This window comes from Gracilinanus agilis, chromosome 3 (assembly GCF_016433145.1).
Source record: "Gracilinanus agilis isolate LMUSP501 chromosome 3, AgileGrace, whole genome shotgun sequence".
Classification (NCBI taxonomy): domain Eukaryota; kingdom Metazoa; phylum Chordata; class Mammalia; order Didelphimorphia; family Didelphidae; genus Gracilinanus; species Gracilinanus agilis.
Window position 1 is genome coordinate 138262772 of NC_058132.1, and position 72089 is coordinate 138334860.

At 41.5% G+C, this 72089-nt stretch overlaps 2 protein-coding genes across 2 annotated transcripts in view; one reads left to right on the forward strand and one right to left on the reverse strand.

Annotated features, from left to right (window-relative positions):
- The first annotated feature begins 27221 nt into the window (after window positions 1-27221).
- Window positions 27222-52463, forward strand: SLC7A1 (solute carrier family 7 member 1). Its single transcript, XM_044668964.1, has 11 exons — window positions 27222-27591; window positions 29693-29848; window positions 32018-32117; window positions 37729-37853; window positions 41189-41411; window positions 42710-42849; window positions 46291-46393; window positions 48311-48531; window positions 49030-49196; window positions 49869-49977; window positions 52360-52463. Exons 1-11 carry the CDS (start codon window positions 27222-27224, stop codon window positions 52461-52463), a joined length of 1818 nt encoding a protein of 605 aa, XP_044524899.1.
- A 13385-nt stretch (window positions 52464-65848) lies between these two features.
- The window catches only part of MTUS2 (microtubule associated scaffold protein 2), a 465717-nt gene continuing 459476 nt past the window's right edge, over window positions 65849-72089 (reverse strand). The window contains 2 exon segments of the mRNA XM_044666108.1: window positions 65849-66091; window positions 68282-68379. Coding sequence (XP_044522043.1) covers window positions 65881-66091; window positions 68282-68379 — 309 coding nt within the window. The 3' untranslated portion in view covers window positions 65849-65880.

Genomic DNA, 72089 nt, shown 5'->3' on the forward strand with positions numbered 1-72089 from the left:
CAGCCACAATCTTTGCTACAACTTAACCTCCCCATTATCTACTTAAATCAGTAATTATTTCCATGAATGCTATCAGCTTCCATGGCATGCCCTACCTGACCAACGTCTGACCTTGGTTTACCCTGTTCTACACTGACATCATTGGTCAGACGCTTGGTTTTGAGATTCTGAGCTTCTACATATTAATTTCAGGTGACTCTTGTTGCCATAATTCTCTCAATTTAGATGGAGGTGGAATCAGTCTCAATGTCCATTTCTTTTGGGGAAGGAATTACAAGAAAGGAAGCACTAAAACAATACCAATTGGTAGAATCTTCAAACTAGATTAACATTTGATCAGTTAACTTGTAATTGTTTTGTTCTAAAACCCATATTTTCAATCTTACTAACAATTGTAAGACAGAAGAGCAGTAAGGGCTAGGGATTGGGGTTAGGTAACTGGCCTAAGGTCACCCAGCTAGGAAGTGTCTGAGGCCAGATTTGAATCTAGGACCTCTGGTCTTTACACCTGACTCAAACCACTGAGTCACCTAGCTACCCCTTTAGCTTTAGCTCTTAATTAAATAATTAATTAAAGCACTTACCTTTAGGTTGTTTTAAAATTTTGTCTTGGTGTAATTTATTAAGCTATTATTAATCCAAAAGGCAAGCTTTAAAAGCTTAAAATTACACTCAGACTTTTGGGACATTCTTTATGTTGTTATTTTAAAAGGTGCTTAAGTAATGAGGGTTCTAGCAAGTTGAAGACTTCGTTGTTCCGGGTAGCATTTAGTGAGCCAGGCTTTGTTTTACTTGATAAAATACATCTTAGTGAGCATCTTTATTGGTAAATCATATGGGAATAATCTTTAATGAACAAGGGCTCAGTGACACTATGTAGAAGAAGAACAAAGGATAAATTGCTTAGCTCACTGAAACAATGTCCTTTTCTTTGGAAAAATAGTGATTCATTGTGAGAATTCTGTCACACTTCTCTCAGCACTCCCATAATGAACAAGATTTTAGCCAAACATGATAGAAATACCTTACTATTGTTTGAATCGAGTGGCTCATAATGACCCTCTTTTCCTAGAAATCCTGGACTTCATAGTTTTAGCAGTTTAGAGCAACTACAGTTGCATTTTAAAACTCAGTGAAGAGCTTTGGAGGCTACTTGGAGCAAACCCATCATCTCCTTTTTGAGTGCTCTGCCTATAAACATTTAGAAATGGTGCAGATCCTTTGTCTCACACTAGTCAGATTCCTGATGTCCTCAGCCAGAAGGTGCTTTATTTCATAGACCACCAGTAGCATCATGGGCCTGTTGGCTCTCTTTCCATAAATTCAACTTTGTTCCAAAGCTGTTTGGTTAGGGTAGGGTAATCCTGGGTGGGGGTGGTAGATGGGGAGGATAGACCAGAGTGTAACTTTATGAGGGTCTAGAGCCAGGAAGATTTCAGAACCTTTTTCTTTTTTCTTCCTGTAGCAGAGAAAGCCTTGTTTCTCTGAGAGAGGGAATGATACACTCCTTAAAAGTCATTGTCTTGAAATTATTTCAGTTATCCAGAAATGCTTTATTAAGTTTTAAAAAGATAGAATCTCCTTTTAAAGTAATGCTGACATTGTCTATAGTATAGATGATAGATGTTTGACTTTTAGATAAGATTCAGCATTACTTAGGATGCCCTTTTTATTTAATTACCTTCATTATTACCAACTTCTCTGATTCTATTTGTGCATATTCTCTACCCCTATAGAACATAAGTTCCTTGTGGACTTTTTTGTATCGATAGTATTCTATACATAGGAGACAATAAGTACAAGCTTGTTGATTAGTTATCCATGGGATATTGTAGCAAAGTTTTTTTGATTCTCTGACTTCTCAGGAGCATTATGTGTAGATAATCCAAAAAATAATAATGGAGAAATGCAGAGTGGATGAACCAAAAATAAAGGAATTTTCTATGGGTAGAGCATTGGACTTTGGAGTTGAAGACCTGGGTTCCAATTCCAATTCAGACACTTCTTGGCAGTGCCACCCATAACTTCTCTCTGCCTTCCCAGCTTCCTCATTTGTATGTAAAACGAGGGGCTTGAATTCGATGGCCTCTTAGGCTCTTCCAATTCCAATGCTCTGATAATATGGTTGGGCAAGTCTATCTTTGGACTGCTAGCATTTGCTTTCAGACTCTTTGCTCCAGCCCCAAGCCTCTGTAGGGGAACCATCCCATGGTTTTTAGAGCAGAATTTATCTCCCCCCCAAGCACCTTCTCTTCCTCCCTGAGGATGTCTCCTTGACCTTAGAACATTTTGCATATTTCCTTTGCCTCTCTCTGTCTGCCTCTAGCTATCTTACTAGTCCTCCCCCATCCCCAGCATCACAGCTCTTTGGTGCCAAGCTCCTGGAGGCTGGGAACTATTGTTGCTCATTTTTGAATCCTCAGCACTGGGCACCACGTCTTTAACATGATATTCAATTAGAAACGCTTATCAATTGGATTTTTAGAGCACCAGTGCCCGACAGTGCGAAGGCAGGTTTTCAGAAAGGTAAGCTGAGCTCAGAGCCCTCCCAGCTCCAGTCTGGTTTGTGGCGGCACTGGGCTCTGACTGTACCTCATATGCAGTAGGCCATTAAATTTTTATTGACTAACATGGGAGTGCCTTTAAACTTCACTACCTTTTAGGTCAAAGCTTAGACCCGGAGGAGGAGGGATCAGAAACTGAAAGAATCTGTAAGTGTGAGGAAGGGTGTTCCTGTTATTGCATTTTAAAGGCAAGTTTGCCTTGTATAACATCAGGGTGTGAAGTGAAGCTGCTGAGTTTTGATAAGAAGACCTCCCTGGTCCAGAAAGAAGAAAAGAAGTATTGATCTAAAACAGCAGAAAGACCAGCCTTACTTCAGATGCATGTGCATTTTTATAAGATGTTATGGGGCAGATAAACCTTTTGCTTCTTTCCAAATTAAACTGTCTAATTCATAGGAACACCTGTGATTGTTTCTTCACCTTCTGATTTGGCAGCGAAAATAAGGCAGGAATTACAAAGTGGGGCTGTAAATGCAGTTTTAATGTGATTACTAACTTTACCTTTTTTAATATGTTGATGAAATCAATCAGCAAGTAAGTATTAAGGCCCTACTCTGTGCCATGCACTATACATTGTACACTTATATTAACTGTAATCAAATAACTGACAGTGGTGTTTGTTTCTGTAGAATGTTGGGCGCCTATTCCACTCTGGAGAATATGGGAGTGGAGGGCTGGGGGAGGCAGCTCACTGGCATAGTGGATAGTGCCAAGCCTGGGGATGTGAGGACCTGGGTTCCAATGTGACCTCACACTTCCTAAGGCAAGTCACTTAACCCTATATAATACCTTAAAAACAAACAAACAAACAAGTAAACAAAATATTGCTTTCAAAAAAAATCAGATATTTTAGACTAGATTATTACTAAGGTCCATTGTTAACATTGTATCAGCCTATGAGGCTCCATCTCATTTTGAAAATTCTACAGTCCCTTTACCAGGAATGAACCTGTATTGAATGTGAGAACTACCCATACTCAACATTTTTATATTTGCATGAAGATGAATTGTAAATCCCTGGTATGGAATGTTCTAATTCTCTTGTTGGAAGTCTAGTTCTAGAAACATGATAAGCACTCATCACTTTAGCAAAGGAGGAAAGCAAAGCTTGCAGCAAGCAGATACCTGTCAGCTGTTTGGTGATGCAGACAGATGGGTAAAGGAACATGCATTTAAAATTATGTAAAATATTTATGGAGAAGCACATGTCACAGCCGGAGGAAGGGCTAAGTTGGTTTGGCTGTGTAAAAGGGTAATCTGTGGCCAAAGGAGCAGAATATTTTTTTCAGCACAAGGAACACTGAAACAAATTAGTGGCACAGGGAGGTGTGAGCCATTTTACAACACTATTTGGAGTCAAGAGGCTTGGATTTCAGGCCTTAGCCATTATCTAGCTCTGCACTTGACTTGCTCATTTCCACCTCTGCCTTCTTTGAACCACTGATTCCTTACCAACAAAATGAAGGAATTTGGATGTAACTGGGAAGTCTCTTTCATTTCTAAGGTCTGTGAGTCTATCCTTTAGTTAGAAGAGTTACCACAGAGCAGCAAGCTGTATGGGGAGAAACTTGGCAACTATTTTTATTTTATTTACTTTATTATTTTAAAGAAATGTTTTATTGATACTTTTTGTGATTTATTTTTCTGCTGATATCATGCCCAATAAATACCTCCCCCTTTTCATTAGTACAATTAAGGAAACAAAAGGACATTTGCCATAACTGAACACATGCTCCTCATTACATGTGTTATTGTTGTTGCTCAACAACAATCTTTCTGTGACCTCTTTTGGGGTTTTCTTGACAAAGACACTGGAGTGATTTGCCGTTTCCTTCCCTGGCCCATTTTATAGTTGAGGAAACCAAAGCAAACAGGGGTAAGTGACTTGATCAAGGCACACTGTTAAGCTAGTAAGTGTCTGAGGCTAGATTTGAACTCAGGTCTTCTATCTGTCTGTCTATCTATCTATATTTAGTTATCCTATCCCAAGCATGTGAAGACAAAAGGAAGTCTCATGCCTCAAGGAGCCATAACAGCATATGTACAGAGAGCTCCTTCATTAGACTGTAAGCTCCTTGAGGACAGAATGTTTTTTGCCTCTTTTTCTCTCCCCAAAGTATAGTAAGCACTTAAGAAATAATGATTGATTATTGATCAATTTTTGGAGATCAGTGAAGGGAGACATCATTATTTCTCTAGTCAAGATTGCTGCCTTAATCTCCATACTGGTTTTCATGTTGTTTTCCTTTGAATTATTGGGTTACTTGATTGTTTTTTCTTTGTTTCATTCTGATTTCTTAAATGTCTTTCCAAGTTTCTAAGAATTCTGCATTTGTTGTATCTTAGGATGAAATAGTATTCACTTGGTCTACATTAGTTTGGCTAATTACAGACATATTCATTAAGAACTCTACATTTGTTGATCTCAGCACAGAAACAAAAGAAAATTAAGGAGTGTCTGGAGTAGAACCACCTGTTAACAAAAAAGAAAGGCACCAACGAGTGCCTAGAACTGCAGGATAAATCGGTGCCCTTCTGCATTATATCTGCTTAATGTGACTTATAGAAGGATGAGCATTTTTTGGCATCATTTTATAGTCTGCTGAAACACATGGGCATGTTCCACTCCAGTGGAAATGTTTGTCCACAGAGAAGGGAAAGAGACATATTTAAAAAGGAATGCCTGTTTCCTACTGTTAAGCATGGTGGAAGCAGCGTCCTGGTGTGTAGTGTCTCTCTTCTGAAGGTGTTAGTATCTTGGGATAGTTATGAGAGAAGTTTTGGCATCAAAATGATCTCACCAGGGAGGAAGCTTGGGAGAGGTTATTTTTTCAACTGGACTATCCAACACACACATCAAAATGTATACAAGCCTTATCAAAGGAAAAAAGAATAAGGTATTGTCTATGGTAGCTTGAATTTAAGGGGAAAACATCAGCCATAGTAAAGGACAATTGAAGCTGTGTATTGTGATATTTGGAAAGAGCAGCTGTCTTCTGTTTTGAAGTGTTGGCTTCAAATGTTTTTATTCTTTCCTTGGCCTTGCCCTCTGCACTGTGCACAGACACCCTTTTCCCTAATCAGATAACAGAAATGTTAAGGGTAAAAGATCTGTTTCCTTGACTGCTACCAGCTGCCCCATGGGTAGGACAGGGCTTACAGTTGACCTTTTTATTGCTCTTGAGGCAAAAAGCATAGGTTGTGAAAGGCAGCCTTTCATCCAGATACAGGAACAGGCTCTAAGTTCGGATTGTAATTGGTGCCAGGTACCTGATGGTAGGGCTGTTTTTGTTCATTGAAGGGCCGTTTTCTTTTAATATTGATGCAGTGTCCATAGGCGTTGAATGCCAACAGGCACACTTTGCCATCTAAATAATAGGCTGCCGTGTCCTTTTTAGCAAGGGATAACAGGACAGAACAGACTATGTGCCGAGTTCTGATTTTTGATTTCTGCTCCCCTTCCCGGAACTCCCTCATTTGCAGAAATGCTCATCGGACTTCAAAGGACACTCAAGGGCAGAAATGACTGTCAGAGAAGATACGTTGGCCTTGAAACTTAGTCAGCATGTTATCCCCAGGGAAGGGATTCTTTCCTCAGATTCTGTAGCTTTGCCCCTCATAGCATAATTCTGGAAATAACACATTGGGGTTTTCATTTTATGTATGTCCTATGTGTGTGTATGTACCTGTACCTGCATTCGAAGGTGTGTGAATACTCCCATGCCACGATAGATCCTTGATTTCATTGACTTGAGTGCTCTCTTGACCAATTCCTATCACAACCCCAAGAAACAAAGGGGAAAAAAATCTGAATTGATATTTTTATTTGGACCACTCCTCTGATTTGAGTGGATTAGAGAACATCCCTGCCATTGTAGATGAACACTTATTCTTCATATATAATTTTAGAAAGTTGTCTGGGTAACAGGGTTAGTGATTTGCTCAAAGTCCCAACAGTCAGAATTGTCAGAAGAGGGACTTGAACTTGGGTCTTTCTTATTCCAGGCTAGCACCTTATTTCATAATTTCCCATCTCTCTCCCTTCCCATGCTACTGCTTCTGGATGTGGTGAATGTGTTTGTGTTTGTGGATTATCATAGATTTATTTTATTACTTTTTAAACCCTTACTTTCCTTCCCAGAGTCAATTCTATGTATTGGCTCCAAGGCAGAAGAGTGGCAAGGGCTAGGCAATGGGGGTCAAGTGACTTGCCCAGGGTCGCACAGCTGGGAAGTGTCCGGATTTGAACCTAGGACCTCCCATCTCAATCCACTGAGCTACCCACCTGCCCCATGATCTTAGATTTTAAAGCTAATAGGAACTTGAAAGGGATAGCTTGGTGATACAGTGGATAGAATATTAGGCCTGGAGTCAGAAAGAAATGAATATTTCTGGCCTCAGACACTTACTAGCTTTGTGACCCTGGGTAAGTCACTTAAGTCTGTTTTTTTAACTCATTTTTCTCATCTGTGAAATGAGCTTGGGAAAGAAATTGCCAACCATTCTAGTATTTTTGCCAAGAGAACTCCAGATGGGACCAACAAAGGTTTGTATATGACTAAAAAGCATTGAATAACACGAACTTTAAAGGTGATTTAGGCCAACCTCTTAATTTTCCAGACAAAATAGTCAAAATCCTTTGAATAATTTAGTAAAAGATAGACTCCAAAGGTTGTCCTATGACTTTAAAGCCCGTATAAATATGTAATGATTATAAGTTTTTCCATTAAACATTTGAATGTTGCCAATTGATATTTTTCCCTGAGAATGCCTTTTTTTTCCCCCTTCATTTGGGGATGTATCGTATATTTGGAAATGTGCTATATGCAACTCAGCATACACACATACAATATAATTTATGTTGTAAGTAGTACAAAATTACTGAATTTATGTAAACTTTTTGCCAGAAGACAAGGAAAATCTGTAAAATAGCTTTGAGTTTTCAGCTTTTAATAAAACATCAAATCTACTATCTATGCAGAAAATCAGGTAAGGGTTTTATTACAATAGTAGAAACTTCTAGTCTATAGGTATGACACAGAACATGTCACTGTTGGCAGGGATCTGAGAGGTCGACTGTAGCCCAAGCCATTCCGGAATAAGAAATCACCTAGACCTGACTTCTGACTCGGCTGATTCCTGCATTGGATCACTTACTGTTAGGGAGCTTTCTTTCTTTTTGGAGCTTAATATTTTGAATCCAAATTTAAAACTACATTTGTTCTCCATTACATTTTTTAAGTTATCCCAAAGGGTCTAATCTGTCAAAAAATTGAATCTTACTCAGTTCCTCAGTGTATCCTTCCAAACTTTGATAAGCATGCAATCTATGCCTTTATCCAAACCATGGCCAAAAATGTTAGTTTAGGACAGGCAGAGATCCCTAGGGTGCTCCACAAGAGAACTCCTTCCAAGTTGATGGTGCAACTACTCTTTGGAGCTGGCCATTCAACCAGTACCAAGGCCACTAATTGCACTATTATCTAACTGTTCTCTATCTGTCCAACACTTTGGCAAGATCCGAGTTAAACTTGGTATTGTTGTTCAGTTGTGTTTGACTCCTTGACACCGGGCCATAGCACCCCAGTACTGTTTGTGAGGTCCTCTGCAAAGTTGCTGGAGAGGTTTGCCGTTTCTTTCATCAATGGATTAAGGCAAAGGTTAATTGACTTGCCAAGAATCACCCAGCTAGTAAGTGTCTAAGGCTAGGTTTGAACTCTCTTCCTGACTCCAGGCCCGGTTCTCTACCCGTTGAGCCACCAGCTGCGTTTGAACCTTGGAGAGCAGTCCCTTGTTCTATCATTCTAGCAAGCCTGACAAAAGGAAATAAGAATTGTGGTTGAAATCACGCTGACTCTTTCTAACCATTACTTCCTTTTCTAGGCGTTTATTAATAATTCCTAGTATTTAGTTTTTCTGGGCCTGGCTAGTTTGAGCTCATCTAGGTCAGGTAGGCTCCTTCCTACTATTTCCCCGTGTTGGCTATTAACTGCTTATTAGCAATACTTGTTTTGTCCTTTACATTTCAGAGATCATTATTGTCTTATCTTATATCTGGCACTGACCAGTCACAGGTCATGAGAAAGTCACTTAACCTCTGAACTTCAGTTCCATATTTGAAAAATGGAAAAACTAGTTTAGGGCAGGTAGGTGGTACAGTGCAAAAAGTACTAGGCCTGAAGTTGGGAAGACTCAACTTTCCGAGTTCCAGTCTGGTCTCAGACACTTAATAACTATGTGACCGTGGGCAAGTCACTTAACCTGTTTGCCACAGTTCCTCTGTAAAATGAGGTGGAGAAGAAAATGGCAAACCACTCCAGTATCTCTGCCATGAGAAACCAATCTGATGGAGTTGTTAGAGGCTCAGATGAATTGCAGGGGAACTTTGAAGGCTTATTGTTGTGATTAGAGTTTAGGAAACTGAGGTCAAGATGGATAACCATTTGTCTCGGTTATACCTGTAGCAGATCTAGGACCAGCATCAGTTTCTGTCCATTACTTCATACATCCTGTCAGTCAAGGTTTGGGGAGGTCTGTGCTTGGAGAGCTGGATTCCTTGTTAAGTCCTTGGAGCATTTCTTAATTCAGATGGGTTACTTGTCCCTCCCTTTCTTGGGTGAGTTCCTTAATGAGGACATTTCAGTTAGTTTTCAGTTTAGTGGGCTTTTCCCCTCTAGGCAATCTAAGATTGGAGCTTTTTCTGCAGAATGGAGAAGTTTCTGCTTTGCAGACACATGGATGCAGGTGCGCTTTAAAAAAAAAGCTACTTAGATGAATATGGTGTTCCCCATTTCCTTCATCTCCCCCCCTTTTAGAGAATGTAGGCTTTTTTCAAAAATATCTTTTCATTTTCAAAGTTAACTATTGTTGTGATAAGATGGCCCTGGGATTTTTTCCAGGACAGATCAAAGGAAATTGGCACAGGGTTGAATAATAATTGTATGTATAAAAAGAAAATCATTGTATTCATAGATGTTTGTTTGATTTAGAGCTCTGCAATGAAATGGAAACTGTGTCTGCACACGTGGGCACTTAAATGATTTTTGATCTGGATTTAGTTTTCTGTGGTGTCTTTCTTGTGGCAATCATATTGTTGTGAATGTACATTTTCTCAGGAGCCTTGAAACAACCTTATGGAGTACTACAACTATTTTTATCCATTTTTATCCATTTTACAGATGAGGAAACTGAGTCCGAGCCATTAATGGACTTGCTTATGGTAATCACCCAGTATGTAAGAGGAAAGATTTGAATCTGGGTCTTTCCAGTGGCAATGTGTTATCAACCTTGCCAAACTGCCTGCATCAACTTTAACGTCTGAGGCTCAGTTTCTTCAACAGACACAGTAATCCTTAATTTACCTCACGCCATTGCCAGGGTCAAATGAGATGTTATCTGCACCGTGCTTTGTAAATCATAAAGTCTTGTATAAAGCAGTGTGAGCAATTCTCAGTTTTGTTCACTGACGTGTCATGTGTTTGATGTTGGAAGAATAGGTGACTTTCATTTGTTCCTTTGGCGTAAGCCTGATGGATTGATCTTGAAAACTGATTTAAAGAGGAAAGTAGTTTAACACGATCACATGTCCATTCTCCTGATGATGGTTTGGTGAAGTACGTAAAATCGATCACACAATTAAATCTTTTAGACCAAGAAAAAGAAAGCATAGGTAGAAAGTAGGACAGGGCAACCATCTGAATTGAGGATGTCTTCAGAGTTCCATTTGTATGAGATAAGATAACTGGAAAAATGAGTACATGGCTGACTTTGGCAACCAGAAGATCTGGGCTTACCTCCTGCCTTTGCAGTATACACCTGTGTGACACCATGGGCAGCTCATTGTTCCAGAAAACTTTTGGGCAGTTGCTGATGTACTTCATTAGAGAATTTCCATCCATATGAGGAGTTCCTTAAACCAGTGAAATCAGAGGTCTAAATCTTAAACACATAGCTCCCTCCGAAATATCAAAGAGGAGCTCTCAGATGTCCACTTCCTACCCATTCCAACCAGAGAGAGGGGAAGAGACCCAAGGAGAGGGGGTGGGTTTTCAAGTTGATGTCATCTCACTGAATGATGAATTTTGGAAGATGATGGATCCAGAAAGTTGCCTGGTTGGGAAATGAAGGAGAGTTCCATGGTTGTCCTAATTCTAAAAAGTTCTATTGATCTTTTTATCACTGTTTCATTCCAATAATTGCGCCCCCTTCCCCTCCTCCCCCGATATAAAAGCTTCCCTTGTAAGTTCAGTTAAGCAAAACAAATCATGTTGGCTATTTCTGAAAACATATGCCTCATTCCTCACCTCACGTAGTTCATTACCTCTCTGGCAAGAGACAGTAAGCATGTTCCTCCACCTCTGAAGGCAAATTTGATCAGTGCTTTGATCAAAGGTGTCCATTAGTGATGTCTTGGCCATAGTATTAAGTTGTTTTCCTGGTTTGGATTGCTCTGCACTATACCTTTTTCTGCAAGACCATTCTTCTGTAATTTTTTTTCATTTCTCTTTTCAAGGTTCATGAAAATATTCTATTATGTTCATATACCACAAGTTGTTAGCCATTCTCGAGTTGATGAGCCCCCACTTTCCTTCCAGTTCTCTGTCCCACAGTTTCTCTTGGTGAACCATACCATATCCCAACCACACTGGGGACATTTGCTTGTCTCCTAAATGCCTTTTCATTTCTCCCCTTTCTGTCTTTGCTTAGGCCCATCCCTTTTGCCTGAAATGTTTTCTCCGGTCTCTGTGGAAATCCCACTATCCATCCACCTTTGCTCAAGGGCATTTTCTTCATGAAATATTTCTCTAGCCAAGAGAAACTTTTTTTTTTCTGAGCTTTCCCCAGAATTATGTGATGCCTCACTGTATTACATATACAGTTAGTATATTGGTAGTTAATATCAGGGGTATTCAGGTGGGGGAAACCTTAGAACTTCTATTTCATATCCTTCAAAGCATTATTGCAGGTTAAGCTATATGTAATTAAGTAGATGGCTTCCCCTCCCTTTTCTGTATAGATTATCAGTTCCTTAGGAGTAAAGACTGGGTCTTCTTTGTATAAACACAATGCCTTGGATGCTCAGCAACTATTTATTGAGTGTCTTTTTTGGGGGCCCTGGCACAGGTCAGTTTCTTTGGACTACCCCTCTTCTGTCTGAGTCACGTACTGAACAGGTTAGCCTGGGATTGTGTTCTTAAAGGCCTTACAAGTTTGGGGATATTTCTTCTGCCTCTTAGTGGCGTGTCATCAAGTAGATAACACAGTCAACTCAGAGAGACTTCAGTAGCTATACTTGACATTGGCCGCTGGGCCACCTCCCCTTTTTAGATGACATTAAAATTTGACCTTTACTTTGTAAATTTTTTTTTCCTGCAGAGAGATTGTATGTGTCAAGGCCAACAGAGAAGATTAAAAGAAAAATAGGCAAAAATTTAAGTTAAAAGGCAGGAAATATGACTAAGGACAACAGAAAAAAAAAACCAGACCTTGAAATTATTCTTTAATCATTTGTTTCTAAAGACATAAAATGGTACATGGGAAATAAACATTTCCTCAATGTATACACAGTTTAGTTAAACAAATAATATAGCTTTGTGGGCTAGTGGGTCCTTGGGTTGAAGAAGAAAGCAACCTTCTGTGTCTAGCATTCTTTTTTTCAACCTCGGTTGAGAACATAGGACATAGGAAGTCAGGAAGGGAGCCCTGTAGGCAAATTCAAAACTTTTCATTTTCAGAAGCCAAAATTAATTCTTACTTTCAGTCTGTACCCTGAAATTTTCTGGTATAGTGGATTAATAATGGTCAAGATAATAAGCTTATAGTTATAAATTAATGTCCAAAATGCAATTATTTATTTGTTCTTTTTTCAAGCATTATCACTATTTTACAGATGATGAAACTGGGTTTTGGAGAGCTTCTAGGACTTGCCTATAGCCATACCATTTGAATTAGTGGGAGGCTTGAACCCTTTGTATTATCCGAAGAACTGGATAAACCACATTAATTTCAAATTTATTTTCATGGTAGTTGTAGGTCTTTCCTTTTTCCCTAGCCTCTGTCCCCAGTAGAAGTTCACAATTCTATCCTTTTAAAGAATTGCTAGGGAGTTAATAAGGTTAGAATTGGGTTTTAGCTGAAATTTGTCTTTACCTCAATGCTCTGCAAACTTAATGTTTGTTGAATGAATAAATTGAGGGAGAAATTGTAAAGAAGCTTTTAAACTTAAGGCTTTACCAGTATTATTTATTGTGGTTCTATTAGAAGTAATGAGGTTAGGTTTCCTCATGGAATAAATTAGTAAATTTCCAAAACGATGTGAAATAGTACAGATGTTTTCTGAAAATCAGTTAATGCAATGCTAGTCAACAAGCATTTACAAATGCTTATTGTGTGCCATTTGCCAGGTTTAGGTGCTTATTCCATGTTTCTCTAATTAAATACTTAATGCTTAATATTTTGGAAAATAATAAAGGTGTTTTAATACTAGAACCTTTTTATGCTGGGGATCTTTTGTGAGTGAGTTGTGGTTTAAGAATAATAAATAAAGATGAGATGGATTGTTTCTAGAGAAGAAAGCACAGAAGTTGGAATTGGCAAGAAAAAGCCAGGAATATATATATATGACAGCTGTCATCAAACTCTTAGAGCCTTTTGTGTTTGGGAAGGGGAATTTAAAATATCTTTATTTTCTTCTTTAAGCATATGGTTGGTGGATTGGTTAACATTTCTGTCCTCTTGGTCCACATTTCTCTTTAGGAAATGCTTTTCAAAATTCTTCTATATACTGGTTGAGGACTAGGAAGTCCAGTGTGGTATAAGCAGAGTTGTCAAACTAGCAGCCATTGAGTGTGGGCAGCAACCCACCCAGATTAAAATGTATTTGGGGACAATTTAACAAAATAAATAAAATTGCAGTAGGACATAGATAATGTTAATACTGAATGTGGTTTTCTAAGTCAACATGTGGCCTGTAGGAATCCTTATGTATGGTTTAGTGGTCTTCATTTCTATTTGACACCATGATGCAACAGTATACTAAAATAATACTTTGGGGGGGAAATCACGCGGGAGCTAGGAGATGTAAGGTGTTATCTGCCGAATTGGAAAAGACTAGCTGCCTTCAAAGAATCTTTCAACTTAAGGTCCTAGCACTTATCTATACCAACACTTTTGTGCTAGGCTGATTTCCTCAAGTCCTGTGAACACGTTGTGCCCATGGCATCCTCTAGGCTCCTTTGGTTATTTTCCATTCAAATATTTATTGAGTACTATATGCAAGGCTTAACATGCTTTCTCCATTCTAGCAAAGTTCTTCATTGATACTCTAGCCCCAAAGCACAATCTTGTCCTCCGAAGTACTTCTACAATTTTTGTCTGTGCTACTTGTCTTGGTGCTTGAATGTATTTCCATTCCCATGTGTTATTGAAAGGTTTTGTGTTTCTTACCTCCCTTCACCCTGCCATGACATTTTCAGGCATGACTATTAACTGACTGTTTCCCTCCATCTTATTTTTCTTCTGTTTATGCTTCTCTTTCTCTATTTTGCACCTCCCTTGGAACTACAGTGCTATCTTCACCCACACATTAGGATCCTCCTATCTTGTAACTTCACCCTTTCCACCCTATAACCAAAAATTTGAGGCAGTTATTTGTAATCTCTCTCTCTCTTTCTCTCAATCTCTTTCTCTCACTCACTCTCTCTCTTTCCCCCAGATATGATTATTATAATGGTAATTGTGTAGTTAATTTATTATTATGCTATCTATATAATATATTTTATACACAAAGATCTGCTTATGTATCTATATACCTATGTATCTGTGTATCTCTCATTGTGCTGGCCTTGGAAAACAGACAGTAACAAAATAAGAGCTGCATTTGCATTCTGATATGCCCTATTTTTCTTGGCTGTGTGTTTACCTTCCACTTTTCTATGTTATACTAGTGAAATTAGTTTTAAAATTTGCCACAGCACACCCCACTGGATTTATCCTTTTATCTTATGTTTAGAGTTGGAATTGACTTAATTTATTTTGTAGATCAAGGAAACTCAGGCCCAAACAAATGATTTGTTTGAAGTCACTCAGGTAGTAAAGGATTGGAACATAGGTATTCTCTTTCTAGATCCCATGCTCTTTCCATTGAATTTGTCCTTTTTTATTGTCCAAGAGAGAAAGTACTTTGTTCTCGTTCTTAATTTATTACTTACTGAGGCCAAGAAAAGAGGCAGAATTAGTACTATAATTTGGATGAAGGTAAAGCTTTTGAACCTGGAAGGCAAAGAATTCAGTTGGAGAGCTGTTTGAGCATAACCATTCATTATATTTTGGAGAAAATTAAAAGAACTTCCCAGGTTTTCATTACTCTGCCCTTATAGAATAATTGTGGAGATCTAAGGAATTAGAATAAATCAGTTGAACATTCCTGGATTAAGGAAAAGCAGGGGACTAATTACTACTCATTTTGATGGCTCCTTCAGTTCCTTTCAGGATTTTGGGTAGTTAACTGACCCATTTTCATTTATATAGTGCTTTAAGATTAAGAAACACTTCACATATATTATAATATTTGATTCCCACAGCAACTCCAGTGACCTGGCTATTATCCACATTTTATAATTGAAGAACTTCAGGTAAACAGGTTAAGTGATTTGCTCAGGGTCTGATTCAAATTCAGGTCTTCTTGACTCCTCAAATTCTAGTAATTACAAATTATTTCACTTCCTAAAGCCCTCCTGTATGCTAAAGGCAAGCAGATGAAACCTACTTATTACCATGAGTGATTTCTATTTCAGGTCAAGCACTCTGTCCACTGTACTACCTAGCTGACTGCTATTATTAATAAGTTGCTTAGGTGCATGCTTTAAAGCACCAAGTTCTCCAATGTATAGACTTGCCCTTTTTTTAAAAGTTTTAGAAATTAATTTATTCACAAATGAGCTAAAGAGTTACATTATACAACTCTAGAAGCATTCCTCATGTGTAAGTAACCTTATTAAAAAAAAAAACAAGTGGTTGAGCTTTTGGGGCTAAGGGGGAAGAAGTGATAAAAGGGATATTATGTGAAGATTCCATTGCCTTGATGTTTATGTTGCCCCAAAGAGCCAAGTATCTTATTTTTGAAACATAAAGACCAGGGTTAACCCTTTTCTCAGATCACCTATGAAGTACCCTGAATTAGCTATTATTAAAACACCAGATCCATCTCGACTTATACTCTGCTTGGTTATGCATGCTGCCTCCATTTTCTCTTCTTGTCAATGTGATTTAAAAAAGAGAAAAGAGCAACATAGACAACGTACTTGACTTTCTGATTAAGAGCCACAAAGAGAATATAGATAAATGAACTCCAAAGCTAGTTTTCAGTCCTGATTTTAGCTCTATATAGTATACTCTTTATTTCCAGCAAAACTTAACTAATCTGGAAATGACTGCCTTCAGGATTTAGGTTCTGGTGGCTTCTAGTTTTCTTTTTTGAAATATTGCGATGTTTTTGTGTTAACACCTTTTTTTTGAAACAGAGATTTACAGTCTACTCAAGTCTCATGAAAGTACTTTTTAAAAAATTGTCTCATTAAAACTAGCCCTCTCAGTCTGCCACCACCCAACTTCAATCTGTTACATAAAAATGCTCAAGAATTTGTACCAAGCTGACTTTTTATGCCTTTGGAATTTCTGTCTTATTATACATAGGAGATGTTAGTCTGTTCTTTCTTGTGATCAGCCATTCAGTGATCAGATAGTGACTTAATTAACCATGCTCTTCAAATTCCCCAGAGGAATTTCAAGAATTCAGGTAAATGCAATTGCTCATCTGCATAATATATTTTACCAGGAAAAAAGCAATACAAATGATACCATAGAAACAAAAAGAAAGGCTTTTATGTATTAAGAGAAATAAGTCATAATTTATTATAACATTAACTCAAACTTATAGTTCCGTAAGGTTAATGTAAGAATTTTCTTTTTACCTTGTGAAGTTGGTGATAATAATTATACTGATGATACAGATGAAGAATTGGGAGCTTTGAAAAATCTGTCACTTTTTCATGGTCACAGAGTAATTGATTAGAAAGGATTCTATCCTAGATATAAAATAAAACTAGGCAGGTAGGTGACACAATAGGTAGAGTGCTGGACTTGGAGTCAGAAAGATTTGAGTTCAAATCCTGCCTAGACACTTACTAGCTATGAATCACTTAACCTCTAACCCTTGCAGTTTTCTTATCTATAAAATGGAGATAGTTATAGTCCTTACTTCCCAAATGAGTTATAGTTGTAAAGAAAGCATTGTAAATTAATGCCAGGTATTATTGTTAGATTTCCAATCTAGATCCACAACCAATGTTCTTTACACTTTACAGCTCTTATAAAGAAAGCATATGAGTGGTTCTGTTTGTTCATTGTGTATTTGAATTGATTATATCATTTGAATGACGATATCATTTTCAAATTTAAGCTAAGAAAGTCAATGGAATTAAATTTAAATGTCTTATGTTTGGACAAATTTCTGACTTTTGGGGATATCCGTAAAAGATAATTCTAAAAATAGGGAGCATCTGCCCTAAAATGTGGTATTTCCTGCTTGTGAGGATAAAATTTCAGGATTATTTATGAGTGTTATTTTGAGTCTAACCTGCATGACATAAGCCACATAGATAATTTCCATGGTAACTCTGGGTGTGTGTTACGTATATCTCAAGGCTAATTTGATAGAATAACATAGACAGGAAAAAAGTCATAGGAAAATGTGCCATGTAGCAGTATTTTTCTTAAATGAGTAAATTAAAAACATTTTACTTAAAAGAAGGCCCATTGAGCTTCTCACAAGGCACAGCTTTAAGGATTTCCACTCCTCCACTCCACCCATACACAGAATTTAAGTAAATTTATTTAAATGATTTTATTTATTATTTATTATAAATAAATTTAATTTAATTAAAATTATTATTATTATTTTTTTTGGAGGGAGGATACACAGCCTTTATTTAATTGGATTTACTATTTACAACTGAGATCACTTTTACATAGTGTCTTGCTAGCCTACACTGGTACATTATTTACAAATTTGAGACCTACACATAAAAAACCACACGCACATAGCAGTGTAGAACAGTAGTACATACATTATACTCCTGAAAAGCCAGATTTTGTTTAAAAACACTAAAGTTTGGAAGATGCCTTCAAATGGAGAACCAAGATAGATGCTGGAGGACTCTAGTTTGAGTCAATTTGTATAATTCCAACCAGACCAGACTACAATATACAGGTTTAAAAGTGGACACCGGTGAAAGGCAACCCTCTGGTCCCCTCGGGCAGGCGGCTAGCTTGTCCTCCTTGGCACGAGCCCCACCGAGGGAAGCCCTCGAAGATGGTGGGCCTGTCGGGAGGCGCTTGAAAGCCAAGCAAACTTCCCAACTGGCAGATGATTCTGCATTCTGAATGTTTCCTAACCTAGTTAAAAAAACACACGGAGCTTTGTGGGGGACGGTTTTGGGGGTGCTAGCAGGGTGATGGAAAGCCTTGTTTCTGGGCCCGTCACCAGTGTCCATTGGAGCTGTTTCTCTTTGTGCAGGATGAGCATTAGCTAAGTCTACAGAGACAGGAAAGTGACTGCAGGAAGCCGCGCTCAATCTGCCTTCCAGGGAAGGAAACAAAACTGAAGAGCTCGTTGTCTAGACGTAGGTGCCTCCCATGATGAGAAGCTCATAGGCGGGATCTTGACTCCTCCGGCACAACACGATGCAGGTGCAGAGCATGCCCAGGAGCTGAATGGCAGCGAAAGTCAATGTGGCCCAAATAACATATAATATAATAAGCTGAAACAAAAGTCCATAGTGTTTTCTTCTGATGGTGATGTGTAGCTTTTGAGTCATGAAACGTACCAGTCACCTAAAAATTGAAAGTGGAAAATCACCCAGAAAGACAGTGAAGAAGGCCTGAGAAGTCAGCAAGGCACAACAGACAAGGAATGTGGAAGATACAGAATAAAAGATGTTGTTAAGAAATATGTGATTTTGAAAGAAAACAGACCAGTCATCTGACAAGAGCAAGGGGGAATGATGTACACATCTTGTGTGTTCCCCTGGCATACTTGCAATGTGAAGGATACTCAGGAGTCCCCTAGCATTTGGGGTTCAGAGATACCCTATGTTGAATCTATGGAAAATAGGCTGAAGGAGGAGGAACAACTGCTCCTATGTTTCGCTCCTTTCTCCCATTTGTCTAATAAATCCAGCGCCTTTTCCTGCCTTTTCCAGTCAGCCCCCTTGCTCTTCTTTCTTCCAAGACCTTGCTTCAAGCCCTATCACATCTGTGAAGCTTTCCTTGATCACCCCAGCAGGAAGTGAGCCCTCTTTCCTCCTTTATTGCCTATATAACCACTCATGGTCTAGAGTTATTTTTATGTGTGCCTTATCTCGCCAACCACATTGTAAGAGCAAAGAGTGTGGAGCAAGAACAAAGTGTATCTTATCATTATATTTGTACCTCCTTCCCTTATCCATCTCTCCCCCCAACCCTGCACCATGCAGCATAGTACCGCACTCATACTAAGTTATCAATTAAAAAAAAAATAAAGACAGACCTTGGTGTGTGAATGGTGTTCCAAGACTGGGTTTGGGACTCATTTGTTTAGAATATATAACACATTTTCCACTAGGGGCAGTATCATAGAGTAAGCAATCTGCTTAAATGAAATGCCATATCAAAAAGGGTTTTGCAACCTTATAAACAAATCTATAAAAATGTCAGATGTTATTGTTAATATCCTAGATTGCAAAATAAATAGCCCTACTAGTATAGAATGAATTTTGGGTTCTATAGTTTCTTCCCTTGCTCCTAGGCTAACAGGCTAGATTTAGGCTTTTTGAGAGGCAGGCTTCCATTGTAGATTATTCTTGACCCATCTCAGGCCTCCCATGCTTTATTTTACTCCTTTCACTAAGTTCCCTAGGCTTGCCTTAAATCCCAAGTGCTTAACATTGAAAAATTACCTATACTTCTCCAGCTACCTACCACCCTCTCCTCAACAAAACTCTTGATTTCCATAGTGAAACAGATCACGGAGAGGTTTTAGGAGGAAAGCAATCTATAATTAAACATTTGTACTGTTAGACTTATAATGGATTTAGCTTTCTTGGAGGTATCTATATTTCTCTAGCTATGGTTTTTAATCCAAATTAGTAGTCTGAATGCCAAAACACCATTGTGAAACCAAATGAGAAAGGGGGGCAGTGGATGGGCTCTGCAGCTGTTTCTGCAGCAAAGGGGTTGTCTTGCTTGGTAGTGTTATCTTTTGGCCTGTTCCCTGTTCTAGCTTTTGATTTTTAAAGTATCTTCCCACTTTTGCTTATGAATTCACAGATTCATGAAAAGCTCCCAAGAATTTTCAGGGATGAGAGAGGTGGGAAGAGCCCGGGACTTTAGGAACTGTTAAGTTGGATGCTTTTAAGTTAGGAACTGCTCAATAAATTAAAGTGAATTAACATCAAGTGTTGGTGAATGTTATGAAAAGATTTTTGAATGATCAATTCTCTTTTCATATGACTGTTCATCTTGCTGAGTACTGACATGGAAACTTTTTTTTTGTTTTATTTTTTTATTTAAAATATTTTTCCATGGTTCCATGATTCATGTTCTTTCCCTCTCCCTGAAAACCCCCCCCCCCCCCATAGCTGACACGCATTTCCACTGGGTTTTACATGTATCATTGATCAAGACCTAATTCCGTGTTATTGATAGTTGCACTAGGGTGATTGTTTAGCATCTACATCCCCAATAATATCTCCAATCCTTTTTTTAATTTAAAAAATTTTTCCATGGTTACATGATTCATGTTCTGACATGGTAACTTTTAAAAGTTATCAAGTCTTTAAAATATTCACTAGGAAGCAAGGTTGCCCATCCTTTGAGGTCTTCAAAGGTGTTCTGGGTGTTTAAAAAGTAGATTCCTCTTAGGATGGAATTTGCAATAAATGACTTCTGAGGTCTCCTCCAATTTTGAGATTCTGTGAAAACAGACCTATTAGCAGTTGATTCAGTAAAGTTTTAGATTGTCCAATCTAACCTTCACATGCAGTAGAGAGCTTACTTGTGAAAACATTTCTTAGGATAATCTCGCTTTTTTGATGTTCTACTCAGTTAAATTGTATTTGAAAGGAAATTGGGATATGCCATCTTTGATTTTGCCATTGCTGTTTACTGATTACCTTTTTTGAGTTGGACTTCAAGACCTTAAATCAAGGCATTTTAGGAACCTGTTAAAACATGGTGTGAGTTTTCTTGGTAATGTGCCTTAAAAAGCTCAATATATTCAAAAGATAGGAACTTGGAAGTTTAAATAGCACGTAAAACAACCTTTTTCTTTCATTCACGCAAGTATTTCTATCTCCTCCTATCTGAAGATCTCTCAGCTGTTCAGGAGTGATCTTGGGTCCATAGGTTAAGAGATGGAAGGGTCCTTAATGACTCTGTAGTGTTTAAAATTGTAGTCCCTGTTGAGCTCTATAATGAGAGCTAGAAGGGAGCTGAGAGGCTGTCAAATCCCAGCCCTTTAATTTTCAAAATAGGACCAACCAATGCCCAAAGAGGTCAGGTGTGTTTTTTTTTGTTTTTGTTTTTTTTTTTAAGCAATTTTTTCCAAAGTCAAGATTTAGACCCAAGAATCAACCAAATCTAGACTTAAGTAAGTAAATAAATAAATATATGTGTGTGTGTGTGTGTGTGTGTGTATATATATATATATATGTGTGTGTGTGTGTGTGTGTATATATTGCCTCCACTACCTCATCACATTTCTGTTTCTGAGTACAGGCTATATAAATGGTCATGGGAAGTGGGTTTGGGTTTTATCTTTAGGTGTTTGTGCCGAGAAGTAGGCACCTTCTCATTTTTGTGAGTAAGGTCTAGCTTGTGTGATTGTGTGAGGCCTAGAGTCTACACAGAAAATGCTAAAGCATCTTTGTGGTGGTGTGAGGTCAGCAAAGCTTTGTTTCATTGAAACTCAGTGCAGCAGATGCTGTGATGTGTTGAGGGATGTTGAGGCAGATTTTATCATTGGGGTCACCCGGGAACTCCTCATTCTCTTCAGCTAAGTAGAATCTTTTGTCTGTGCTCTTCTGCTGTTTTGAGCAAGAGGCAAATGCCAAAAACAATAATGGGAGGTGGCATGAACAAAACAATGTGCAGTCTGGAAATAGCCCAACCGTCATTCTGCTTCCTCCTAGGTCTACAGTACTAGGCAGGGAGAAGTAGTCTTCAGAATCAGGACCTTTAGGCATATTGGATTCTTAGTCATGGGAGGAGCATTTCAATCATCATTACCATTAATTATTTAGAAGAAAATTACAAAATGTTACCTCTGCGCAACCATTAGGAGAAAGAAAGGGAGAGCGAGCGAACGAATGAGTTTGTGTCTGTTTTTTCAGATTGGAGCTTTGATTTCCCTGGAATAAATTCCTAAAGAGGAAAGAAATCCACGCAGCGTGGCACCTGCTCTGCAACTTATACATAGCCTCAGAGTTGCACGAGGTAACTTGCCAAGAGGGACATATATGTCAGAGTACATAAATATATTTATAGCTACCTAAAACAAGATCCTTCTTTGGGGAAAGGTTTGCCATGGCCACCCAAGACACTTGAAACTCTGACCCCTACATTCCAGCTTGGCCTAGTACATCTAGTACTTACCCAAACATTTTCTAAATTTGCTAAGGAACAAGTCATTTTGTTGAATATGAGTCTGCCCAGAATCATCATTGATCATTCTCTCCCCACCATGATGGTAGGTTTGTGAAAGGCTCACCTAGAGCAATTCCAAAGGCCACTTTAAGCCCATGACATTGTGACACAGAGGAAAGAAGAAAGAAGGAAAAGCCTCGAAATAGTAATGTGCAGTATTCCACACCCCATACTCTCCTGTCTCTGGAAAGAAGAGAGGAAGATGCATTTTCTCTTTTCTTGGGATTCAAACTCATCCACAACAATACAAAGCATTGTTTCCTTTTATGTCCCCTTTCCCCCTGGTTCTGGTCATTGTACACATTGCTTTCCTTGGTCTGCTTATTTCATGGTACCACTTGTGTTTTTCTGATTTCTTTATCTTCATGATTTCTTAGAATAATATTCAGTTTAATTTTATATCACAGTTTATTTAGTTGTGTAATGGAGGAGCATTCACTTGATTATATTTTTGTTATATTTTGGTGTATGTGAGATCTTGTCTGTCTTATGTCTCCTTGGGACATTTGGTAGCGGTGGAATTCCTTGGGTGATGGGGTCACATTATTAGTATAAATCCAAATGCCAAGTAATTCCAAGTTGCTTTCCAGAATGTTTAGGACCGATTCACAGGTTCACCAACAATGTCTGTATTTCTACAGTATTTCCTGCATTGACTATTTCCATCTTTGCCAGTTTGCTGGATAGGAGAATGAATCTCAGTTACTTTGTGTATTTTTAAAAAATTAGGAAATTAGAGCAATTTTTCATATTTTGCAGTTTTCCCTTGAACTGTTTTCATGTCTTTTGATGACTTACCCATTGAGGAATGGATCTTCTTACAGATCTGTGTTTCTTTCCTATGTGTTGCATATTCGACCTTTTTCAGAGAGTTGGTGAATGCTGAAATTTTTCCCCTTGATCATTAGCTTCTATTTTTATACCTACTACATTGGTGGACCATTTTGATTCCTTTTTAAACATTTGTAGAGCATACAAAGAAGAAGAAGACAGACTTTCTGCTTTCAGAGTTTGAGTCTAATTGGAAGGAATTACATTCGAGTTGGAAAAGAAGGGGTTAGCTCACACCATAATAGAATAAAAAAATTTAGTGCTCAAAAAAGATATTCTGAAGAGCATTCTGGTTTCTGCTGGAATGATCACAATTTTAAATTGGAGAAGTTCGGAGAAGGCATCTGCCAGGTGAGGGGTAAAAGCAGGCCATCAGCTACCTGGTGCATTCCTAAACCCAATTACTTAGTAGCTTCTGCCCACTAAAAATCAACTCTTTAAAGTGAAGCATTGTTTTCTACATGTTTTTAAAAAAGGCATTTACAAACTAATAACTTTTTTCTCTGATACGCTGTTAAGGGCAGTACCCTCTTTTTAATTTTATTTTTTGTTACAATTTTTTTGCTTTTTTTATATAACAATACAATAGCACTTATATTAATATAGTGTTAATTTATATAACAATATAACATAATATAGATAATCTGTTATAAATATATAATAAGTTAAAAGAAAAATTATTTTAGTGTCAGAGCCCCAGCTATCATTCATTCATATATGACAGTGAGGAAAGGGAAGATAAAAGTTACTAATGCAAAATTCATATTATTTGATATTATTACAAGGTGGAGTGGCTTTCATCATTCCAATTCTATTTTCAACACCACTTTTATAGGGAGCTTTTAAAACTGGACAAATGAGATAGGGTTTTGCCTTTGAAATCTTGAGCAGGAGGTTGCTTTATTTTCTTTTATTCCTTTTTTCAGCTTGATAGTGGAACTTAGGTGCACTTTGAATTAGAAGCTTATGAAGAAGATTTTAGGATGTTCTCTTCTGGCAAGCATTTATTCACTCTAATTTCAGAGGAGGTTTTTTTTTTCCTTCTGGGAATAAAACAAGGAAGGAATCAAGAATGGATCTGTACTGTTGATATCATCCCATGAACAGAACTACTATAATGTTATAGCTTCAGGGAAAAGGATAGGCTTAAAGTTTATAAGATCATAGCCTTAGAGCTATTCTTGGACCTTAGAGGTCACCGAATTTGGGATTGCTTACAATTGCAAATAGTATTGTTATTGTAGTACCTGAGATTGGATCCCAAGATCTCTATCCCAATCATGTTATCTTTCTTCTGAACCCTTCAGTCTCCTATTGATAAATGATTATAGGAAAAAAAATTGATTAAAGGCAAAATAATTGGTTTTGAAATTAGCAGAAATAAGAAAGGAAGAAATATGAAGTCTATACAATTGTGCAAATTCTTTTCAGCAATAATTTTTTAGATAATGCTTTCAAAATGTTTTGGAAACTTTCTCTCTAAAGCCATAAGAGGAATAAGTCGTCCTGTATACTTGACATAATGAGACAAACTTACTGTGGACATTAAATTTTCAATAACATGATCATAATATTTTTCTCCAAGGAAGATAATTTGTTTTTAGCTCTTTTCTCTATTATGAAAGACAGAAATAAATACTTAGCTCTTAGCCTTTTAACCCTACTTTAGGTTAAAGTACTTTAATTCTTTAGACAACCCATAATGGACAGCCTTGCTGGAATTTATCATAATTTTACTATTTGTTATAATGCAAATTTGCATGGTAATATGTACTATTATCTGTCTATCTGCTGGTCTATCTGCCTGTCTATCTAATCTGTTACTTTGATGGGCAAAATTAGAGGTGAAATTTGTCAATAAAAACTAACCTTTACATGGTGCTTTGAACAATGAAAAAATGTTTTGATTGTCTTTTGTCTTTACCTTCATTTCTACATATACCCCTCTGTCTCCTCCAGCATTCATTGTCACAAAGAATAAAGAAGTTAAACAAAATTAGCCAACCTGCCAATCAAATCTGATATGTACAGTGTTTTACGCCCATCTCTTCAAAATGGTCAGAGAGGTTATATTTTCTCATCTCTTCTTTGGGACCAAGATATCCTAATTATAGGTGCTCGCTCTCTCTCTCTCCCTCTCTTTCTCTCTTTGTCTTTTTTCCCCCTTCCCCCCTGCCCCCCTCCCCTCCCATTTCCCTCTCTTCCTTTCTTAGTAACCACTCTAGGACATAGAGACAAGGGCTAGGCAAATGGGGTTAAATGACTTGCCTAGGGTCACACAACTGTGTGTCTGAGGCCAGATTTGAGCCTCTTGACTCTAGCCCTGGCACTTTATGCATTGTGCCACCAAGTTGACCCCTTTATGTTTGACAAAACGTTTTCCTCCAAACAATTCTGTAAGGTAGATAGATATGATTTCTCCTCTTCTATTTAACCGGAGGAAATAACTGAGGCGAAGCGATATCAAATCAGCTAGACTTCAAATCCATTCATTTCTCTTGTTTACAAGTTCAGTCCTCTTTCCGTTATTACATTTACCCTGCTCAAGGTCCATGTATTATAAGAAGAGTAATAAAATATAGACTAAAATTAATTTATCTACCTGCCTTCAAGATAACACTATAATAAAACTTTTCTTTAGATAATATTTTTTCAAGGTGCTTTTATATCTCATTTGATCCTTACCAGCAGCTTTGTATAGTAGGCAGGACAGTCATTTCCATTTCACTTACGGAGGATTTGCCTAAGATGGAAAATGGCAGAGTCCGGCCTAGAATCCAGATTGACCAACTTCCTAGTCTGATACTTATAATGAGTCCATTTTACAGAGTTCTTGTGTCATAGTATATTTTCTGATTTGTACTTTTAAGGACTGTTCCTGGATTGAATGGAATACTGTGTACCTATTAAAGAGAAATGGACTGCATCTGTGTGGTCATGGCTGACTTACCAAAGAATGCTTTTCTTCCCATTATCTTTGAAAGAGCCATTTTTGTGTGTGTTTAGTTTATATTATCTACAGACATACCCTTTTTTCAGCAATGGAAAAACAATTTAAGGCTTTCCCATTTCATATGTTTTGGTAGGAATTGTGCAAGACATAGTAATAGCTACCATTTATAGAATGCTTTATGGACTGTAAAGAGCTTCCTGTCATCTATCTGTCTTTCTGTCAGTCTATCTCTCTTTGTCTGTCTCTATGTATCCATCCCAATGAATCAAAGTGCCATTGATCCACATAGAGTTTATATTTTATATTGCCCTGTGACCATTCAGGAGGGGTAGAAGAGTTGGTCAGAGGAAATGAGAGGATTGCGGAACTGCAGGGTCAGGTTATAAATGTGTATTGTCCCCTGGTGGACGAGGGGCTGAGACAAGCACGGAAGTCACTGAGGAAGGAAGGACATCATTCTAGAGGTCAGCAGAAGGTAGCCACCAGAATGTGACTGGGTGATGCCGATGGATGGAAGGACCCTCCGAGGAAGAGAGGTGGCTGAGCAGTCAGGGAGCGCCTGGAGTGGCAGTGAATGCTAGAAGAGTTAGCTAGGGAAGACGATCATCGAGAGGGAGGCAACAAGATGGAGAATGTGAGGAAGGAAACATGCATTTGTTCTCCATGGTAAGAGAGCAGGCACTGTGGAGAACGCTCAGTGGAAGGGCTGTTGTAGGGGACCGAGTGGAGAGGGCTGGCAATAAGGACTCTGTCAGTGGGACGGCGTTGGGTTTGAGCCATGCCATTTTGAATCCCTGGGACGGGATGGAAGTCTGTTAATCATCCAGTTCAGGTGAGGACTGGGGATTGCACGGGTGCAGGAGCTTGGAGTGAGGAAACGCCTTTTAGCCCAGTGCAGAGAGCCACTCGCCTCAACTTAGCCTAGGACGAGATAGGACGAGAGAGCCCGAGCTGGGGAAAGCTGGGAGTGATGGTCTAGAACCAGAGAGGAGCGACCCGAGGGAGCGGACGCGTGCCAGCCTAGCTATGTGGGCCGCCGAGGCTCCTTGTTATGGGGAGCGGCCTAACCGTCATGTGGAAGTGTCCATGATAATGTGTCCTTTTCTCTTTTTTGACTAGATTGGAACAGTACCATGGGGTGCAAAGTATTCCTCAATTTTGGACAGCAGCTGCTGCGGCGAAAAGTTGTTGACTGCAACCGAGAGGAGAGTCGGCTGTCCCGCTGCTTGAATACTTTTGATTTAGTAGCTCTCGGTGTAGGAAGCACACTTGGGGCAGGTGTCTACGTGCTGGCTGGAGCCGTGGCCCGGAAAAATGCCGGCCCCGCCATCGTTATCTCTTTCCTCATTGCTGCCTTGGCCTCCGTGTTGGCAGGACTGTGTTATGGAGAGTTTGGTGCTAGGGTTCCAAAGACTGGTTCCGCCTACCTCTACAGCTATGTCACTGTGGGCGAGCTCTGGGCTTTCATCACCGGCTGGAACTTAATTCTCTCCTACATCATTGGTAAGTAGTTTTAGGACCGGAGCTGCCTTCAGGGTTGTGTTTAAAACCAGAGCCCCAGCTCTTCTTCCACTACCAAAATCCCACCTTCCCTACGCTCCGATTGGAATCTACCCTGTCTTTAATTTTGACTATGAAAGTGTTAGAGTTGGAGAAGATGGAAACCACCGCAGGACAAGCCGTGTTGTCTTACACCTTCCCAGATGCACAGCAGCCCCAGAAAACTTTGGGGTAACTGATCTGCTAAAGAGAATTTGAGATTTGCTCATGTGACTGACCAGTATAAATTGGACCTTTTTGTTTTCTTCCTGATCCTTTTAAAATGAAAATATCTAGTGGAGGGCTGGATGGATCCCAGATGGTTTAGGAATTCATCTCATCTTGGGATAGCACACTTTGTTTAGTTTGCCTCCCCAGTGGTGGCGGGGCAGAAGAGGCTAGGACTTAACCGCTGGAATTCAGCACCTCCTCTCTGTCCATGAGAGAGGACTCTGCTGTGTGAACAAGGGCCCAGCTGCTGGAGAGGTCAGTGGGATGAGGCTTAATACATCATTTCAGCACCTGTTGATAGCCAAAACACAGCTTATTCGTCTAAGTCTAAAATGAAAACTAGTGATGGAGGATATTTTTAAAAAGTTAAACATTAAAAATTTATTGCCATAAATAAATAAATCTACTATGCTGGAGTTTATAAACATGGTTTGGACCATTACATTTCCAGAGGGGTTTTGGGGGGACGGGGGCAAGGTAAGAAAAATATTTATTGTAAAGCGTCTGCTTGTTCTTGACTAATATTAGAAAAACTCTCAGCCTCAGCTATTAAAAACAGCAAGATGTAACATTCAGAAAAAGACTTAGGACTTCATTGATAGGTTATTTCCAGGTGAGGAAATTCTGTCCACCAATACAGGTCCACATCTTTTTTTGCAACTTAGCCTTACAGGACACTGAAGTGGTTAAATGACTTGCCCAGGATCGCACAACTTGTGTGTGTGTGTATATATATATATGTGGGAGATATTATTTAGTTGGGGTATGACTTTGAAAGAGAGTATTTGTAATGAACTCTTCATGGGTCCAAAGTATAATGAAGTTTATAGTTAAAATCATAAAAACATTAAGCAACTGAGTGGTAATTTGCTCACTTGCACAATTCTTTTAATTCAAGTGGTTATCATTAGAGCTACCTTTGAAAAATGAAAGACACTCTGGGTTAATATTTTAATTTAGAGAATCTTCCTTTAGAAAAAACAACAATAGAGGCAACTAGGGAGCACTGTGGATAGGGCCTGGCCTGGAGTCCAGAGGACCTGGGTTCAAATCTGTTCTCAGATATTTCCTAGCTGTGTGATCCTGGACAAGCCATTTAGCCCCATTTGCTGAGCCAGAATTTTTATCAGGACAGAAGGTAAGAGTTTTAAACTCTCACCTCCCACTCCCACCCTCCCTCCTAAGAAAAAGAAAGAAAAAGAAAAAACCCAACAAAGAATCCATTGGTGGGCATGGGGGAAGAAAACTTTTTGTATTTATTTGGTATCCGATCCTGCCTCCATTTATATGTCTTTTGTTATTGTGAAGTGGTAAAAGAAGGCTGTCTGGGTAGCCTTCAGCACATCCTAAGCCTCATGTTTAGAACTGATATGTATGCCTCTCTTCAGTTTCACGGGGTGAGCAGCATCTAAGACCTTTTATGAATAAAGCAACTTGTTAGTGCTCAGAACGCTGTTGTAGATCTCTGAAGACAATGGGCCGGCCTCGCTGGGCAAGGCTGAGGCCTTTGGATGGGTGACCTTGCCCTTCTCTTTGTTCTACAGGTCAGGGTTTGCATTATGGATACATCTCACAAGTGAGAGGTGTGACATTGGCATCCAGCAGACCCAGGCAGTGGAGGCTGTTCCTATGGGCTCCAAGACAGACAGTAGCCTTAGAACCATGTGCTGGAAGCTCTGCTCTTCCCTGTCAGTGTTCTCTGGCTGGCCTTTGCCTGCCATTTAAAGGGTGCATTTCATGGCATCGCTGCATTCCCTGCGTTGTGCTCACAGATGAATGCTTCTGAAGTGTGCTATTTTCTGTGAACATGCTTTGGTGATTATGTCTCCCGCAGGTACCTCAAGTGTAGCAAGAGCATGGAGTGCCACATTTGATGAACTCATAGGCAAACCCATTGGAGACTTCTCCCGAATGCATATGTCTCTGGATACTCCTGGGCTCGCTCAATACCCAGACATATTTTCTGTAATTATCATTCTAATTCTAACAGGTAAATGTCTACATTAAAAAATAATGATCTTGGGTTGCTGTTTATGTAACAGTATCTGTTACATTCATTATTGTAGCAGAAATAATTCCACTTATTTTGGGCTGGGCTCCTAATTCATTAAAGATTTTAGGTTAATTGTAAACAGAGGACTTAGCTGTTTAATAGCTGCAGAGTCGATTTGTGCGCTGTGTTGGTGTAAGCCCCTCGTTTTATTGGTGAGCAGAGGCCTCAGAAGCTGAGTCATTTGCCCTCTGGCCATTCAGCTAGTTACGGGTCAGGGTCCGGATTAGAACCCAGCTCTCCCGAATCCCCATCTCATGCCACTGCTTTCTCTTTACAATCCCTCATGCGAGATGAGAATTTAAGTGTTTGAAGCTCTCTGAGGAGTAAGATTTCTAGAGCAAACGTTTTTGTTTAGATCACAGAAATGGGATACAAACTGCTTAGTAGAACTCTGCCTGGTAAGTGAAGTTGTCAAGCCTGGTGATCCTGCCAGTTGAGAGTTTGCCAGCCAGCAAAATGTGGAGCAGTATGGGAGAACTGTGGTGCCTATTTATTTAATGGAAATATTTGTTTGTTTTGTGCCCAACAACTATCAAAACATATCTTTAAAAAGAAGAAATGTGCTAAATATTAGTCTTGGTCACAGAATTTTAAAAAATATTTCTGGAAAACAGCCTGTCTGGCATATAAAATCTTCCAACATCTTAAACACCAACATGGGAGATTTTTCATCTCTTCCATCTCTGTGGGTTACCTGAGAAAAGGGAAGATTTGAAAACTGTATTATGGGATCTAAATGCTAGTCAGAAGGCACAACAGGTCTCATTTGAGATTCCCAAAGCATTAGATGGGTTTTAAAAATCAACCACCAAAAACTGTTTTGAATGTCATTTGACATGGGCTGTTTTCACTGGTATTTCTGCCTTGGCTAATATATCAGTCCCAAGTCTTAAAAAATTGGAGATTGTGAGATAGTTATTTTTTTTTAAAGCCTTACCTTCCATCATGGAATCAATATTGTATATTGGTTCCAAGGCAGAAGAGCAGTAAAGGTTAGGCATTGGGAGTTAAGTGACTTGTCCAGAGTCACAGCTAGGACTTAAGGCCAGATTTGAAACCAGGACCTCCTGTCTCTGGGCCTGGCTCTCTGGATGAGCCACTCAGTCACACCCTCTGATTTTGATTTTACCCTTGTAAATGTAAGAGGGAATTGACATTAAATAAAAACATTGCATTGAAGAATACTCATAGTATCTAACTCTCAGGGTTATTCTGAGCATAAAAATGAGATATTTGTAAAATACAATGCCTGATACATGGTAGGAGTTATATAAGTTCTACCTATAATAATATAATGCATAATATTATATCAAATATAATAATATGACAACATTTTTCATCTCCATGGGGATCTATTCCATGCCCGCTTTGCATATTTAAATTATATAGAGGTGACTAAATTTTGAAAACCTAAAAAATGTTGAGGGATACTTCAACATTCAGTGAAGTGGACGAGAGGCACAGGACATCCAGTTATCCTTCTACACTGGCTTAAATGATTATTGTTAGTGTCCATGTCACGTCCCGGCCTGGTAACTTACTGGCTCTAGAATCAGGGGCCAGATGCTTACCAATTCTAAATCTCTTTTTCCTCCATAAAAGGGAGGATAATCGTAAGAGAAAAACTTGAAACATTGGGAAGAGTCCTGGATTTGAGGTCAAAGGGGGCCTGTTTTTGTTAGCTGGGCGCTCTTGAGCAAGTCAATTAAACTCTCACTGGCCTGAGTTTATCTGTAAAATAAGAGGATTAGACAAGGATTCAAGGTCCTGTGCAGCTCTGAATTTGTGAACTGACTTAGAGGATTGTTGTGACGAGCAAGTGAGATAATGAAAGGGAGTGTGTGTGTGTGTGTGTGTGTGTGTGTGTGTGTGTGTGTGTGTGTGTGTGTGTGTGTNCAGTATTTTCCATAATGAAGTAGTCCAAGGGTATTTTTCATAATGGTTGGAATGCATTTGTTGATGTATATTTTTCATTAAAATTGTGATTTCACACAGTGGTATTTGGAGAGTTAATTCCCTCTTTAAATTCTAATATCGTGCAGGTTTGCCAAGTGACCTCTATTCCCTTTTAAACGTCTGCCATAATTATTTCAACCTTAAATGCAGTTTTTAATTTCCGACACTTTTTTCTGTTTGATAGCAAGGTAGAACCCTGCTCCATTATAGATGCCTTCCAGTTTGAGATAGTGGGGGCAGGGGTGGGAGGGTATGGGGTGAGGGGTGAGGGGTGGGGGGTGGGGGAAGAGAAGAGGGAGAACTTCCTTGATATTGGAAACACCATTTTTCATCCAACTTTTTCCAAAGCAAAATTATAGCCTAGCACTTAGGAGAATGCCTTGCACATATAATACATTTTTATTTTTGAATCTTTACCTTCTGTCTTTGAATTGATACTAAGTATCCAAGGCAGAAGGGAGTGGTAAGGTCTAGGCAATTGGAGGTTAAGTGATTTCCACTTGATATCCACAGGAAGGAGTGCAGTGAGAAGCGTCTTGTGATCACCATTGCCTCTACTGACTGACTTGTACCTGTCAGGAGATTTTTATTGTTGCATAGCCATGTCTGACTCTTGGTGACCCCATTCAGGTTTTCTTGGCAGAGGTACAGGAGTGGTTTGCCATTTCCTTCTCTAGCTCATATTATTAATGAGGGAACTGTGATAAACAGGTTTATGTGACTTCCCCAGGGTCACACAGCTAATTAGTGTTTTGAGCCCAGATTTGAACTCAAACCTTTCTATTCCTGGCCTGGCACTCTATGCATTGTGCCGCTGTTAAAGGAAATGACTAAGCTGTCAAGAAATGACTTGCTCTTTATTTGTTTCCTGTGTCTTTAGGTGTTAAAACTTTAAATGCTGGAGTTAGCTTGGGACTGTCAGTTTGCATGATATTATTACACTTATCATAATCAAGAGTTTAGACTGAATCTTTTCATCATTCAGCACAGCCTCGTTCACTGTGATTCACTAGCACAGGAAAATGCATTCCAATTAATGTTTCATTTTCATCAGTCATTCTTGCACTTATTGTTCCGACATTGATCAATATTAGACTGGCTAATTGGATAAGGGAAGCATTTGTCAAATTTTGGCATTTCTGTGATGTCCAAGGGTCCCTATTTCCTTCTGGCTATATTTCTACCAGATACTCAGATGAAACCACCTTATTAAAGGTAGTTCTAGTGTGTCATAATTTCAAGATTTACCAGCACTATGTATTATAATTTTTCTAGCCATATAGCAAAATCTTCCCCCCCTCCCTTATTCAGTACTGCCCTAAATTACATGACAGTTTTAAGTTAACCTCAAATCAAATGAGTTACAGAAGCTTTAGAACAAAGTTGGATGCTTAATGAGGTTTGTGTTTTATTGATGATGTTTTCCTGAAGACTTACTCTCCCTGGATTAAAGAATTCACCTAGAAGATTGCTACAATTGCTCTACAGCTTTATTATGCTTTTATCCCACATTTCCCCACTCTACACACTTTTCTCCATTTCTTTTTATATTATGCTCATTTTCGAATAGATTCCTTCCTTCTATTCTCTTCAGCTAGCTTCCTTTGAAACAAAAGAGGAAAGGCATTGGTCGAGAGATACAATTCAACAAAATTGCCCCAGTGGATTCTGATACTATATACCAGGTTTCACACCTTTGCCTATGATAAGCTAGAGATACACTTTCTTATCTCTTCTTGCTATTCCGTGAACATTCCATGTGCCACAGGCTCAGAATACTATTGCCCTCACTTCTTAGAATTCTTGGATTTTTCAAGACTGGCTTTAGATGCTATCCTATGAAACAGACTTTTCTGATGTCTCTTCTCTCTCTCTCCTTTCACTCCTCCACCCTTTCCTTCTAAGCTTATCTTCTGTAAACTTGGCATAATCTTGTATGTACCATCCTCTTTCTCTGTAGAAGGTGAGCTCCTTGAGGGCAAGGACTATTTTTGCATTTTTTTGGAAGTGCCTGCCTTGTTGATTGAGTGATGTGCCTGGAGTATGAGACTAGCAGGCCTTGAATTATATAACCGTGCTGCCCCTCCTTCTTTGAATTTGAGATAGGGGGAAGGGTACTACCAACTTCAGTGAGATTTAGAAACAGGTATAAGCTGAGGGAATCCAAGGGTGGAACAGGCTTCACCCCTTTATCTTTCTTTCTTTTTTTTTTTTAAAACCTTTACCTTCCCTCTTGGAGTCAATACTGTGTATTGGCTCCAAGGCAGAAGAGGGTTAAGGAGAGGCAATGGGGGTCAAGTGACTTGCTTAGGGTCACAGCTAGGAATTGTCTGAGGCCAGATTTGAACCCAGTCTCTAGACCTGGCTCTCTATCCACTGAGCTACCCAGGGCCCCCCACCCCATTATCTTTCAATGGTTTCTGGAAGGTAGGAACACAACAGGCCATTCTTAGGGGAGCTCTTAGTGGTTAAAGAAACCAAATCTTACTAAATAAATCATTTTCTCTCTTTCCCTCTGAGAGAACAGAAGAGCCCCCCAAAATAGAAACAGAATTGGGGTCTGTGAGCTTGTTTTAAAAAACAAAACAATTTGATAACTTTCATTATAATTGGTTTCCTCTTGCATCCCATGTATTTTATTCTTGCATTTAAAAATATGATTTTGAGAATTCATCCATAGGCTTTACTAGACTCTAGGGCAACCATGGCAAAGATGTCCAAGTTAAGATAAATGCCCATCCAGAAAATAAACAAGGTTTCTCTTTCCTGAGGACAGCACTTTTCCTTCAGACTTGATGTGGTTTCTTTCAAATTAAACCAAATTGAGAGAATTTCTGGGATTAAAAAAAAGAACACAACCAAATACAGACTCCAGGTTATGAACTCTTAAAAGCATTTGATACCATGTTGAGACTAGTCATGAGATGGCTTTTTGTGTTTCTTGTTGAGCCAGTCTTATAACTTTATAGTGACAGCTCTTCCTTAGTGGGGAATGTAACAGTATGCCAGATTTCTCCTACTGTCACAGCATGATTTCCTTGAAGGAACAGAATTGTTGATTGAGAGGAGATTCTTCACTAGTTGGATGCTGTTAAGTCCTGGGGTTGAGGGTGGGAAGGGAGAAGGAGACTCCTGTGTTTCCTAGACCTTAATTCACCCTGGAAGCCCTTCCTGACCAACATATCAAACACATTCTTGGATCTCTTTCTTCTTTTTCTCCTTTTCTTTTAGCATGTCAACCACCTGACCACCCAGAGTGAAGCCTAATGAAATTCCTTTTACTTCAGCTTCCAGGCTTGGTGCTAATTTCCTGTACCCATCCCTTTCCCATGCTTTGATCTTCCTCAAAACGACAGATTTTCTTGCAGGAGTCTTTGTTTTAAAAACTTTTTTTTGATAACTATTTCAATGTGACTGCTTTCCTTTGTAATCCTATGTATTTTATTTTATGCATTTAAAAAATATTCTGAGAAGTTTGACCAGGCCTATGATGTGTTTTCTGACACAAAAGTTTAAGGGACCTTGCATTTTCAAGATGGCAACATCTTGGAACTTAAAGCACTTTTGTCCTTGAATATTTCTTTTCTTCTTCCTCATTTAATATTCTTAGGCCTCTTGTTCTTTTCAATGAAGATAAAAGTCTGAGAACTCTGTTGGGTTGTGTTTTTTTTTTTTTTTTTTTTTTTTTTTTTTTTGCCTTGAGAACATTTATACCAAACCCATCAAAAGCACAGTGGAAGAAAAGAAGGGTGGCATTACTGAGCATTTTTGTAGCTCTTGTCCCCAGCCTGACTTGGAAATCATGGGAACCTTGGAGCACAGAGATCCTTTGTTTAATAGATTTTCCTATAGTCTCATCATTTCTGTCTATATATATATATGTATAGGAAGTTATAAGTCTCCTTTAGGGAGACTTCACAGAAATGCCTCTTGAATTTCTAAGTCCCCTCTTCCTTTTGTCTTCCCATGCTCTCATTCCTGAGCTATTGTCCCGGGCAAAATCCTGTGTTTGATTTTTTTTTTTTAAATTGTTTAGCCATCTTGTCTTTGTCTTTATCTTAGGTTATTTTGTAATGGAATCCAGCACTCCCGGGGTGTGCATTCCTCAGCCTTTTGTGCACACCTAGGGTGTGTCAAGACAGTTGAGGCCTAGCCTGTAGGTCTGAGGAAGTGTGTATATGTTGGCTGAGGCACTCCCACCCCCTGCTGTGTGGTCTTGCTTACATATTCTCTGGTTCTGAGTATCCCATGGCACTCACTCTTCCTTAGCCCCAAATTCAACCTAGTGCCAGATTTGATCATAATCTCTAGCTTCCCTTCTCTCGATTCAATTCAGTTTTTGCCAGAGTCAACTTGTGGGGTCACCTACTTATTTCAGTCCTAATCCTGTGTAAGGTCAACTTTGAATGAAATGGTCTCCTCTATAGCCACCACATAGGCACATCTCAGTGTTCCCAATTGGTTTGAAGTTAAATGATATGTAATCAGTGATTCATAAAGGTTTGAATTGAATAGAACTGGAGAAAAATGCTCAAATTTGTAAAATTTGACCCCAAATTCTAGTACCTTAAAGGCTATTTAAAAGACTGTTCCTTTGTGGATGTAGGTATCCAAAAAAAAGAATCCAAAGGGCAGTTTAGATACCACTAGTAAAGCCTCCTAATTCAGAGGAATCCTTTAAAGCCAGTTTATTAGTCTCACCAAAAACAAGGCTTATAAAATTGTGTGGATTGTGGCTCTTACTATGTTCAGAGTATTGTGTTATATGATTAAATGACCCTTTTTCTTATGATAGTTAACTGTCCTCAAAGATATTCTCTTGAGATCAGGCACTATTTGAGATTAACTTCCATTTACATTGTAGGTAGTTTGCATGTACCTAATCATTTTCATACTATCTCCCTCGTTAGAATGTGAACTCTGAGAGGGCAAGAATGATGTTTTTGCCTTTCTTTTTATCCTCAGCACTTAGTCCAGTGCCTGGCACATAGAAGGCACTTAAATGCTAGTTGACTTACTGACCAGCTGAAAAGGGGATACGATGACTGTGGAAACTGGTCCCCAAGATACTTGACCTGTGTCTACCGAGACTGTAATGTGGAACCAGATTAGGTGTTTATTTGAACCATTGTGAAGCAAGATCAAAAGACCCTTCCCTTCCTCCCCACCCCAAAGCAAAATTAGTCTGTTTCTGGATGGCGAAAGGAGCAAAACACTGGTGGAGTGGAAGCCCCAAGTCTTCTAAAGACTATCCCAGTGCAAGCTTGGAACAAAAGCAGGTGAAGAATTACTGGCCATTGACCATGCCTCAGGCAAATGAGAGAGGTCAGATAAAACAGGAGGGCATCCTGGAGTCTTCCTCCAGACAATACAATAAGAAAAGAAAATGAAGTCTAGACAGAATTGGATACCCATTTTCAATCTGGAAGTTGTTCTAGGCAAAACACACGTGGCTAGACTTAAGCTTCACTTGGCTTATTACTTAGACAGAAAACATTTTGTAGATGTCCTTAAAGGAGATCTGGGGGTCTGGCTGAAGTTAGGCTGACTAGTCTGCTCCTAGCATCAGCATGTGCTGCCAACTCCAAAGTACGAGCAGCAAGCTGAAGAGAATAGGAGAGCCGTGGGGATGAAGCGTATGCCCTGGGGTCTTCCCTCTTCCATTGTGCTATGACTTGATTACATAGCCCCTGCTTTCTCTCTCTCACCTCTGATTCTTACTGCCCCTTCGAAACAGTCTGTATTATTATTTAACTTTTGGCAGTTGAGTTTGATATAATTATTCTGGGGTGTTGCTTTTATAGTAGGGGAAACATGTAGACAGAAACTTGAATAATATTTGTCTTTTTTCCCCCCCCCAGTGAAACATTTAGTAACAGCACCATTGGTGCTGGTGGGTTTATGCCCTTTGGATTCAGTGGCGTCCTATCAGGGGCAGCCACTTGCTTTTATGCTTTTGTGGGATTTGACTGCATCGCAACCACAGGTAAGCAAATGGGCCTGGACATTGTAGCCGTGGGCTGTTTCGGGGACCAATGGTTACTATGATATGGCTGGGCTAATTTCTGGGCTAATTTCACACCTGAATCATAATTCATCTCTCATTTAACAGATTTAAAACTTCTCTTAATACCTAAATACATTTTAAAGTTATAGTTTGGTATTTGTTTCTTTCCTTGGTCACTAGTCTAGCTTACAAAAGGAAAACCTTATCCTTAGCAAAACTAATGATACTGAAAAGTCAGTTCTGTAGTCTGATCGTGACTCCTGATACCTATGAGTATGGAGCACTTAGATCTTATTCACTAGAAGTATAACCAGTTTCATATGCTTTCTTCCACAAAAGCTTATAACACTCTTCCTTTTCTGGCCTGATTGCTGCTTACTCACTGCAGATGTGGAAGCCACAACATGCTTCTGAAGACTTTATATTTTTTCTTACTATTTGTCTTTGGGTTCCTAAAATTCCAGGGGGAAAAATCATATTATTGGTACTAAAGGCCTCAGCTGAGATTTTTTTTCTTAATATTTTCATTCTCAAGTATAAGATTTTAAACTCATGAAATAGAAACTCAATTATTAACAAATTTCAACTAACACGAAAGGCATATTTCTTCAACAGACACTGAGTACCTGCCCTCATGATGGGCATTGTGGGGTTAGAAAAGGTAGGTGCTTGAAATGCAAAGAAACGTGGAGCCAATTCCTACCCGTATAGTCTAGTTGGAGATCATAATACTGCAAAGCCAGAATGTAGACATTCCTATCTACACAGGAAGTACTAGAGTAGTTGGGGCAGCTAGCTAGTACCCTGGATAGAGTACTGGGCCCGGAGTCAGAAAGACCAGAGTTCAAATGTAGCCTCAGACACTTACTAGCAGTGTGGCTCTATAGGTAAGGCATTTCACCCTGTTTGCCTCAGTTCCCTCATTTGTAAAATGAGCTGGAAAAGGAAATGGTAAAAAAAAAAACCCAAATGGGGTCCCAAAGAATCAGGCATGACAGGATAACAAAAACCAAAAGAGAGATAGGTATGATCTTCATGAAAAATGTGGGGTGAAGGAAGGAAGGAAGTAGTTATTAGGTATCTACTATGTGCCAAGTAGGGTATTTTATGAAGGATATAGGTGCTGTTTTTTCCTCATTTTAGTTATAGAACCTAAGGCAGACAGGTGTCATGTGGTTTGTCCAGAGGTCCAATCCAGCACACTAGTTGCTTCTGGTAGGATTTATGAAAGGTAAGAGGGTTTAGGGGGGCAGCAGGGTGGCTCCGTGGATGGAGAGCCAGGCCCGGAGATGAGAGGGTCTGGGTTGAAATCTAGATTCAGACCCTTTGTTGCTGTGTGACCTGGGCAAGATCCAATGGCCTAGCCCTTACTGCTCTTCTGCCTTGGCACTGATCCTTGGTATCGATTCTAAGACAGAAGGTAAGGGTTTTTAAAAAGAAAAAGAAAAATCCATTGGAGGAAAGAATGAGGTTTAATCGGAGAGGCTTTGAGGACATCCATTTGGAGAGTTCCAATGAGCAGTTGGAGACTGTTCCTAAAGCTCATGAGGAAGGCTAGAATTCAAGTTGTTGGATTTTGGAATCGATGTCTAGAGTTATTTATTGAAGCCATGCAGGCTACTTGGAAGAGATTATACCTTGAAAGGAAGGAGCCAAAAATGTGTTAGTGGGAGGGAGAAGATGTGCAATCTTACTGGAGCACAGAGGAATGGAGAGAAGAGGCAGATGAGAAGGATGTGGCTAAGAGAGGATCCCAGAGGCAGAGCTGTAGAGCTGTTATCCGTCAGGTAGTGCAGACGATGAACCTGGGACTTTGAGAGATGGCATAGCTTTCCTAGGTCACGTGGACTTAGCAGCACCGCACTTGGGTCCTCTCAGCTCATTTTTGGTGCCCTTTGGACTCTGAAGAAGCGCATGGATGGACATCAGGGAAGGATAAATGCTGAGAAGTCCATTGGGTTTGGCAAATGGGGAAATTCAAAGAGCAGTTTCAGATGACAAAAGTAGAAACCAGTTTACAAGGTATAAAAAGATAATGATTGTGGTGTCATAGCATCTGTTTATAGGTTGTTTAGTTGTTTTCAGGTGTGACCATCGTTTTATGACACCTTTGGGGGTTTTCTTGGCAAAGACACTGAAGTGGTTTGTCATTTCCTTTTCCAGCTCATTTTACAAATGAGGGAACAGACAAAAGTCACACAGTAAGTGTCTGAGGCTAGATATGTACTCGGGTCTTCCTGCCTCCAGCCCTTGCACTCCATCTACTTGCCACCTCATTGCCTATTTGTAGGTAGGGACTTCTTAGTGTAGTCCTCCAGCATATATATCAAATTTCTCTTCCTCTTCTCTCACCCCTTAAAAAAATATTACTTTCTGAGTAGCAACTCTGAGACAGAAGGGCATGGGCTGGGCAAATGGATTAAATGACTTGCCCAGAGTCACAGCTTAGAAGACTGAGGCCAGATTTGAATCCAGGTCCTCCCAGCTCTTAGCTGGACTCTATCTCCACTGTCTCACTAGCAGCCCTTCCCATATCTTATTCATATTTGAAAGCCTTATGAAGGCCTGATTAATGGAAAGCCATCCACCGCCAGGAAGTTAGAGGTTCAAGCCCTGCCCTTGACCCCTACGGATTCCAGCCAGATCATTTCACTACACTCCTGTAGTATTTTGTCACACTACAGTCCTGTAGTATTTGATTGTCAGTTGCTGAGCAGTTGTAAATCTGTGTCAGTGAAGGGAGTTTGAAGGGAGTTTCCCAGACCGGTGAAGTCACAGGAAGAGCCAGAAAGACTTCACGTGTTTTCAGTATCCATCTTTGGCAGACTTGCCTGCCTGTTTTCATGAATGCAGTTGAATGGCCCTAGGGAAGCAGGGCACATGCTGAGCCTGAGTTAGGAAGCCTGGTCTCAGGCTCGCCTCTGACACAGCCGGGCCACTTGTACTGTAGAAAGGACTGTGCATGCGGATTCGGAGAGTCGATTCCAATCTTGCAGTCTGGGTGAATGTGGGAAAGTTGGCTAACCTGTGTTAGATTCTGACCCTATAAAATGAAGGGGCCAATTAAATGATCAATAGGTAAGGTTCCCTCTGGCTCTAAGTCTTATCATTGTCAGTGACCCTTTCTGAGCCTCAGTTTACCCCCTTAAAAATTTGGAGAACACCAGTAAAATTTGGATGATGCCCTCTTCACTGGATTATGAGGAATATATTTTGTGAACTTTTATAAATAGCCTACAAATGTGTGAGTTGTTATTTGATGCATCTTTGATTTACTTTATTGTGTGGCAAATTTCTTAATTTTTTTTTAATAGGTGAAGAAGTAAAGAATCCCCAGAAAGCTATCCCTGTGGGAATTGTGGCATCCCTCTTGATCTGCTTTGTGGCCTACTTTGGGGTGTCCGCCGCTCTTACACTCATGACGCCTTACTTCTGCCTGGATGTGAATAGTCCATTGCCTGATGCATTTAAGCATGTAGGCTGGGAAGGGGCAAAGTATGCTGTATCTGTTGGCTCCCTCTGTGCTCTTTCTACCAGGTGAGTTTTGATTTAGTTAAAAATGTTTAAAAAAAACAAAACAAATGAAAGGGCATCTGGGGGCTTAGCCATTCTTGGATATAGGCGATCCTACACTCAGATCTGGCCTCAGACACTTCCTAGCTGTGTGACCCTGGGCAAGTCACTCAACCCCATTGCCTAGTCCTTAGTTCTCTTCTGCCCCGGAACCAATACATAGGGTTCTAGGACAGAAGGGAAGGGTTTTAACAAACACACACACACACACACACACACACACACACACACACACACACACACGTCTTTCAGTGAAAATTTCATTTAAATCGAATGCTAGTTGATGTCACATAATTCCAACGATTCAACAGTGATTGTTGTTTGACTGTTCTCAAAAGTTGTATCAAGCAGAAGGCATCAAACATTAGGAAATGAGAATATGAGACTGGTCTAGCCTAGCTGAGTTTGGAGACAGCCATCAGCAAGTTGGCTTCAGAGTGCTAAATGCCTTGACCATAACTTAAAGACCCTTTTGAGAAGTGCTGCAGAATGCTTCAGAAGGAGTACTCGCAGTGATGAAATAATGAATGTGAAATATGGGAGTACTGATCTATTTTGTTGACTTCTTTTTTTTGACTTACATTAAATAAATAGAAAAAAAGAACGAGAATGTCTTATGACTGGGAGGTGGAGGTTAAGAGATGGTGGGAGGTCCAAAGGAGTACTTAGGGAACAATTTGTCTCTAAATGCTTATATCAGTAAAATAGGGAAATAGCACATCAATGAATTGGGCATGCAACTAAAACAACTAGAAAAGGAACAAATTTAAAATCCCCAATTAAATAGCCAATTAAAAATCCAGAAAAGCAAAGGAGACATTAATAACATTGAAAGAAAGAAAACCAATGAACTGACAAATAAGACAAGGAGGTGGTTTTATGGGGGGGGAAAACCCCAATGAAATACATAAGTTAATTTAATCCAGTGGTTCCCAAACTTTTTTGGCCTATTTTCCCCTTTCCAGAAAAAAATATTACTTAGCCCCCTGGAAATTAATTTTTTAAAAATTTTAATAGCAATGAATAGGAAAGAAATGCACCTGTGGCCATCACCACTCTCCTGGATCACTGCAGCACCCACCAGGGGGCGGTAGCGCCCACTTTGGGAATCACTGATTTAATCAAAGAGATGGTAGGAGGTAAATGGATCAATTTTTAGGGCCATGTTCTTTGTCTTTGCTTATATTTCTGTTGTTTTATTTTGATGAACTCTATGATTATAGTCTGATGAATTTTGCCTCTCCCTTCCCCCCAATGTCTAGTCTTCTAGGTTCTATGTTTCCAATGCCTCGAGTCATTTATGCGATGGCTGAAGATGGACTACTGTTTAAATTTTTAGCCAAAGTCAGTGAAAGGACCAAAACTCCAATGATAGCAACAATAACTTCTGGTGCCATTGCTGGTAAGAATTAGAACAAGATCTGCAAGGGAACAGATACCAGTGACATGGTTATTTTCAAAAGAAACAACTTGTACTTCATGGTCAGGCAGAAATACTTTTATAGTTGAAACTGATGTTCTTTTGTGAGATTCATCAGTGTTGGCTTTTTCATTATTTAATCAGGAGAACCCAAATCACATTTTCTTTCTCTGAAACCATTTGTCTCTACCCTTAGTCAGCTGATTCCATGTTGAGCTTCTGACCAGGTGACTTCCTCTTTAATTATAAAAGCCAGACATTTGGTTTATGCATATTATAGACTGAACTCCCTGAAGAAAAAGATATTTCCCTTTTGGAATTGTTGTTTTGTAATAGGTGCCAAGTGTATCCCTGGGGAAGTGGATAGTAAGAGGTCATTTTGGTTTAAGGAAGTATCACTATTGAAATTGTTTTGGCTCAGAGCATGTAAGGTAATTGCAGACCCCATCAAGAAGAATCTAAGTCAAAACAGGAAGGAAACTTGACAGATCCAAGAGGATGGGAAATCTGGAATTCTGACTTCAGATTCTTCTAACTAGTCTCAATCACATCAGTTTTATGCAGAATTTGAAAATGGTAATGCCTGCAATTGTAATGATTAGTAATAGGCTACATAAAACCTTTAACTGAATGAGTTACTTACTAAGTATTGTCAGCACTGGTATGTCTGCTGGTTTTTCAGCATTTAAGGTATTTAATAAAAGAAAACTTGTTTATGATGCAATTAACAACTTGATCTTATTCTTTGTAATTCCTTTGTTAGTGGGCAGACCTGGATCTTTGGGAATAGATTAAAAATATGGATGAGGTAGATAGAGGGGCCTACCAGTTAACTTACATAATGGATTAGAAATGGAGGAGGCATTACTATTTTGCTTAATTTGGAGAGTATGTAATTATACGTACTATTTTTTTGGATCAGGTTTAATTTCCTTATTGTGGAAAGGGAAAAGTTTTATTGGGAGGTTGTAAAACATACCAGTCACTAAAACAATGATGTCATTCTGGTTTTTCTGGTCAGTATTTATTGATCCGATAGTTTCTGGAGTAGGAATTTGTAGTACATTTAATTTGGTGAGAATTTTAACATCATAGAAGGCTATTTTGTTGTTCTTTTGTTGCTACTGGTACCAAGCTCTACTATTTAACTTAGGGAACCACTGACTCTAAATCCTACTCATGTCTCTGTTGTTAAATCAATTTATTTCACCAGGCCTCAGTTTCCTTCTCTGTAAAATGAATATATTGAACCGAGAGACTACCAAGGTGCTTTCCCGATCTACAATTTACTATTTTTGGCAAGTTGATTAAGAAAACTTGTTGAAAAGGGTTTAGTTTTATGTTTTAACTTGGGCGATTTGTAGTTGCTTTAAATGAAATTAAACTATAATACCCATTTTAAAAATATGCATACTATTTAAAATATATGTTTGTATAACTAAAATTGTAAATATACACACACAATATTTCAAATAGCTGTAGGCCTATTCTTTTAAAATAAAATTCGGAAAGTTTATAGCCATTATTAGAAATTTGGTTTTTCATCTGAACATCTATATTCTCAATATTTTGTCAGTGTTGTTAATGAAGGCATTAAACACAAGTCTCCAAAGAATTGAAAATGTATGTCACAGTTACAGACAGGAAGGGTATGACCAGGCTGCCAGATTTGAGCAATGCAGCTCTTCAGAAGATGTCAGGGGGTGACTGCCCAAGGGTTCCACTAGTATCCTCAAGATGTCGAGGGAAATAGAGGTTGGGCATACCCCCTGCAGGGAGCCGAGAACACAGTGAACACCAGAGTATAGGGGGCCATGCCTCTATATGATTTTTTGGGGTCCTGAGCGGCGTGGTTGCATAGGATGGTTAAAGCAGGAGAAAGAAAATGAGAACAACTAGACTAGAGGTTAGGCCATGCTGTTCCAAATTCTGTGGGCTTGGGAGTTTATTATATATGGATTTCAAACAAAGAACACAGCTATGAAGGGGTAACAGATCATACATAACCCATTAAAGTCCAAAGAGTAAAGGTATAAGTACGAAGACAATGGCCAAATTCCAACCATCAATTAGTAGGGATAATTCTGGGAGTGGAAATATTTTTATGGAGATGCTCACTTATTGAGTTCTGTCTTCCAGGATTATAGGCACCTGGACAAATAAAGTCAAGACTAAAAGCACCATACTTATCTAAGTATGCAGACTTATCTTAAGTAATGTTTGTTAGGGTTCAGGCTTCTTAATTATCAAGGAGAGGAATCATTAACTCAGTAGATGCTGGACTGCCACTTCAAAGTTTTCCAATAGGAGTTCTAAGAAAGGTGGGGATCAAAACTGAGTCAAAAGAGGAGCCTCAGATTTTTATCTTAGATGGTCCATTCTGTCTGCATTCCTGACATGCAGTGCAGAAAAATCATACACACAGTTTTACTTGCCGGTGATTTTGTAATGGGATCCAGATAAAATATCTATTATAGACTCTGTTTCCCTAAATGACTCCTAATAGCCTCTTGGAGGGATCAAGTTGATTTTGGATTAACCTACCTGCTGGTACCAGAGCTTTTCGGGGCTCAGGTGACCAGAACCAAACACAAAGACCGCCTCAGTCTGGATTGGTCACGTAGGGAATCCAGATAACAGGCCCTAAATTTGATCCTATTTCTCCAAAGGCTTTAATATATCGAACGGCTTCCCACACCAGAGGACATAGACAAGAGCTGCACAAGATGGACAGGCATAGACTGGATTTGATCTAGATCCTCGGGAATATCCATATTGACATGTTAGACCTATTTGAGTATTCTCCTAAGCCGAGCCCTCCTAAAGATCTGAGAACTTCTAGAAATACACAGAAGATTTAATTTGGAACCTTTCATCCCCAAAGTTTTAGGGAACTATGTACTTATACTCAGTAAATCTATGTTCTCATCAGTGATCCATTCCTACAATTTGCAATTCATGTCCTTGGCTTCTTTTTTTTTACTAGAAGGGGGAGGGTCCACTCAACATTCTGGGGGACCTTCTTCCGTTTCCCGATAGAATAAGTACGTCTACCTTAGTGGAGCACATAGACTGTTCATCAACTCTCTTTTGCAGTTGAAGGACTAGAAAGGATATTATTGAAGAAACTGATGGTGGCACTACATGACTTTAGTCTTTCCTTAGGTAAAAATCATGCCCAGTGATTATCCTGCACCATGGGTTGCTTTTTAGTCTGGCAGTTTGTAAATAGGGCTTCTAAAGTCTTTCTGGTCATTATTTATTGTTCTAAAAACAGCTCACAGAGGGAGGAAACATGTTCTGTCCCATTTGAGTTCTTTGTGTAGTTAAATTTTACAGTGGTGGTATGTGGAGCCTGGTGGGGTAGTTCTAACAATCCATATTCCTGACTTCATCAGATGCTGGTTTCTACTTCCCTTCTAGCTGTGATGGCCTTTCTTTTTGACCTGAAAGACTTGGTTGACTTAATGTCCATTGGAACCCTCCTGGCATATTCTTTGGTGGCAGCTTGCGTGTTGGTCTTACGGTATGGATTTTCTCTTTTTGCTTTTTTTATGTACTGATTACTGTCACCCATGGAACAAATGAAGACAGCCTGATCCCAAGCTTTTTAGGAAGAGTAAGAATCCTAGTTATGTGGCAAGAATGCTGGAGAGTTGGCCACGGTCTCCACCAGCATTCTCTTTATGTCAAGGAAAAGTGAAGAACTTTGGGTAAAATGTTATGGCAAGCTTAGAGAGCATAGATAAAAGGTCCAGAGTAGGCACACATGTTTGACTTGTGAGCCACGTCACTGGGGTCAAGTTCACATTAGTGAGAAAGCAGATCTGCCTGAGCATTCTGAAATGGCTCTTATTAGGACTGTGGTGTTAAATTGTCCCCTTTGAAAAGAAAAGCTTTAGCAGGAAAGTCTCTTGGCAAGATTTACCTGAAAATATAAAAGGAAGCCGTGTAGCTTACCTTCATTACCACGTTTTCCCCATGCTTTGAACCATGGAGAGAGTGTAACAGAAGCAGGCAGGTCAGAGAGGAGATGGGATTTCTAGTCTAGCAAGGAGCAGTGGGATCCTGGATCAGGGTTCTTAAGGCCTAGCTAATGTATATATATGGACAGGGAGAGAGAGAGAGAGACACTTTGACCAGAAACTTTTCAGTTCCACGTAATCAAATTTATCTGTTTTTTAAATTTGTAATTTAGTAATTGACTTTGTTCCTTGTTTTGTTAGAAATGCATTTCATATTCATAGCTGTGTATGATCTACTTCTCTTATTTTATTTTTAAACTCTTATCTTCCATCTTCGAATTCATACTAAATATTAGTTCCAAGGCAAAAGAGCAGTAAGGGCTAGGTAGTGGGGGTTAAGTGACTTGCTCAAGTCACACAGCCAGGAAATGTCTGCGATCAGATTCAAACCCAGGACCTCTGGTCTTGAGGCCTGGTTCTCAATCCATTTTGCCACCTAGCTGTCTCCTTCCCTTTTTTCGGATCTGTTTCTCTTAAACTTTTTTGTAGCATGCTCATTTTTATGGTATAGAATAGAAGATATAATGCCTTCATTATTAAGGTAGGAAATACTATAAGGTATTGTTCAGTTTTTCAGTTAGGTCAGACTATTACCTCATTTACAGTTTTCTTGGCAGAGATACTGGAGTAGTTTGTCATTTCTTTCTCCAGCTCATTTGACAGATGAGGAAACTGAGGCAAATAGGGGGAAGTGTCTTGCCCAGGATCATATAGCTAGTGAATATCTGAGGTAATATATGAACTCGGGAAGATGAGTCTCCCTGACTCAGGCCTGGCACTTTATCCACTGAACCACCTAGCTGCTAGATAGATACATAGATAGATAGAAAATAATAGTGTAAGACAGTGATGGGCAAACTACAGCCCTTGGGCCAGATGTGGCCCCCTGAAATGTTGTATCTGACCGTGCAACATTATTCCTAATCTGACAAGTACAATGAGGAGGAGATACAATACAATAAAACTTCCGAAAGATCTGCCTTAGAATCAGACTGACAGATGAGCATTTCCTTTGGCCCCCCTCTTTAAAAAGTTTACCCATCACTGGTGTAAGGCATTAGTCTAAGCCTAATTTCTATCTCAGATTTATGTGTTGCATATATTTATTTAGATGAAGAAACTGAGGCTGAGAGGTCAAGTGCCTGCCCCAGAGTCACAACAAGAGTTGAGGCTTTGAACCTATTTTCCTGACTTCATATGTATCTAGATTCTGTCCAGTGCATCATCTCACAGCTTGGTTTCAATAGCTAGGAGAGTAATTTTGTGGCATTTTAGGAATTGAAGAGGTAAAACTAATTTTCTCCCTTTGACCTAATGACAGAGAGAAAGTGTTATATGCTTTCCCAGCTGACTGGTACTTTCAAATAAGGGGAAAAGAGTGACAATAATGATGTGTTAACAGCATTATTCTTTTGTAGGTACCAACCAGAGCAGCCTAACTTGGTATACCAGATGGCCAGAACAACAGATGAGCAGCTTGATCTTGTGGATCAAAACGAAATAGTGAGCACCAGTGATTCTCAAACAGGCTTTTTGCCAGAAATGGAGAAATGTTCTCTAAGAGCCATATTATGTCCGAAGAACAAAGAGCCTTCTAAACTCTCGGGATTTATTGTGAATGTCTCAACCAGCCTCATAGGTAATCTCTTTACATAAGGCACCATGGTTGTGTAGTTGGAGTAGATCATGATAACCTGTTTCTCCAGGCTTGCAGTGAGCCTCTCCTCTGAGGGGGCTAGTGCAGGATTTTCTAGAAATTCAGGCTGAGAGATGAAGTAGCTTATCTGTGTCCACACAACTACTAAGTGTCAGACTGGACACTTGAACCTAAGTTTTCTGACCCCGAGTCCATTTTACACACACACACACACACACACACACACACACACACACACCACCCCAGCACCATTCTGATTCTCAGGAAGTCTCGTTGGCCCTTGTGACCCATCTTTTGTCATTGAATGGTTTCTTTTGGAGCAAGAGTTAATAGTTATGTTAAGAAAACAAAATGGAAAAAAGTACACCGTAACTATTGGAAATAAGCATTTCTTCTGAGGAGAGGTTGAGAATGTCTGATGTTAGTCTTTGAGAGCTGAGCTGATGGTTAAGTGCCTGCCTCCTGTTTTGTTCTCTTCAGGGATTCATATTATCATCTTCTGCATTGTCACTGTCCTTGCTAAAAAGGAACTTGAACAGGGGACCCCATGGGTGATCGCTGTCCTCTTAGGGTCAGTCTTCCTCTGCTTTGTTATCACCATCCTGATTTGGAGACAGCCTGAGAGCAAAACCAAACTTTCATTTAAGGTAAGCACTCCTTTGCACATGTGTTCTGGAGAACAACTATTTGGAACATTAGCCCATGGTATTGCATTCTACCTTCTGCCCTGTGTACTCTTCTAGGAGTAAAGTACTTTCAGCTCTGGTGGCCACTGGCAGCCAATCTCAGGGCGAACGATAGTTCATCTATTCCCCACCCTAACCTCTATCCCAGGCTTCTCTTCTTCAAGCTAAGAATCTGCAGTTGCTTATATGATAGACTCTTTAAGCCTCTAATGATTGTCTTATCAGTGTCCTTCAGACTTGAGATGAAATGTCTGTAGAGATGGTCCGACCTGGGCAGAATGCTATGGGACAATTGCTTTCTTTCTCAGGCTGTTATTACGTGTCTCAGTTTTGGAAGATGATGTTCGAGATGGGCACCATTTGCCAGTGGAATGATGGCTAGCCCCTTTCTTTTGGCAACAGTGCAGCAAGTGTGGGAATTGAGGCTCAGAGTTAACATGAAGGCAGAGGGCCAATTTGTTAGTTGTGGCATCATCACCCTATTGAAAATCTACCTCTGTAGAAGAAGAGGAGAATTTTCCCTTCTCACAGTTCTAGAAGGTTCCTTTTGTAGGTAGCTCCCTTGGGAATGTGTTGGCCCTTTAGAGGTGTTCAGCAGAGTCCATATTTTAACCCAACTTTGTTTCTTTACAGGTGCCCTTCTTGCCATTACTTCCCATTCTGAGTATTTTTGTGAATGTCTATCTTATGATGCAGCTGGACGGTGGTACCTGGGTCCGCTTTGCTGTGTGGATGCTGATAGGTAGGTGGGAGTCCTGGGTCTCTTCTCTGCTATCTGACCTTGGAGATAGTCTTCCTTTTTATTATGTTAAACATTTTTATTTCCCTGCTCCCTCTTTCAGGCAGCCACAGCCTCTTGAATACTCTGCTTCTTTGTCCCGAGATCAGACCTCTTAATGTTACATTGCTATTTCTATCCTCTGCTATAGTTAGCTAGAACCTTGATTTATTAGAGACTTTCCACTTCCCATATTTCAGAATAAAATTAAAAAAGATTCATTCAGCAATTTCCTCTAAAGAAAATGAATTTCTAGTGGGTTTTTCTTTTCTTATGGGATACCTTGCATTTTAATAACCCAGGCCACTTATCTTAGTTGTTAATGAGGCCAAGGTTATGAGCCTGAACTACATTACGAATTGGTGTTTCACTTAGAAAAGAAACATTTCTATGAAACTGTACTCAGAACCAGCTTATTTGACAAATGTGGGTTGTGTGCCACAAAGAATTTATGAGAAACTTGATAATTTGTTACAAACTCCATCATCAGTCCTAGAATGGAGGGAGGAAGCTGAGTGCCAGGTCCTTCCTGTTGGGGAATAAACATGATCACCTCATGTGAGGTGCTATAAAGTGGTGCCGATGTTGGTCTACTTTGGGTCTGGTTGTCCTGGGGTATCCCCCTTCCCTGCCCGACCATGGGTGAAGTCACAGCTTAGCTATTCAGCCATTTGCTTGAGAAGCTGCTGTCAGTCAGTGATACTATTACAAAGAAGCGCCAGTATACCTGTAACGGGATTTAGTCATCTAAATTGTCCCCCACTACACACACTGCAGTTTGAACGTTCTCCTACAAAACTACCCTCTCCGGTCATCTCTCTTCTATAGCTGTTGTCCTATTATATTATATATATTAGTTCTCTAAAGGCAAGACCTTTCTCGTTTTAGAAAAATGTCTCCCGCCAGCACTTAGTACTGGGTCTAGGTGTTTTCTCCTTCATTCGTTAATGTTTGGTGCCATGAGCTCCTAAACTTGTTAGATGTCTTATTAGGAGACGAGAGATGGTTTCTGAGGTCTTTAGGAGTGGGTAATTTTAGTTAATACAATTTAAAAATCAGGTTCTTTTTTATCATTTACTCTGTTCTCTGTGCTTGTGACAGAAGGCAAATTTCTTGATCATCTCTCTTAGCCTAGAATATGGACCCTAGAGGAGAACTTATTTCCAGCTTGATTTTAGCAAGGGGCAATCTGTTTTCAGTCTGGCCTAGCAGTCACCGGGTCAGGAGAGCCATTCAGTATTTTCCTCATAAATTGGAATAGCTGCAATTCCCCAAGTGAATGAAGTAGGCAAGTCCCACTCTGAAACGTTGACTTGGAAAGTCACTTAACTTCATAGTGTCCTAGGCAACTCTGCAGGTTTCAGAGTTTTGATTTGCAAGGGTAGAGAGTTTTTATACCAGAAGTTCATTATGTGAAATCATCAAATCCACACCTTGCCCTGCCCCACCATTTACCCCTCTCTGAAAAGTTGCTTAGATAAAGGTCTCTTTGGAGTGTCTTGAGCAAAATTGTGATTTAAAATACTTGGGGTCCCCCAGCCCCAAAAGCAAAAGCACTGGCTTCTCTCTACCGCAAGGTTAAATGCCTCCTGTTCCCAGGCCCGTGCGTTTCTTATAAGGGGCCCTTTTATCCTCTATCAGTGGCCCTAAACACATTTCTAGCCCCTCTGAAGTCAAGCAGCTACTACGGCGGTGGTGTAGGAAGAATTGCATGAGGTCGGACGACCTGCTCTGACTGACAGGCCCATTCAGCCGCCCGCCCATCCAGGGCCAGGGCAGGGGCAGCTTTGCCTTACATTTATCAGTGCCGAACACAGGAGGCCCATAAGAAATGCTTGATAAATTGCACCCAAGCGTCATTGTGTTTGTCACACAGTGCCTTATGTAGCGTAATGGCTGATAAGTGTGTTGACTGGCTAATCTTGGGGTTCACATCTTAGTACTATGATGCACCCAAGTGCTTTGAGTCTGATTTAAACCAAAGAAGTCCTAAGTCGTTGGGCCTGTCAGTGTCCCTATTGGAACATTGATTTTTCCTCTTTTAGTTTAATGGGTGCCTTTGTTTTCATATCAAATTCCTTTCCAAATATAGCCTCCCCTCCTATACCCTTAGCTTCCTCTTGTCCCTGAGATTAAAAATGAAATGACATTTATTTTTCCAAGTATAGTAAGCCATGCCTGGTTGACCTTGGCCACGTGGAACGCTTAGCAGCGGCGTAACCCTTCGCTCCCGTCGCCATGATGCCCCTGTTGTCTGTACGTGCAAGGGCCAGGGACCAGCTCCCAAGTTGCCGTGTTCATGCTGAGTTTCTCTCCCCCTTCTCCTTCATCCTCACTCCTCAACAGGTTTCTTCATTTACTTTGGTTATGGTCTGTGGCACAGCGAAGAGGCATCCTTGGCGGCCGGTACAGCAAGAACCCCGGACAACAGTTCGGACCACTGCAAATGATCCACGTAGCCCTGCTCTGTGGTGAGGACAGCCACCCCCTTCAGAGAAAAACAGCTTTTGCCTCCATGACTCGGAACCGCTTGAACTCTTTCCTTTAGTGAAACAAGAAAAAATATCCAAGTGTGCCACCCCCCTCCTCCCCGCCCCAGGATGAAAGGACTTGAGATGCAGCCCCCTCTTCCTTAGAGACCCCAGGAGTCCAAGAGGCCTTAGTCCCCCGGGCACACTCACTGCCTGGGCCACTTAGGTGGATGCTCTTTTGTTCCTTCTCTCCCTTCTTCCTTCATGCCAAAAGAAAGCCCCTCCGCATCTGCTCTGCAGTCCGGGCGACCACGACTCGGGGCAGCCTCGAGGCCCTTCCTTTGACTTCACCTCAGCTCCCAGCCCTGAATTTGAAAGCGCCCCGTTTTGTGCTTGAGATGTTGGCTGTGGGCTACGTACTGCTTCCCAGGAAGGGCTTTTACCCCCCCCCCCCCCAGAAACGGGTCGGTCCTGCCCAGCTAAACGATAGCCATTGATTTAGGAAGTGCGATTTGCTTTTTGTGACCCACTTCCCCTTTCTCTCCTCCCTGTTTCTTCAAGAAAGAGCTGAACCCCCTCCAGTCCAGGCCCCATTTTGTGCCCCTTTGTGCTTCTGTCCCGGGTGGGGACCATGGCAGTCACCATTCCCACTGTGTACGGGGAGCTGCGGAGGCTGTGAATTTTACCCCAAAGGGAAAGTTATCATTGGACCTGCCTCTCCCTGCCTGGGGCTGGCCTCAAGTGTCCTGTAGGGGTGCTCCTGGCTGAGGCTGAGGCTGTGTGCCCGAAGCAGGGAGGCTCAGAGCCCCGCAGCCATGCTGCCGGCTTCTGTTGGGCTTGGATGGCTGCGAGCCCCGGGTCTCTGGGACGCACGTGGAATCTGAGGCGCGCAGCTCCAAAGTAATACAGCTCACCTTTTTGGGGCGGGGTAGGGGAGATGATACTTGACTGTTCACCCAAATTTCTCTCAATATTTTGTTGTAAGAACCCGTTGGTTGTATTGATTTTTAAGAGTATTAAGATTTTGATTTAAAGAAATTTGACAACTTCCATTTATAATTTTATCCTATTTATTAGAATGAAAGGCTATGAGACTTAGATGAAGGTGAGGATCCAGCATGGCTGTGCTCACACGAACTCACCCTTTGGGATCCCCATTTTTATTTACTTGACCCTTCAGTCTGTAATGAATTTTTTTTAACCCTTGCCATCTGTCTTAAGGCGGAGGAGCGGCTGGGATCAGGCCATCTGCGCTAATGGACTTTCCCAGGGCCACACAGATAGGAAGTGTCTGAGGCCAGATTTCTAGGATGAATTGTTAACTTCTGTGGTGCACCCCATAAAGGTGGCTATCCCAGACAGGCCCTCCTTGGGAGACGGCCCCAGAGTTGAAAGTTATGTACTTTTCTGTGCTGTTGGGGGTGGTCTGGGCTGTGTCAAGGCTTAACTTAGCCCTGAGCCCCTGGAGGTGCAGATTCGGTTTGCTTTCTCTTAGGGATGCTGCATCTCCATTCTAAGAGTCAGACTGGCTGTGGCAGCACTGCTCTCCCTGCTTAGTGGGGACCTTAGACCAGATTCACATTCCTCAGAGGAATGCGCCCCCCCTCCTGGGCCTGGGCTCTAGCTCTCGCCTAGGGCTCCTTCCACACTCTTGACCACAGAGAGTCTCTCCCCCTTGATGGTGGGTGTTCAGGCAGGTGCGCAGGCAGCACCTTCAGTATAACTGGGATGCCAGGGACTGTTCAGTGTATTTACCTTAAAGAGGCAAAATCAAGTTAGCCATTTGTGTTACTGGCACAGCCAGGCAACACAGAAAGTCAGAAAACCCTTCGTTTCAGGTTCTCCCCTTCTGATAGATTCTCCGCTGTGTAGGGTGAGAACTAGTCCTGTAATTTCATTGATTACAGGCAAGTCCTAGAAGAGGGATTTCCTCAACATTTTCTCTGAAACTTAGTAATTTGCCCCAAGCGCCAGGATGATAAGTGACTTGCTCAGGATTAGTCAACCAATATGTGTCAGAGGACAGTGAGTAGAAGACTAGACCTGGATTCAGGAAGACTCACCTTCCTGAGTTCAAATCTGGCCTTAGACAATTACTAGCTTTGTGACCTGGACGAGTCACTTCACTGTTGCCTCAGTTTTCTTATCTAAAAATTGAGATGGAGAAGGAAATAGCAAACAGCTCCAGTATCTTTGCCAAGAAAACGCCGAAGCGGGTCATGAAGAGTTGGACGTGACTGAAAAATAACTGAACAACAATAGCTTCCTGGCTTTGAGGTCATACTTTAATTTATCAAGTTTTTCCTCCTTTCCTCCTTTCCTCCTTCCATTTCCCTCCAGGAACCATTTTACAAGGCTAGATGGCCAGAAAGAAGCAGCAAGGGACCTTGAATTACGGAGACTTGGCCTCCATCCTTTGGTCTTTGGTGTATATAAATATGGAAGGTGACAAACCCCTATGGTGGTTGTCTTGCCTAGCTAATGGATCTGCCCTCAAATTCCACAAAGTGAAATAAATGGAGACTTCCCTTCCCTTTTGCTATTACATTGTTCATATTGAGATAAATATTTGTGAATGTTTCTTGAGCATATCTTAGATTTCCAAAGAAAAAAATTTAAATTTATGTAGATCTGGTGCTATAAAATAATTTTGATAAATGTTAACTTTTTTGTTGGATATATTTAATATCTGCTGTCTCTTTAGAACTGATCAAAAGTTTCATTTACTCATAATGTCTTGGTGACAGACAAAATGGAAGCAGTAAGACGAAAAAAACTTGACTTCCATTTCTCTTTCGGCAGACATTTTACTGCAGGTCCCGCTCTTGTCAGCTCTATTTAGAGTTGATAATCCATTTCTCTCTTGAGAATGCTCACTGTCCCCACATTTCAAAAAGTGAGAAAGCCTATTTTATTTCCCCCCAGATTTTCTTGGAGAATAAGTTCTCTGTGGATTACTCGTTCTTTCCTTCCCTGTGCCTTAATGTCTTAGACAGAAATATGCAGTGGCTCAGAGAGAAAGAAAGGACCCTCATTACACCGATTACCGCTTTCCCTCCAGAAGACTCACCCTGTAAATAAAACGGTCCTTGTACATTTTTTTTAAGGGAATATTTTGTATGGCTAGCTGCTTGAGCTTTTCAGTGTATGGTAAGGAATGAGGAACTTTTTAAAAAGTGTACCTTGGATTGTCCAGAAATAGGTCTCCTTTTTTCAGTTTCCCATCCTCCCAATATTTTCTCATTGGTGAAGGGACCATGAAAACAATCATTTAAAAATATCTTGAATCTCTTTCCACAGGAATTTTAGTACTTTATGCATTGCTTAGTCGTTCTTTTCCTCCTTAATTTAGCCTTTTACTGTAGTAGACAGCTCCCTTGGGGAACAATATGTATGTCTTCATCAGTGTGTGTAGCCAATGCTTGTGTTCCAGTCCCTATTGAGTACTTTGGAAACATCCATCTAGAGTGGTAAGAAATGCTTCCTTCCCTGATCCCCAGCCTGACCCACTGCTACTCATGCTTTACTGAAGATCTGAAGTCATTCATTTAAAGAACAACAAATAGATGCCCTCCCTGACAGTGACAGAAGAGCAGCCCAGGCAGACACTTGGCCGCTCCGTGGAGAATGGAGAGTCTGTGCCCCTTGAAGACAGGGAATGCTTCCTTATTTTCGTTATTGGTGTCCCCCGGAGATTAGTGTAGAGCCTGCCACTGAGCCGGGGTTTGACACGTGACGAAATGATCTTAGCATTCACAGTGTTGGATACTTTGAAGCCAAGCAGAGCCTAAGAATTGGCCTTATGGCCGAGCACAGGTAGACTCATCCTGACAAATGGGGCCACGTGGCCTCGGGACTGGAGGCCCGAATCAGAGATTAGAGGCCTTGCTAGCTGGGTGCGAGGCTTGCTCTGGAAGATAATCTGCTGATGACCCCATGGAAGGGCTAGTTTTCTTCACTTCAAACGTTTGGGGTGGGGCACCGAAGCATCGTTATTCACAATCTATAAAAAAACTAGCGCCACCCCTCCCCTGACAGGTGTTACGGAGCCCGAGGATGTGAGCCACTGTGAGATACTTTCTATTATTTTTTTTTTTTTAGGGCAAGTGGGAGGAGTTGTAGTTAGTATTTATGGGCAATAGGAACAGTGTGCCCTTCAGTCTCACTTAAGCTCCTATGAAGATGAAATGAGTTATGTATAGGTTGTGTATATTATTGGTGTATGTAAGTGATGTAGAAAATTGCTACTTAAAATGGAATATAAATATATATTATAAATAAAATTGTGCATTTGCTGCAGGAAAAGGGGCATTTTGGTAGAAGGCACTTGATGGGGAGAAGGAATTGTGCATTTTACCTGAGTTGTTGCTGGATTTTTGTTTTTAATTTTTTTCTTTACCTGCTTTATTGATCCAATGGTGCAAGAAACCATACCTCTGTATCTCAACACTACAGACATGATGCCTATTGGACTTTTAAGGCAAAAAAAAAAAAAAAGGTCAACTGAGTTGTCACTAAAATTCAAGGATCTTCAGGGAAGAGATGGCTCATTACTTGTGAGTGGCAATCACATCAGGCAAAAAAGCTAGAAGGCATTTATCATCAAGGTTTTCCTGCCATGGCTTTGGATATCTAAATGATGCTACCTCCCTTGTTTCCCAGGAACCGGAATCCTCCATCTTTGATTGGTTTTCTGTGGAACTGGTAGTTTCAAAGCTAGCCAGTCTGGGAAAAACCAACATGATAAAAGGCCAATTAAAAAGTCCAAGCAAAATTTCCTCAGGGTATTAGCACTTTGCTTAGCCACCCGGAAGCAGGGCAAGTTTAAGAAACATTCGGACTTCCGTCTGGATTTGTTTCCTTGATGACTAAGAATTTTAAGTTGAGACTTATTATTTCTGGAGAAATTAAAAATCTGGATTTAGAGTTACAAAGTTTTCTGCCTAAGTTGTGCCTTTTATAGCTTGAAGACTTTTAAGGAGCACAAAGGATGACAATAGTGAGGATTGGTTTATTATCAAACCAAAAGTAAAAATACCTGGCTTCATCAGAAGGAGTGGAGCCATCAGAGTTTGTTTTAATTATGTAAAATGTATATATTTTTTTTGCTGTTCAATGTCCTATTTTTCTAATAATTTCTTATAATTGTGACAAGAGTTTAATCCTAATGCTAAATGCAAATCAAGTTGGTCTTGGTTTGCTCTTTAGCTAGTCTAGTCGGTTTTTTAAAAACTCAATGTGTCTCATCACTTTAAAAAAAAATGTGAAAACTGGCCCTTCTGGAGCTGGTGTCAACCTTTCACAGTGACAACACTTTGCATAGAAAGAATACTCTTCTTACCTGTTATCTTCCCTTGCTTTGTAAAATCCAATTCTTGTGGCACAGCTTTAATGCTAATAAATGCTAATAAATGATGGTGGTTGTTTTACTTGTATTTTTCCCTCTGGTTAATGTGAGCCTAAAAAATATAACAGCATTTATAAAACTTGGGCCCACGCTGGCCATTATCTGGGGAGATCCTTAGGCGTTATACGTAAAAGAAACGGTTTTATTATTGGGCACAAGTAGACTCCCCCTGACAAAGGCCAGATGGCCTTGGGATATGATGCCCAAATGACAGGCATGTGTTATAGGTAGATGTTTAGATGACCTAGTGGATAGAGCCTTGGACCTAGAGTCAGGAAGACCTGAGTTCAGATTTGGCTTCAAGACACCAGCTCACTAGTGTGACCTTGATAAGCCACTTGACCTGTCTGCCTCAGTTTCACTCATCTATAAAAAAATAGGTATAATATCGGCACCTACCTCCCAGGGTCATTGTGAGGATAAAATGATAACTTCCTAAGCACTAAGTAAAGACCACCACAAAATCTGCAGAACTTTAAAGCACTAAATAAATGCTAACTTTTTTATTAATAGCCCGCCCATCCTCCTTCTATTTCTGAATCATTGAAACATGCCCTGCTTAGGTTTCCCATCCCTGGGAGGGAGATTCATTTGACATTTCCAGCTGAAGCTTCGTCTACATTGAATTCTTGATCGAGGTTAATGCTAATTGCCCAATTACCCATCTTTGAAATCAATAAAAATGTCCCCATTCCTGTGCCTGCCTCTAGAAAAGGACGATTACGAGGTCACCGCCTGTCATTTACGGTGTAAAATTGGCCTGTGCCTGTGGTTTGAGCCCAAGGCAGAGGGAAGCCGATGGGAGCCTTTCCTCCCCCCAAGGGGCTTTAGCTACACTACTGCGCGGATCTCCATCAAGTAGACAGGCAGGCAGCATTCATGCAGTGGGAAAGACTAAACTGGGGGGTTCAAACACTGCCTCTCCCCAAGCCCGCTGGCCCTCTTCCTGCCCCTGATCCTCGGGGAGCTGAACATTTCCTCCCCAAATAGGAGTCTGCCTCAAGGGCTGTGTGTGGCCTGCTCCGGACCTTCGCAGCACTTTCCCCAGCAAAAATGTCTTTTCCAAAGCTGGGCATGTTGATTCCAATGAACGTGGAAGTAAATGTGGGGAACCAGGACGTCTGAGATTTCAAGTCTCCGTTTGTTCAGCCACTTGAGGGGCACTTTCCCAAGGCCTGCGCACCCTGCCTTCTGCTCCCCGGTGAGCCTCCTCATTCTCTCCCACCAGAACCTTGGACTCTGGCCTTTGGTTCCCTAGGAACGGGTCAGAGCGCCGCCCCGGCATCCACCGCCCCATGTTTCTCTACCACTAGAAGGTAGGTTCCTCGAGGGTCGGCGTTCTATCGCTTTCATTTCTACCCCCAGTGCTTAGTACGGTGCCTGGCATGGAGTATGTATTTGATAAATATAAATATTTAATAAATACAAGTATTTAATAAATGCTTTGTGTGTTCTTTTTTCTTAAGGGGTAGTAGTGCCGGGTGCCTTTATATAAAGTTGTTCTGAGGATCAAATTCAGTTCTTGACATGAACTACCAGCACTAAATTCCGTTGTTTTGATTCCATGTTAGGTTAGCCCCTTGCCGTGGAACACGTCTCCCCCCATTTGCCGACATTTGTCAGAGCACGGCTGTGTGCGTGGTTGGGGCGTGGGGTGAATGGGAATCCTTTTATTCCTCCCTCGCGAGAAGGGAGTCCTATCTCGTGTAAAAGCCAAATTCCGTCAGACTATAAAAGATGGAAATTGTAGGGATTTAATGACTCCCAAAGGTCTGCTGCCTGGCGGCGGGAAGTTGTCATTGTGTTTTGTGAGTTGTCCGGTGGAGCTGTAGACAGACAGACAGACACACACAGACGCACAGACACTCCGAGAGACTGGAGAAAGCAGAGATCAGCAAGCCAGCCGTTTGCATGCTCCCGTCCCTTTGGCACTGAAGCATGTCTTTATTATCAGGAATATATTACACTTATCTGTACATCAGGACTCGATACAAACTCTTGGTGTAATTCGTCAACTACGTATTAATCAGACTGAGAAACTCGGTTGGTGTGGAAAAGCCCCAACCCTTTCCGTGGGGACGTGCAGTGTGTCCACGGGACACAAATGCATTCAGTGCAGAGACATCAAATACCTGATTTTCATGTTCACGCTCTCCCCCAGCCCCCGAGTGAGACGGATTATTTCCACACGCCCCTGAGCTTCGTGGGAAAGGCAGGAACTATTTGTACCTAAAACTCGGCTAAAACCAACCAACCCACCCAAAGGGCTCTGTCTGCAGCGTCTTGCAGCCCACTGAGCCAGTGAGTGAGGAAATCGGAGGAGGAAGACTCTCCACCCCACGCCCCTGCCGCCGGGGATGTGACTGTTAGTTCCTAAACCGTCCCAGGACTCGGGACTACGCTGGATTCTCTCCGAGGAAGACGGCCGCTGATGAGGGGGTGGAAGGGATGGCTGGGGGGCCTGCGGTGATCTCTGACCCCGGAGCCTGGCAGCAGGGGGCGGCAATCCTATAGACAGCAGTGCCATCCAGTGGCCCGAGTGGGTTGTGACCCTTCCCTTTCCAGGCAGCCTCGAGCCTGATGGGGACGAACACCCCAAAACCTGGCCCGCTGGTGGAGGGAGTCATCAGCTAGTGTTCAGCCCTTCATTTGGAGGTCACGTTTCAAAGCTGCTTTGAGCTATCCCCAAAGATGAACAAGAGCTCCGACGATGGGGCCCTTCATGGACTCTTACGGGTTCTGGGCCCAAGGGTGCCCCCCCACCCGCCCCCCCCCACTGCTAGTTCAGCAGCACTCGGTGAGGAACGGGGGCGGGGTAGGTCAGTGCTGTCTACTCGTGTCTAAATGGCTGGCGAAGCCTCGAGGGGGCCACCTGGACACCTGCAGGAAATCACACACGCCTCCTCACTGCTACGAGCCGGACTGACCCAACTAGACTGGAGGCTTTGCAGGGGTCCGAGTGCCTGAACTGTTTTTATTAACGAGGAAGAGAACTGTATGCCCGTCCCTTCTCACAGGTATTTGTATTTTCCCTTTCTAAACGTACTGTGAACCTGGGAGCGGCTAAGCAAAGACCAGCCAGTCCACGCCGGCAGCCAAGACATGGAAATAAAACGGAGACGGTTAAAACATACGTGTAAAGGTTTTGGTTTTCAGTTTGTATCACTGCCCTCGCCTAATGGGATGGAATGCACTTTAATGTCAGGAAACGACAGTGGCGTGCTTGGGCTTCACGAATATCAGGAGCCTTCCATATTGCAAAGATGTCCTGGGAATCCCTGAGCCCATTATTGTAGGGTCACAAACACTGGCCTAGTGGGTCAAACAAGTCGGGCTGCGTGATGGCTAGGGCCCTCCCTCCGTGTCCTGTTTTGACCTTTCAGATTTAACATGACATAAGAAGGGGAGGAGGGGGAAGCTACAGATCAGAAAAGTCAATGGTTGGGTTTAAGAACTTTCCAGGGGGTCTTCTCAGCATTTCCCAAAGCCCTTTGGAAGGTGGAGTCAACTTTTTGTCATGGAAGACAAGGGAGGGGTGTATAGTCCAAAGCATGGGATGATTCCCCAAGTATTCACGTGTGGCTTGGGAATATTTGGGTACTCGTCTTGGTTACAGCAATAATGTAACGAGTTTTCAGAAGGGACTTCGATGAAAACAATGGAACAACAGTAAACATGTGAAAAAGCATCTGGGAATCTGTTCAGTTGTCCCAACCTAAACTGTTCTCAATTCCTATGCAATTCCCCCATCTGGAGGCTGACCATCTTCTCTCTGAACAAATGCACGCTGCCAGTCTTTTTAGCCCTTATTGGGGAGATGATGGAGCGTGTGATTCCCAGAGGATCTAGAGGCTCTATGTTCAAGAGGACTCCAAAAAGAAGAGTGGCTGTGGATCAATAAATTGTCTAGGTTGTCTTTAGAGCACTTAAGTAATTAAGGAACTGTCAATCAAATGGAAAGCCAAATTTCCCATTAAGGATAGTCCAGGGTTGATCTTACCAATAGATGCAGTCCTGCCTCTACTTTTTCATGCTGGTCATAGTGTTATTCTTTTTATCCAAATAGATGAGAGGGTCAGATAAGCCTTCAGGAATCCAGAAGAAAGCTACTGACTAATGGATTCATTTAAGGAGTCCTGAAAGGTCACCTCCTTTGCCCTGTTACCAAACCTGCCCTAAGGAAATAGGTTTTCCTTAAAAAGTAATATAAAAGGGGGCAGCTGGGTAGCTCAGTGGATTGAGAGTCAGGCCTAGAGATGGGAGGTCCTAGGTTCAAATCTGGCCTCAGACACTTCCCAGCTGTGTGACCCTGGGCAAGTCACTTGACCCCCATTGCCCACCCTTATCACTCTTCCACCAAGGAGCCAATACACAGAAGGGTTTAAAAATTAAAAAAAAAAAAAAATAAAAGTAGCCCCCTGTAAACCCATAGCCTTGCAAAAACAACAAAAAAAAAGGAGTTCTTAAACATGTTCTAGAAGACTTAAGACCTATCTGCTGGCCTTGAGTCTTTCTTCTCCACTCCAGAGTTTGGGAGATGGGCAAAGCCTTTGGAGGTAAGCAAAAATAAAGATGAGCCTTCTGGGTTCACCGATGATGTTTGTGGCAGGAATTGGCCTCCCATCTTGCATGTGGTGAAGCTTTCTTACCTGGAGGGAAGTGCTAAGCTATGACTTAGACCTGTAGTTGTGGAGTGCACGGTAGTCCTTCAAGCTCTCCCGGGGCCCCCTGTCTTATGTTATGTCACGCCACTCCCTTTGCCAGAGGAAGGGGGCGGCTGCCCATAAACCAGCATCTTGCTTGGCCTGTGGCCTGGGAACCTTCAGGAATCCAAGGCAAAGTCTGCTCAGAGTGAATGGAGGGGCACGGGTGGGTGGTCTGCCTGCCGAAGGTGGACCCAGTAAGGTTTGATTGGAAAACAAATGGTGTTAAAAATAGGACTGCAGAAATTGGTCATGAATCTCCAGTTGGTTCTTTTTTATTGGTGTGCAGTTTCTCTCCCTCTGACATGGCCAGGACATGGCCCACCACTGACTTCCCTGAGCAGAACCACCCTGTTCTCCAGAGGATCGTGAGCTGGCTTCAGAGGAATCCATGGCCACAATGAGAAAGAAGACTTAGAAACCGTATCCTGCAGAGGCAGGGGGTGATCAGGGGCTAATTGGGGAAATAAGTTGGTAGAAACAGTAAGAGCTCCCAGGCAAAAATAGCTCCTTATTTCTAAAACACTTTCTCTAGATTCGTTTTATAACACCAGTTGGGGAGGGCCTCTGACTCCAGGGGGGTCCCAAGATCCCCACTGGGCAGTTTCAATTCACTTCACACATCAGGGAGGACTTTTAGGAAAGATGGGGCGGTGCTGTAAAGGCCAACAGGACCAGGAGGTCACAAACATGACAAAGGCCCGCACGCCCGCACACACCCTTTTCTTGGGACCAAGTTTTTGTTGGCGATTGCACTGCTCAGTCCAAGCTCAGGTCTGATTGGGGGACAGGACAGACCACCAGAAATGGGCCTGGGGATGCTGAGCAAGACCTTCTGTGGAGCATTTCAGAGATGGACAGACAGACTGGAAGCAGAAGCTGCCCTTATATCCGCCAGGCTGCCTCACACAGGGCAGGGAATGAAGAGTTCTGGGGAGATGAAAAGAGGGAAAGAAGAGTCATTTTCGGGGGGGGCCTGAGTTCTCTGTGGGGAGGAGGGGGAACAGCTCTTGCTGACATGTCTTTCGATGGAGGTGAGGGGCGAGATGAAGGGGCCACAACTGAAGGGGGCAGCAAAGCCCAGATAAAGCCAGGGCCCGGGCGGCTCACTCCGCTGGCCAAAGTCCGGTGGGAAGGAGGCTCGGGTCAGTCCAGTAAGGGATTTGGTTCTAACGTGGCTACCACTCTTACTGTAACGTTCTAACACACGGCATCATCACGGAACCTAACGTAACACAAATAGGGACTGCTGCTGGGGAAGCTGCATTCAGCGAGTGCAAAGTGGAAGTTGCTGTAATAAGGAACTATGCTTGGGGACGTGTGTGTCCCTGCAGGTCATACTTGCTAAGTTAAATTACATCTAATTGTGTATTTCAAAACTCTTAGTCAATATGGCATGATCTATTCTAACGGAATGCCCAACATACTCAATACCACAGCATCATGCAAAGCCACTAAAGAAAAAGTAAATGTTCCTTAAACCTTAACCTAATTTTCATGTCCTGGAGTGGGCAAGAGACACTCGGCATCTGCTGGAAACTAGCTGTGCCCGGGGGCAACATGCACCCCGGAGTCCTGCCAGGAGAGCCTCCCTGCACGCTCGGGCCCGGGTGCTCTCGTCTGCAGCTTGCTCAGGCCTTGGTGTGGGGAGGAGACGTCAGGAAGCGGGGCGGTACGCGGGGTCCTCGCCACAAATGTGAAGTCACGGCATCCTTGTGACCGCCACCGTCATCATCGCAGCTTTCAAAACTAATTTTTTTCTCCTTTTGTGAGCCGAGCTGTTAGTCTGCCGCGCCACCACAACATCTTTCACGTCCTAATTCTAGCATCCCAGATACAAGGCGTGGGGCAGGCGGGGGCCCGATCTGGCCCCCCGCAGCCAACGACAGAACCGAGGGTGACCTCCGCTGGTCTGTGTCATCCAGGCGCCCCTGGGAGAACTGGCCGGGCCACACGGGCAACGACCCTCAGCTGCTTCGCAGGCTCATCACTGGACAAGGGCTCCCACGTGATGATCGAGCGAAGCCCGGGGCTCCGTCCATGTGGACTAGCCAGTTCTCGGGAAGGGGCCGACGTCCCTTTGCCAGTGGCAGTCCACACGTGGGGAGTTAAGATAGCAAGGTCAAGCTGAAGAGCTAGTGGCCTTTAATGGGGAGGGCCCTAAAGTGGCATTACGTATTTATTTATGCATTTATCCATTTTCCATATTTCTCCAGAGGATTATGGGAAGCTCCAACAAATCAAACCAAAAGGCTGGGGCCCAGCCTGGGCACTCTGTGTTGAGGAGAATTGTTGCTTCTGGGAGAGGTTTTTTGAGACGGGGGCCAAAAGCGTCTTGGTCCCGGCTGTGGCCCTCCTCTTCATTCTGGAAGGACCACCGCGTTCCTCTGAACGCGTGCTAGCTTGCCGGCTGCGTCTGAAATGTCATTTAGGAACAAAGCAAAGACTTGTGGTTCAGGAGAACACATAACCAGTCACCGTCATGAAAAACATGAGAAACGGCTGCCCCCCTCAGGGTCTCTTGCAGCTGTCCCTCATCGACTCACACAGCAAGGATACTAATAATTAAAATTTGCAAATGGAATAAGAGTGACCTCATGACAAGTGGAATAAGAAGCTGATTGTTGTGAAGGCAGTTACCATATCACAAATCGCTGGTGTTCACGTTAAATAGGGTTACCACTTGGTGGTTGGCTGAAGGCGCTTCTTTTTTTTTTTTTTTCTTTTTCTATTTTGGGTAGAAATATTCCTGGGAGGCTAGACAGAAATGCATCTAATTTAGTTATAATTCTTAGGCACAAGTTAGAAAACTGCTGACTATCATTAAAATATATCAGCACTTAGCGTTATAAAAAAATGCAATTCAGAACTGCTGCAAGGACATCCGTATACAGGTCAAGAGATACACACGTGTTGGTGTGGTACATACATGAGGGTCTATTCCAAATCGAACCGTTTGTACTAACCTGAAATATTGCAGTGAAAGTTCACCTTAGAAAGACAATCAGTCATCAGAGCTTTCTGTCTTTTGGCTCTAACTATGGTAAAAAAAAGTTTGCACGCCAGACTACGAGGGTTACACTTTTCTAGGACATCAGAGCGCCAAGACCAAAGACTTCTTACACTGGAATTAGAAGAGTATGCCGTCTAGGACACAGGTATGCTGCTACCAAGCATGCAGGCAGTAGCAGATCTCAGGGATCACCTACTCTTGTTAATACTCTCGGGATGAAAACCCTCAGGGGATCCAAGAAGCTGGGGGGCATCTGAAGGCTGCGCGGTGGTGTCATCTTGGAGCAGTACTCATCTTGGCTGGCGAAGGAGGCCCGGAGGAAGAGCGATAAATGGGAGATGTGGGGGAGAGTTTAATGGGGCTGGTGGGGTCCCCAGTTTGGAGTTTCCAAAGCAGCTCCTCATTGGTTCTACTTAATCGCTTCTTTTCCTTGGTTTCTTTTTCCACGTACTCCTGAAGATTAGCATTTTCCTCTGATAACTGTCTGGATGGGACAAACAACAACAATAATAATAATGACCAAAAGAAGTTAACACGAACATCAATGATCTAACCAAAGACCAACCTGAGATGACCTGGGCTAGGGGAAGGAGGAGGAAGCAGAAGTGGGGAACTTGGCAAGGGAAAGAATGGATAATCCAAATCCACAGATTCGCTAAACTTTTTCTTGGAATATTAGCTTCTGTTTTGTCTTCTCAAGTCTCTTGCGATAACTATTGACAAAGTAGGTTAATGAAGTCTAAGATCTCACCTAACATTTACTATCTTTCTCCCCAAGTCAGAGGAGGTGCCTCATTACCTAATTAGTGACAATAATAGCAGTTTTCAGTGGCTCCGTTGATTGTCTCAACAGAGCTCAAGCAGCTTTTTGTGGCTCTTTATATTTATTTTCACATCATCAGGATTGGAAGAGGCCCTATCGAGGGGGATATTAAGGCCTGCTGAGAACCAGCCAAGTGACTGCAGGTGAGCCTGTGTGGGGCAAAGCCCCTGGCAGAGGACAGGATGGCCCTGGCAGAGGACAGGTTGGCCCTGGCAGAGGACAGGATGGCCCTGGCCTTCTTTCTTGAAACAGAAATGTTTCTTGGCACCTCTGAGGGAGAAAGAGCCCATGGTGGCTTCTTACTGCCTTCCAGCTGGACGGTAACCCTGCACCCAAGAGAGCCTAACCCATGTTTCTCTAGGTATGGAATGAATATACAAAAGCCATTACCGGACATGGCCTTGGGCTCCTGTCAGCCTCCAACGAAAGGCTCTGACAGATCCGGCCCGATGGCAGCTGTCCTTGGGACTGGGGAGAGAGCTCTGGTGTTGGGAGAGGTCTGTATGGAGAAGGGAGGGCAGAGTTCCAGGCTGGGAAGATGTGCCACCCTGGGCTGGCTCACGGGGACACAGAGGGCTGAGCAGCGGGAAGCGGGACTCTGCTGTAGCTACCCAGGCTGGGCAGGGATGTCGGGAAGAGGGTGGAGGACAATCCAGCCAAAGACAGAGCAGAGAACAGCAGGAAATGACTGCTGGGTCCTGGAGGCAGAGAGCCTCATTTGAGTATGGGAGTAGCCAGGAGGCTGATTGAACAACATTCTTGTCCTCCACCTCTTGCTCCAAGGCCTCTCCTGAGGAATTTTGTGCCAGGCCTGTTTCCATGCCCTTCAGCCAAATGCCCCACTTTAGAAATCTGGAATCAGTGTTAACTTTAGCCTGCACGGAGGGCCGCAAACTTTCCCTGATTTCCCTCAGCAGGGCATGCTCCATTCCTCCTCCTAATACTCAAAGTGCTCTGTATCCACCCTTTGGATCTGGGAACACAACCTGGCGCAATGGAAAGAGGGAAGGATTTAGAATCAAGAGGCTCAGGGTTCAAGTCCCAGCACTGGTCCTTGCTGTGTGACCTGGGGTCAGTTGTTTCACCTTTTGGAGGCCCTCCCTTTGCTCTCAGTCTATAGTACTACATGATCTCTGATGCCCCATCCAGTTCTAAATCTATCAGTTTACTCCATGTATGAGTATATTTACTTATAGGTATATTTTTATTGTTGTATACTTCTGGGACCATTGTTGAGGGCAACAACTGTGTCTTACTTGTTTCTATATCTCTCTCAATATATGTGATGCTCTAATAAATCTTTGCTGAATTTGGGGAAGGGAAAAAATCGTCATTAGCTAATCCTTCCAGGAAATCCACCTAGCTTCTAAGTCTCTCACACAATTTACTCTGCATTCCTCTCTGCCGAGCTCCATCCACTCCATGGAGAAATCCCTTCATCTCACTGACTTTCCATGGGTCCCTCTGCTGGCAGGGACATATTTATTTGGTGGCTTCTTCTCAAGAACAAGCTTCAGTGGCACACTGGTTCAGGTTGACTAGAGATCTGTCTCAGGATGGAAAATGTTCAGATGGGAAAAGATGAGAACCGGGCAAAGAGATAGCCTCCGCCTGGAGAAATTCTCCCAGCCTGCCCAGGTAGGACTGAAGTGGGAAGCTGTGAGCTCTGAAGGGACCTCTGGAGGCAACTGAAAGAGGTGGAGAAGCAAGCTGGTGAACAGCTAGATTTAATTAAATTGGCATTTATTAAGCCCCTACTGTGTGCTGGGGACAGGAAGATAAAAAACAAAGAGGCTCCTGCCTTAAGTGAGTTTTCATTCATTGAGATCAGAGGTTCTTAAGCATACAAACCTTGTGACAACAGTGTTCTGGTCAATTCTTGCTTTGAGGTCTTCGTTTTGCTGTTGGAGCACTTGGATTTTTTCTTCTAAGATAATATTCTTTTCAGCCTGTAAAGAAAGAAGAGTTTTTGAATTCACAAAGCATAGGTCAGGGCCAATTCCCCAGGCCCCGTGTTTTCCAGGACTACTTAGTAGCCAGAGCTCTAGGTCCTAAGACCCTGACATCCCAGCAAGCCTCGCTGCTCAGCTCTAGTTCAGAAGCAGCCCTCTGCTAAGCTTCTGACGACCTTGGTAGGGCCACGGGTAGAGGTCGGTGGGATCATTTGGGACATTGGAGCCGGATGCTTATTTTTAGTCCCCTGGCTTGAGCCTCACAATTCCAAAGGCCAACCTTGAGGACCGCCTCTCCTAGGTCTATGGCTTTTCCTCTCTTTAGAAATACATACACAGTTTGATTTCCCAAGAGTGAGGTGAGCACTGTCAGGACCCTGGACAACTGACCATTCTGGGCTAACTGGAGAGGATATCATTTACAATGTAGACAGAATTCTGCTGTTGGACCAACAGGTACCATTGATACCTAGATGCCAAAGCCATTTCGGGAAGTTTTCAGAAAATAGCACCATCACATTGCCACTGAATTATATCTAATTCATTCATTAATTCAGATGTTGTATTTCAGTAAGTGTGAGGCCTATCTGACTTGTGGTCAATGTACTCTAGTGGAAAGGACATCTAGAGACAGAAAACTTGGATTCTTGCCCCAGTTTTAGCACTGTATGACCTTGGGCAAATCATTACCTCCCCTGGGTTTCAGTTTCTCAACTAGTTGATGAGGCCAACTAGTTGCTTTTCAGGCTGAACATTCCGTAATTTTCAACTAGTTACATTCCAAGATGGCAACGAATACAGACAGTATGGTACAGGAAAAAGAGAACACTGATTTGGAGTCAGAGGGCCTGTGTTCAAATCCGAGCTTTGTTTCTTATAGACTCCAGCAAATCATTTAAACTCTCTGGATCTCTATGTCCACATTTATAGCTGAGGGAGTTGAACTGGATTGATCTCTGGGATACCTTCTTGTTTGGTGATGGCAAACCTATGACACACATGTCAGCACTGACATGAGGAGCCATTTTTGATGACATGCGGCAGAAGTATGGGGCTGCACACCGAGGATGAAACATTTGCTGTAGTGTAGTATAGATACTCTGTGCACTATAGATAACAATTCTACCTATATTAATTTACCTATTTTGGTTTATTAAATACAGTTATATATTACACTTATACATTTTTGTTATTTAAACTATAAATATTGCAAAATTATGGTTTTTTTCTCGAAGTGACACACCACCCTAGTTATGCTCAATTTTTTTGGCGAATTTTGACACATACACCAAGCTCAAAAGGTTGCCCATCACTGTTCTAGTTCTAAATCTATGATGCTTTAATTCTTGAAGCCTTGGGCTTGTGTGGTTTAGTGAAGAGACCAGATTGTGGCCAAGTCTGTGGGCTGTCTGAACCTTAGAAGCCAGACTCTTCTTGTTTGAGGCCTTCTCTGCTCATTCCCCAAAACACCGAGCTTCCCCTCTCAGATAAGTTAAATAGGAAAGTGAGGCTAATAATGGCATTACCTCCTTCACAGAGTTATGAGGATAAAATGAGGTGATGGATATAAAGTGCTTTATAAAGTAAGATATCCTTTAAAATACTTTGTTTCAGACATGCAAACAAAGATGGGACTATCTATGAATATCACATGTGCAGAAGTAGTAACGAATGGTAATACATACATGAATAAGCAAGGAACATCTAGGGATATGAGTTATTAATTCTTATTTCCATACCAAAAATATTTTCTCAAAGGAATGAAATCACCAATATCATTCATCTATAAAAGAAAAACGTCCTTTTCCTTTTCTATAACATGGCTTAGGAATCAGAATCAAAGTTAATTTTTTAAGAACATTTTAATCTGATCAAAACTCTAACTTTTTAAAATTTAAAGGCTTACCGTAAAAATGCTCAGTGTTCTTTGAAATAGTGTATAAGGCAGTGATGGCGAAACTTTTGGAGACTACGTGCTATTCCCACCACCAGAGACCTCATGCCATGCTCCTCCCCCACAACCAAGTATGAGGCATACCCTTGACCCCTCCCTACCCCACACAGGGAAGGGAGGAAGCGCTCCCATTGGGCTGCCAGATGGAGGAATGGGTGAAGTGAGGAATGTCCTCAGCGAGTGTAGAGAGGGGAGGGGAGTGGTCTAAGCCCTCTGCTCCCCTCCAGCTCTGCCTCTTGTGACCTGCCCACCTTACCCCCTTGCACTCCCATTGGGCTGCTGGGCAGAGGGGGAGGAAAGCAGCTCTGCCCGAGACCCTCTGCCTTTCTAGTAATGAACCTGGGGGGGTGCTCACAGAGAGCGTTCTATTTGCCATCTTTGGCACCTGTGCCATAGGCTCACCATCACTGGTATAAGGTATCAGAGAAAGAAACATATGGGGATGGGACAGCACTTGGGAGGTTTTTACATTAACATTGAGATCTAAAATTTCCAGCATCATCTCGGTGGTTAACCTTTGCCTAAAGCATTTAGCAAATATGTTAAGCCTAATAACAACAAATTAATAACACATTCTTGGTACAAATGATTTACAAACAACAGATGTCAGTTTGCACGAAAACTTAAAGAACTGTTTCAAATCAGTTTTTGTTTTAAAACAAAAGAATTCCTTTGGCTCTGTTGTATATTCTTTTTACTATTTTCTTTCTTTTCTTTTTTTTTTTTTTAAATCCTTACCTTCCATCTTAGAATCAATACTGTGTACTGGTTCTAAGGCAGAAGAGCGGTAAGGGCTAAGAAATGGGAGTTAAATGACTTGTCCAGCTAGGAAGTGTCTGAGGCTAGATTTGAACCCAGGACCTCCCATTTCTAGGCCTGGCTCTCAATCCACTGAGTCACCCAGCTACCCCCTTTTTTTACTATTTTCACTGGGCTTTCTTGTTCCCAATTCCATTAGCTGCAATGAAATGAACTTCTTTTCCTGCAAGGTTTTCTTTTGTTTCTTGTCTCAGAGGCTTTTTCCAGTATGCCCGAACATAAAAATTTAAGAATAAGATGACTAATGCAACATGTAGAAAGACTGGAAGAAGAGACAGCCAAAGGGAAAGGCTGTGTGATAGAGTAAGTACAAACTGGATCAGATGTGCCTGTGTGAGGTATTTCTTTCCACCACAGATATTTGTGTGTGGATGGAATCACTGAAAGTCCATACCAGCAGTACATGAGAATGTGGATAAAACATTTCAGTGATATTGCTCCCCACTGTCCCCTCTACCCAATAGGGAACAAGTATTTATCAAACACTTACTATGTGCCAGGCAGTGTGCTGAGCATTTTTATAAAAAGTGTCTCATTTGATCTTTACAAAAACCTTATAAGATAGGTGCTCTGCTTATCTTCATTTTATAATTGAGGAAACTGAGGCAAAGAGGGTTAAGGGACTTGTCCAGGGTCACACAGTTAGTGAGTGTCTGAGAATGGACTTTCAGGTCTTCAGTGAGAGAACTCCGGTTGTCACCTGACCTTGCCTGAGGTTCCAGGACCACTTGTGTTAGGAGAGGCCCCTGGGATAGCTAGCTAAGAACCCCTGCACATTGAAGGTAAGAAGCTGGGGATGCTTGTCTGTAAGGCTGTAAGGTACCCAAATAACTCAGAGGCATACACCCACCGCCCAGGAAGGAATATAGGCTGCTTCACAACTCGAAGTGAGAAGGTCATTTACAAGGAACAAGCTGTTAGAGCAAGAAAAAAA

Bases quoted from the DNA above. Each gene is read 5' to 3' on its own strand.
- SLC7A1 (XM_044668964.1), top strand. From the start codon at position 27,222: ATGGGGTGCAAAGTATTCCTCAATTTTGGACAGCAGCTGCTGCGGCGA. The intron at 29,849-32,017 runs GTAAATGTCTAC...CCTTAAATGCAG, and splicing joins TATCATTCTAATTCTAACAG to TTTTTAATTTCCGACACTTT. The intron at 32,118-37,728 runs GTATGGGGTGAG...TCCCCCCCCCAG, and splicing joins GTGGGGGCAGGGGTGGGAGG to TGAAACATTTAGTAACAGCA.